Genomic DNA, 72089 nt, shown 5'->3' on the forward strand with positions numbered 1-72089 from the left:
ATGGATGGACGCACAGACCTCTATAGGCTAGACAACGGCACCTTGACTGTCATTAGGTATCGGGATGAAAATGCTTGGACCCATTGTCAGACTGTATGCAATGGGTCCTGGGTTCCTCCTGGTGCACGGCAATGCCCAGCCTCATGTTGTGGCGAGAGTATACAGGCAGCTCGTGGTGGATGAAGGAATTCATACCATTGACTGGCCCCCACGCTCGCCTGACCTGAATCCAATAGAACACCTCTGGGACATTATGTTTCAGTCCATTCGACGCCACCAGGTTGCACTGTCCAGGAGCTCAGTGATGAGTGACCATCTGTCGTCTCATCAGGAGCATGCCCTAATGTTGTCAGCAGGCATGCATACAAGCATGTGGGGGCCATACAAACTACTGAGTACGATTCTGAGTTGCTGCAATGAATTTTCGGCAAAATGGACTAGCCTGCCATATCATTTTTTTCACTTTGATTTTCAGGGTGTTTTGAAGTCAGCCCTCTGTAGGTTGATAATTTTTATTTCCTTCAAATGATGTGGCATTCTTTCATTCCTAACACATTACCCAGTCCATATCAGTATAGATATCCAGCATGATTTTTTTTCCCATTGAGATCTGATATGTTTTCAATATATATATATATATATATATATATATATAATGAAATAAAATAGACCGTGTCGCAGTTGAGGCATTTATCGACCTCTTGAACCCTCAGATACCACTCCAAACACCAGGTAAAACTCCTATTATTATTTATTTTATGATAATAATGTGCACAAAGCACCCTCCACTCCACACTACACATATAATAAATCACCAATAATCAATCAATACAATAACCAATCCTCCTCTCCCAGATGCGTTGCCACCCTTCCACCCAGCTCAGCTCAACATCTGGGCTTTCCCATAGTCCTTTTATACTCCTGACCCGGAAGTGGCTCCAGCCCAGCAGTCCATGAGTCCCTATCACTTCCGGGTCAGATTAAAAGTCCTTTTCTTCAACCGGGAAGCACGTCGTTCCCTCCGGTCATATGATCGTGACGCACTTCCGGGTTATAGGGCACATACAAGTCCTTGGGCCTCCCTGCAGAGTACCCTGGTGGGCCCCACGGTGTCCAGCAGGGTTGGGAATAAAAACTCCATTGTCCATGATTCCCTGCTGGTCTTTGGGGCACTCTCATGCTACAGGGAGGGCTCCATCTAGCGGCCTGGGGGTATTGGCCGGGATGAATGGCCGGCCATATCTCACAACAGAAAGCACAGATCAAGGTTTGGGCAAATTCCCTGTATAATTTTGGGTGGCCAAGTTGTATTTTGAGACTGATACTACAGTACTAACGGTACCCTTTACCAATCATGTGATTGTCACATTGTTTTCGAGCCACCTTTCTCATATCCTGTCTGGTTTTATGCTTTACATATTTGAAGGTGATTCTGTCAGCATGCGCCTTTATTCTTCGTCATGCATGTCATACTCGCATTTCCTCTCTAGTCGCATCATCAAAGCCAAACTGACCAATCAGATTGCTCAGAGAGACTGGACACACAGACCTTAGTGTTTTATTACGTAGTAGATATGCATTGCAAATATACCAAACATGTTGGTGTAGGTTATAGTTTTTAAACAGAATTCAGAAGTGGTATACAGAGGATACTTTTTATATTATTGATTATTTATTGTTCTTTATGATCCTTTGTTGTGTTGTCATATTTAATACTGTTTAAGATTTTTTATGGAGAGAATTGCACAATGCCTATGCATATCTGTACATGTGCAAATGGCAAATAAATTAATCTAATCAGCTTTATGCTAAATATGCTTTTGTATATTCATACACTATAAAGCCTTTGACTAACAAAGGATTCTCAGCATAACTCTGATCACTGAATAAGTATGAGAGCCAAAGGTGTCTTTGTTAAATCAATTTTTTATACTTCTATATTGCTGATGTGTAAAGGACCTTTTTATGTAAAAGTGCTGAAGTGGCCAGAGGATTAACATTTTTCCTGATCAACACTTATCTTTTTATTAAGGTAGATAATTACTCTTAAAGTATGGCACATATACAATAATAAATATATACATATATTAATTTAATAAGAGAAATGTTGTAACAACCACTTGCATATGGGTTCAGGTGCACTCCACACTTTTAAGCAGTTGTCAGTAACTGTCAAACAGCACATTCGTAATTCTAATACTCAAAGTGATCAGTAAGGAGAACCTCTCATTTTAATACCACAATCCCAATGCTGTACATTTTATGCCTCATACAAGGAGAACTTTGTTTCTCCAGGAGCTTTCATAACATTGCCTTGTTTTTAAGACATTTGTGGTAAGTTGATTGTACCAATTGACCCTCCTGGATTTTCTGGCTGATCATTTTCTAGAAGCATAATGTAAAATTATTTTTTTATTGTATTAATGATCTTGTTTTTATGTTTCCCTTCTTTCCCATTGATGCAGCTGACTATATTGCCTTTTAAATATCATAACTTAGTCAGTCTGTTGTGCAGTGTTTGGAACTGCAGTTCCATGGAGCGCAAGGAAAAAGTAATTTACTCTTAATCAAGGAACCACTGTGTATCACAGTTTGGAGCTGGTTAAGTGCTATGATTTTAGAAAGTACAATTTTTCCCATTGCAATATCATGCTGAGGTTCTACTAAAATGAAATAAGAACCAGAAATCTGAACTTTGATAAAAAAAAGGGTTGGAAATTTATGCGATTTGTTCAAAATGTAGTGTAATCTTAGTGTTTTTATTTAGCTATGACAAAACCTGCATTTGAATAAACTGGGTAATCTAATATAGGTAGAATATATAGAGCTTAAGCAATATTTCACTGGTCACATTTTTTAAGTAGGATAAATGTGAACACTACAACAAGAGAGTTGTAGAATCTTCCATTCCTGTTTATTTTTTGGCTCAACAGTCTTAAACAGGTTTGTACATCATCCATGGATAGCATTTTTGAAGGGTTTTCTTTATGTCCCCTGGCATCTTATTTTAATGGCTTAAGTCCTCATATCATTCCATGTCTGGTTACTTGTTTCTGTTGTGCTAGCAGTGATGAATGCAATATGAAGTTCATTATCTTGACTCTGTAAATAGAGTAATAAGTGCTTTTAGAATTCTTTAGCCATCATTATTGTTTCTAGTCATAAAAAGTGTTGCTAATATGCATCAATTGTCACTTGTAACCTTCGAGCCTTATTAATATTAAAGAAGTGCTGTTCCTCCGTCACTCCTGGATGTTCTTTCATCGTCAGCCTTTGTATCTCTATCTCCCACTTAGTACTCCCTTTAATCACTTAAGTTCCCACTGAAAAGGTCTGTCCCAGCATCGTCCTGATGTGAATGGAAATCTCTCAGGGTTTCAAGACCATTGAAAGGCTGTCAAAGACACAGGGGCTGCCAGTTAGCAAAATTAACAGCTCTGTGATAGAAGAAATTTCAGTTAAGCAAATTGATAGGTTATACTTTATTTGTCCTTGCCAAGAAAGTATTAATTTCCTTTTGACACAATAAAACCATTGTGAAGTTTTACGATGTTAAAGCTGCTGTCTAAAGTCCATTGCCATTGCACAGAAGTCGCCTGTTTTTGCTTCCACCTCTGTTATGTTTTTGCTGCAGAATTTTTGGAGTCGCACACACGGAGATTTGCTGCCAGTTTTTTGCACTACTATCTCCTGTCTGGGCTGCTAAGTTTGTTGAACCTCCTGGTTCAGTATCAATTGATTTTTCTTCTGAAAAGCCCACAAGGGAGGAATTGTCAAACACAAACTACTCAGAAAAAGGGTAAATCCAGAATTGTTATAAATAAAGATTTATTTTTACAGTAAGGCTCTGTGGCACAAAATAAACTCTAGAGAAGCACAAAGGCTAAGGAGATGTCTGAAAAGGCAAAAGCTATCCAAGGTAAACAGTGTTCCTATACAAAAATCCAAAGAACGGTCAAAAAACTGAGCATTTGGTCATATATTCAGTAATTCATCAAAAGCAAAGCGAAAGACACTAGAACTCACCAACACCGCAAGTGCATTCAATGAACAGCAATGGATTGCGGGGATTCTTCAGACTTTCTAGGGTTTAGGGCAGTCCCTATATAGATGCATGGATTAAACACAGAACCCAGCAAACATTAAAACAAAAATATGTGGGAAGAGTAAAAATGACTGGAACGTCTCAAAACCCTTTTTTCTTATTTTTATACTTGCCGATCCCACCGTGGCTTAATCCAAGATTAACTTAATCTGCACAACTACAACCAAAACTAATTTGTCTATTGCCCAATAGTGCTGAAATCCCAGGTATGACAGAGGTGATAAGGCAGCAAGTTACTATTGATTTCAAATTGGTGCCCTGTTCAGCCATTATTGGTAACACACAACTTTACTATAATCCTTTATACTCCAGTCAGGCACTTCATAGACAAGACTAGAACCAGTGCTTCTACGTGACCTCAGAGAAATACAGCATTCCAATGATATGATGATGCATTTGTCAGGCGCGGTACCTTGGAGTAACCTGAGCTCTCTTTTTCAGGCAGACAGTTCCATACTGTTTGGTCACTACTAGTTAAGTCACTCCTGTAGTGACTTGATGGCTTGTTTAGAATCTCTGTCATTGCGCTGTTGATGCGTTATGTCAAGGATATGGCCTCATCTCTCTCTATACTTTGTGCTGAAGCTAATTAAGTGAGTCATAATGCAAATGAAACCATGCAAAGTAGCTCTATGTGACCAAAGATATAGAGAAGAAACTGGAAGACAGTTTTTTAGTTTATGTATCCATAATAAACAAGCTCTTTAAAGACTAAAAACATTTTCTTAACAGTGTTATTAACAATAATAGATTATTATTACAAATATTAAGTTCTGTTTCCTATTATGTTAAAAGGGCATATAATATGTTTTCTAATATTCGGACTAATAATAACTGTAAATTTATATTTAAACTAAAGTGTAATGGTTTTTCATGTTTATTCTTCAAAAATGTAGTTGAAGTACAGTATATATTTTCTGTGATAGTCATGTTTTGAACTCTTTGTTAGCAGATTTGATTCCTGTTCTCTGAGATCCTGACTTAGATAAATGACGTGTAACAATGCAAGATGGATGGTTATTTGTTTTCTAGGACTGGTAATGTCTGCACCTGTAATTGAAAAATCTTATACTGATCTCCAAAGATGTACTTCAGCACACATGCTCGCATGAAATATTTAAAGCTAACTGGAATGCACAGTGAACAAAAAAAAAAAAGAAAACACCTGAATTTTCGTGGCTGAGCATCTGAGTGTAGCAGTAGTATCTGAAACACTAGTCCATCATTTTTCTGCTCCTAATTCCATCCAGTTTTTAAGGCTTAAGGGATAAAATCAATATTTATATACAACAAGCCACATTATCAGTAATCGAATAGTTTGAAAATATTTGTTATCTCTTTGCCTATATGGACTTTCAGCTCTATTCCTCTGTATTCACACGTATCTGAATCTCTCTTGATTGTTGCTTCCTCTCTCGAGCGCATTTCTGTCAAGCCTGCTACTCAGACTCTGTCATTATTTTTAATGCACCTTTCTTGTGCCCTGTCTGCTTTTATCCTTCCCATCTTTGAAGGTGACTCGGTGTGCACTTCCTCTTTTGATTGTGTGACCAAAGCCAAACAGATCCATTGTGTAGCTCTAAGGGTCAGGACACACACACAGGCATTAGTGTTTGTTATATAGTACGGTAGGTAGATTAGAGTCGGACTGTTGCAAGTGATACAATATCTGCACTGTGCCTGCTGTCAAAAGCTGAGTATGCCAAGTTGAGTATGACAGCGGATACTGCCATCACTGGGTGGGCAGCTCAACCCCATTATATGTATTACTTCTTCAGCAGCAAGGTGTCATTATAGGATATAAATCATTAATACTGCACATCAAAAACACCCTGAGATTTTGTCTTATAAAATGAACACGGAAAAGTATAAATGGTATACTAAAATGAGTACATTTCATACTGAGCTTCACACTTGCGTTGAGCTTAATAGATGTTAAACTGGAAGAGAATTGCTGTTAATTAACAGCTGAAAAATCAAAGTAGTTGTGACTTTTTATTATTTTGTGTGAAAGAATTTCATGTTGTGATCCCAGTAACAGCAGGACTACCAATTGTGCCAAGGACAGCAAGGGACCAACTGTACACAGAGATACATCAACAGCTAAGGCATCACCGTCTATATGACACCTCACTTGAAGTGGCATTGATACATAGACACTCAAAGGGAAAGTGTCAGGTGCTTTTAGACAGATGTCGACCATTTGCAGAATGGAAACTGAAATGCAAATCGTCAACAATTTACTAGTCGAGAAGATTCAACACTGGGCCTAATTTAATTACCTTGACTAAAAGCAATTTTACTTTTATATGTTGTTACAACTAAGTAAGTGCTGCAAGTGACAACACCATCCATACATTTATTGAAACCTTAATGAAGTGCCGTCACTTTTGGTCTCATACAGTTCTAGTTCATTGTTATGCTGTGGCTAATTTGCTGCCTTTTCCTGAGTAACCTTCCTCTTCTACATAACTTCTAATTTCTACTAGCAGTAAAACCAAAAATACATGCTCCTCACTCTGATTTGAGCTATTTCGTCTTTATTGTGAAGTGTAAAATTCTGTTCTGTTATCTCTCTTCTTACACTCTTCTTTGTTTTTCAGTTCTGAATTTTCAAAAGCCTATAGTGAGAAGTCAAGCAAAATAACATCTTTTATTGGCTAACTAAAAGTACAATATTCAAGCTTTCAAGGCAACATCTTGTACTGAAGAAGGGGCCTGAATTGCCTCAAAAGCTTGCATATTGTAATCTTTTTAGTTAGCCAATAAAAGGTGTCATTTTGCTTGACTTCTCACTACATTCATAATGGCTAACATGGTACAACACCCTAGTACTACAAAAACCTATAGAAATCTATAGAACCTTGATTCTCTAGAAACAGTTTTTCTTTGCTTCAAACGATAGAACCACATTTCTCAGTAATAGAAAGAGCAGTAATAGGACAACATATAAAATGAATAAACAGAGTAATGAAAAGAATAATTACCCAGGGCAGAGGGCATGGACCCACCTGTGCTTACTGCCCCACTCGTTTTTGTAAGGAGACACTAGTGATACCATATTTTAGCTGTATCGCTGGTATATGAGTCCTAATAATCTTTGTCCCAAGAAAATACCTCCAGATAGATGTTTTTAGTGAAAACTTCAAGCATTGCCATCCATTGCTGAGCTGTTACACAATCACATTGTTGAGCCGCAGTGTTTGCTTCGTGTCTCTTTATCTGTGTCACCAGCATAATGTCATTGTTGTATGGTGGCATTTGCCGCGCAAAGGTTTTTCATAGTGAGAAATGAGGTGTATGCAAGCGGCAAAAAAAAATGTAAAGTGCATGCCATCTAGTGGCTGTGGTTGTGTGTGAGCAGAGTGATATACTCCATTCACAAACAGGTCTTTTGTTTATATATGCCTAATATATATGTAATATTGTCACACACATGTGCTTAGGAGACAGTCGGTAAGCTCAAAGGTGAGTGAAACATCACAAAATAAAGGGTTGATATGCGGTAAAGATGCCTCTCTCTTTTTCTTCCCATCAGAAAAAAAGAAGAGAAAGAAACATGCACGGACGGACTCTAAAGTTGGCCGCCTAAAACATCACCTCTGTTCTTTCCAGACAATGTATCTTCCAGCCCCTTCACATGACTTCAATTACGGCTCCTCCTGATGACATCGCTCACCATGCCACATCACTTCTGGTAACATCCTTGATGATGTTGCTTCCATCCCACAGCTTCGACGTCATCTCTTGCCAACTCACTTCCCATTTCCATTTTGTTTTTCACTGTATAAAAACACCATTTTGTTGTAATACGATTGTCAGATACTTACCGTTTTTGATCCACTACAAACTGTTTTGTCTTTTATTTGTCCTTTGGACATTATAAGGGAACGGTCCCCAAACCTTTCTGTTTTGTGAGAGACTCTTATTTGAAGAAATCTGTCACAATATATAGTAGGAAAAAACACAGACAATTATGAAGAGTTGGGGTACCTGAAGGCAAGCCCCATATAATGTAAAGAAGAGGCTTGTTATAAATGCTTTAAAAAGAAAAAGAAACATTGTTGTCGACAATCCAAAACAGAATGCCTCAAGATGGCGGAGCTTCCAGTTATCAGGACTTCTAGCAGGAAGGGTCTGGTACAGGCAGGTGGACACCAGAAGTGATGTCAAAGGTTTTAAAGTCCAGTCTGCAGAGAGTGTGGAAGAGATAATGTATGAGTTAACAGTGCCCTCTTGTGTTCTGGTGGGAAATTACCATTATCTGAGTCTTTAAACTGTCCCAAATGTGCACATGTGTAACATTGCCACGCATGTGTAAGTAGGAGTCACTCAAAGGGCTTGTGTAGTGTCGATAATTCTACCCCTAGTTTAAAGGGGTCACTGTTATCCACATCCTGTTCTTCATCTACAGACCAGAAGCTCTGAATGTCATGGATCCGTAATGTCACTTCCAGTCCTGCCTCATCCAGTCAAGAAGATAGTTTTGTTTGTGTGTGGGAGTGGACGGGCATATTAATTTTTCATATGTTGCCTAACATTTTTTATTAACGATTTTTTAATATAAAAGAAGTAGTGTGGTTTTAATATGGAATACAAATTACAAAGTCTCAAATGTGCATACTTTTAATTTACAAAAATTATATTTACATATGCATTCAAGTAAAAAAGAGAAAAATAACTCACAAGTTGTATAATGTAGCTAGCAGTGAATATTAATAATGTGCTCTGTCCATTTAATAAACTTATATCTCATGTAAATAGCAAGATTATAAATATCACTCTTATATACAGTATTTTAAAATTTTGCTTATTATTATTATCACTGTATTACAGTGGTTGCTTTTGATTTTTATTATACATGGCTGCCTTTTGTTTTCATTCTTCTGCTTTGTGAGAAAGTATTTTTTGGCTCTGCATGGGGAAAGGTAGAGAATGTTGTTTGCTTTGCAGAGAGTTCTAGGAAAAAGGTGGCAAAACTCATAATTAGACGCTGACTGGTTTATTATACCAAAACAATATTATCATAAAGCTATCTAGTGTGACACTAATGGTCGCTGTTGCCCTGTAAAACCTACAGACAACACGTCCAAACACCAGGTAAAAAGTCCCAGTAATATTTTTAATAATTATAATAATGTGCACAAAGCACCTCCACTATACACAATAATAATCAATAATAATCAACAATAATCCTCCTCTCCACCGAGCAGCTCTGTCACTCTTCCTCCCAACTCCGGCTCTCTTTGCTGGGTCTCAACCAGTCCTTTAAATAGTCCGTGACCCAGAAGTGCTTCTGTCCTTCAGTCCATGTGATTCCATAGCACTTCCGGGTCAGATGGAAACTCTTATTTTTCTTCAGCCCGGAAGTACTTCAGTTCTTCTGTCCCTGTGACTAGGGAGTACTTCTGGGCTATAGGAAAAATAACAATCCCTGTGCCTCCCTGCAGCGTCCCCTGGTGGCGCCCACGGTATCCAGCAGGGCTGTGAAGCCGAACTCCATTTTCCATGATGCCCTGCTGGAATCTGGCGCACCTCCATGTTGCGGGGAGGACTTCATCTAGCGGCCTGGGGGTGCTGGCCGGGATAAACTGCCGGCCATCTCTCACACTAGTTGTCACACCCTGGTATTTTGATACTCCATCACTGCTGGAGCACCATAACTGCTAACCTGCTGAACTCCTGGACTTTTGAAATGCACCCCTCTGTAATCTTTTACACTCCAAACTTCTGCACACTTCGATAGCTTCTTTTGAGGAGACAGCAGCTGTATCACTAAGAGCACCCGACTTCTGCTTTCATTTTTGTCGACTTGTATCTTGGGTTTTCCAACAGAGCTTGCCTATGGATTTTGTATGATGAAATATTCTTTAATACAATCTAGGTATTAAACCTGCTACTTGTGTTGTGATTGATTTTGTGTGGTTTTATTGCACCTCGGCTAATTGTTCATCTCTGTCAGCTTTTACCATGAGTCTTCCTGCTAGCCTGACTGTGCTGAATGTTTCATTAGTAAAAGCTACATACTGTATTAATCATTTTGTAATGATTGTTTTTTACTGCTATTATGGTAATTTTTTTGTCTCTATTGTAGCTGTGAGGTGGCACTGCAGGAGGAATAACCTTCCTATATTGCATTGATCCTGGTCCTTCTGTGGAGCTAACATTCATTTCTGGATACATAAATGATGTCCGGTACTCTCAGAAATAACGGGCTACTCTGTGTTTCTCTGCACCAGAAACTGTCAAAGTTTTCTTTTCAAACCACCGCCTCAGTTCTTCCTCTTATGGGAATTCTATTGTTCTGATCTTCAGTCCTCACACGAAAACTCAACAGAAGACATCACGTTTAAAACTAAGATTCAAAACATTTATGGAGTCTAAAAATAAAATCACTTGAGGTCCAGATTGAAGAAGGAGGCTTTCCTGATTTCACATCTAAAAGGGAGCCACACTAGTTAAACTCAAGAGAAGAGAGGAACTGCATGAAACCCCTGGCCCACAATGACAAAAAAATAATATTTATTAACAAAAAACAAGAAAGGTAGTCTTCAAACGCTAGTCTAAAGCAAACAAAACTAGTCTGTGCTCTAGAAATGTAGTACATAAAGAAAGCCACAGTTCTATGCACCAAAAAGAAATCAAAAAGAAGCACTTTCAAAGATGAAATCTGCAAAAACAATGCTCAAGACAGAAAGCCAATAAAGAGAAATGTAGACAGTAATGCTGCAGGGAGGAAATTAACCCATTCAGCCCAGTTCCTCAGCTGAAAGTTACTAACATGTTCTACTTTGAGCGCACAAAGAAATACTTCTGACATGAAAGAATAAGTTACACAAAAATATTGATGAAGAAAAAATATATGAAACAAAACATAATCAATAACAAGATTAACAAAACAATATTTAGAATACAACAAAATGATAAAAAAACAGTTGTGCCAGGGATGAGATCCTGACTGTTGCACAACATCTGCCAGTTCATCAATTTCTTAAGTGGAAAATGTTTTAGAATGAGATAAATCTTCAGCAATAAAAAATGGTTCTAAAATATTCATTGAAATCAACATCCAGGCCAATGTTCTTTTAAGTCCAGAAGGAATGCAGGCTCAAAGTCTTTCTATCTGAAGAGAAGGGGAATTTTTTTTTTCTTGTTTCGTGTCTGGAGTTACCTGTCAGTTTGCCTTCCCGTTCAATGCCTGTGGATTCTTGTTTTGTCCTGGATTGTCTCCTTCGGTGTATGCACTGTCTGGTGTCTTCCTGCTTCATGAGGACTACATTAGGATTGGTTGTCGACCTTCTAAGAAAGGAGCGCTCATGATCCCTTCACATGTCATCATCAGGAATTAACGGGACTGTTCTTTACATTCATATACAGTGAGAGGATCTCTGGACTATCTATCTCCATCATTTCATTACATCAGTTGCCTTTTTTATGGACTTCGTGTGTGGCTTTTGTTAGTTGTTTGTTATTGTTGAATTTGTGTTTATTGTGTATCGCTGGAAAGAGAGCTGAGGTGGGATCACTTGTATAATAGATTTCCTTTATTCTTGTTTAATACAGTTGTTAATTTCAATCAATAACAAGATTAACAAAACAATATTTAGAATACAACAAAATGATAAAAAAACAGTTGTTCCAGGGATGAGATCCTGACTGTTGCACAACATCTGCCAGTTCATCAATTTCTTAAGTGGAAAATGTTTTAGAATAAGATAAATCTTCAGCAATAAAAAAATGGTTCTAAAAATATTCATTGAAATCAACATTCAGGCCAATGTTCTTTTAAATCCAGAAGGAATGCAGGCTCAAAGTCTTTCTATTTGAAGAAACCCTGTAGTAAGGTAAACAAGATATTTTTCTTTTCTATTTATCTGACTGCTAAAGAAAGTTTGCACTTTAAAAGTCTCATTTATCCTGGACAAGGAAATGAGTTGTGTTTATTCCATGAAGGCTCCTGTTGACTTCATTAAGGTGGCCAAAAAGTCAGCTAAATTTTCCAATTTGCACAACCGTATACCACCACTGAAACGGTCAGTCAGTTCAAATGTGTAGTCAGCCTGACAAAAACATCTGTACTTTGAAATGCAGCTTGAGCATATTTGACAATGCGTTTTCCCTGAATAACACCTGACACCAGCATTGATCAGTACCTGTTTACGTTCACTTGCTACCTCCATACAAAAAACAGCAAAAGCAAGCTTTTTTTGTAAAGTTTACAGCTTTTACTGCCTTACTGAGAACATATTTTAAACTTGCCAGGCATGTCTTTGCTACTAATGCCTCTCGATAAATGCTACATGCACAATTAGTGTATTAGGAGCAACTTTATATCTGGGAAACAACATAACAATGTTTTCTTGTTATAGCCTTGGTCTTATTTGTACAAAAAGTTGTATTCAAAATATTTCCAAGATGTACAGTAAGTTAAGATTTACATCTGATGCCTTGTCACTGTACTGATGGACAGGGAAATTACATCCAGGTTTTTCAAATCCTCATCACTCAGGGTTACACCATTATTGATGGCTGCAGGCAACACCAATGACTCCCCATTACTAAGGGCTTTGTCAGCACCAACTGTCCTTAAAGTTGCTTTGAAAGAAGTTTCCATAGCTTGTATGTCAGTGCCAGAAAAATCCCAAATCGCCTCTTTGTCAGACTTAACCTGAGAATCTTCTTTTGACATACTCGATAGGCTTATTTTTTTAAATTCCCATGCTTGGTATTAAAATGGCACATGGTTAACAGAAGTTTCAGTGAATGGTTTAATAAAGGTACAAAACAAAAAAAAAGACAATGTGGTATTGGTTCCAATGTGTTTTTAATACATTTAAGGCCAGTTTTTCTGTTTACTGTTTATCTTCACAGCTTCTCTCATAGTCGGAGAAAATGCTGTAACTGATAAGAAAGCTCCACTTTCACAATGTGGCACAGGAGCATTGACACTGTTTCTGGCTCCATCTAATATAATTGGAAAGAGCAACAAATAGCTAACCATTTATCGATTTATTTTTTTTTGTAAAAGAGAAAACTAAAAACAAGCTTCATATTTTGTGAACACAGTAGGCTACAGCACTGATCAGATCACATAGCTTGGCACAACAGGACTGACATTTTGCTCTAGCAACTATTTTTGAAGCAGCCTCTTAGTAGAGAAGAATGGCTACAAGGGAGTCTACATGGAACAGATTTTTTAAAAATCCTGCTCCCGACCACTTCCAACCAAGTTAATAATTTTTATTTTTTCTTCCTGAATCTCCCACCCATTCCCTTGTATTTCCCTTACGTTTTCATTATAGTTGAAAGCTGCGGCTTTAGTCAACTTGATATATTACATAGGGTCTGACAATGTAAATTGCTCATGGGTTAACTGCCTTGTTGGTCCACACTTCTGACATTCTAAATGTGATGCATAGAGTCCACAAGAAAATGTTATTTTGGCAGAATATGCAATGCAAGCCTTCAGTCTTTCATTTCACCTAAAACTGCAAAATGTTTCCAATTATGTCACAGTTATGAGTATGGATTGCTGCAATGGTAGGGTTGAAAACTTGTAGCTGCGCTACTGGGGAGTGAAAACTTCAACTCGGTGACTCTGATTGGTCGTCTGCTGAGGGTGCAGGGGCTGCTGGGGACAAGGAGGCTGGTGCAAGATTTAAAAGGAGGCCAGTTATACAGAGAAGGGGAATTTTTTTTTCTTGTTTTGTGCCTGGAGTTACCTGTCAGTTTGCCTTCCCGTTCAATGCCTGTGGATGCTTGTTTTGTCCTGGATTGTCTCTTTCGGTGTATGGACTGTCTGATGTCTTCCTGCTTCATGAAGACTACATTAGGATTGGTTGTCGACCTTCTAAGAAAGGAGCGCTCATGATCCCATCACATGTCATCATCAGGAATTAACGGGACTGTTCTTTACATTCACATACAGTGAGCTGATTTCTGGACTATCTATCTCCATCACTTCATTACATCAGTTGCCTTTTTTATGGACTTTGTGTGTGGCTTTTGTTAGTTGTTTGTTATTGTTGAATTCGTGTTTATTGTGTATCGCTGGAAAGAGAGCTGGGGTGGCATCATTTGTATAATAGATTTCCTTTATTCTTGTTTAATACAGTTGTTAATTTCTGTTTTAACGCTGTTGCTTATGTGTCTCTGTGAGGGACAAAAAATAAATAAATAAATCACCGTTAAAGGTGGTGTGAATCTTAGCTGTTTTTTTTAGTCTGCTACAAACTCTTGTAGCACACAAGTAGGCCTAGCAACACAAAAATAAATCATTCATTATACGAATAAGCACTATATAAGGATAAATGCATACAAAACACAAAATAGCAACCAAATAGGGCGGAGTGGTGGCTCTGAGGCTAAGGATCTGTGCTGGTATCCTGAAGGTTGCCGGTTCGAATCCCCGTCACTGCCAAAGGAGATCCTACTCTGCTGGGCCCTTGAGCAAGACCCTTAACCTGTAATTGCTCCAGGGGCGTTGTACAATGGCTGACCCTGCGCTCTAACCCCAAGGGGTATGCGAAAACTACCAAATTTCTAATATCCATCCATCCATCCATTTTCCAACCCGCTGAATCCGAACACAGGGTCACGGGGGTCTGCTGGAGCCAATCCCAGCCAACACAGGGCACAAGGCAGGAAACAATCCTGGGCAGGGTGCCAACCCACCGCAGAATTTCTAATATGAGAAATCGTATAAGACGAAATAAAGAACAAAAAAAAAAAAAAAAAATACAACAGAAAATAATGAATCCTGAAACTCCACCTTAACTAAATCCAGCTTCCCACATCAAACTACACTCCCACCTCACAGATCTCTCCTGCCCCATTCTTAGTGCCATTTGACCTCAGACAGTCTACTGTAGGTGCTTGTGGTGAACTTCAATTCCATTCTAGGGCCACATGTGGGCTTGCTCAGGTAAGGGGGAACCCTACTTTTGAAACTGGTGCACCAGACTACACCTCCCTAGTGTCTCTAGACCCTTTAACTCACACTATGGTTTGTGTGTGGATCCGATTCCCTCAGTTCACACTGGGCTGTACAAATGGCATCATTCTTTGGATGAGACGTAAAAACAAGGTCCTGACTTTCTGTGGTCATAAAAAGATACATGGGCCTCTTCGTAAAGAATAGAGCATTTCTACGCTAAATTGTCTACCACAGCCTGGTCCTTCCGGACCCCTAATTATCACCATGACTATAACTGACAGACTATCTCTTTCACTGATTCACCACCTAATAGGTAATGATGCAGTGTGGTGAGCATACTGGCGCAAAAATGGCTGCCATTGCATCATTCCTGGGGATGCTGCACATTGGTGGGGATTGAAGGGGCTCTCCACTGACTATGTAAAGCACTTTAAATAGTGAGAAAAGCACTATATAAATGTAATATCTTTTTCCTCTTCAAGGAGAAACATCAAACACAAATAGAGAGATAAAACAAAAGCTTATTAATTAAAAAGTAACCACACTATGTGATTTATAGCTATATACAACACTCTCCTAAGCTGCGAAAAATGCTTAGGGGATTAACTGGAGGAAGATGAAACACCTCTGAGCCAATACAGTGCACCACATGGTCACCAAATGTGAGAAATATGATTATTGTATGATGTCCTTTTAATAATTAAGACTGACAAGGCTGTTTATTTCCCTTCATGCTACTTGGCAGGAGCACATGGTGTCTGAGCAGAATAAAGGTACTGTGTTATTCTGTTAAGATGGTCAGTTTTGAGATTGCCTAAGAGACTTGGCACATTAAAGGCTATGGAAGGTGCAAGAGTTCCAGGGTTTCAGGGGCTACCAGAAGACACTGGAGACAGATGATCCAGAGACCTTTATGGACATTCTTGATTCCAGAAGTAATTTAATTTATGATTTAAAATCTTAAGAACACGGTCTTACTGAGTGTGGGACAAGAGGTCAGAGGTGGGTAGTAATGAGAGCAAATGAGAATGTGTGAGGGGAATGAGAGCTGAATTGACTGCTTATTGTGGTACAATGACAGGGGCAAGTCATACAGGAAGACAGGCCTGAAGACCTGAGCAGCTACGCCCGGAGTGGGAGCAAGCATTTCATTTTCTTCTTCTTTTTTTTTTTTGTACTTTCTATTCTACGTTTCTTCTGCTTTATTCATTCAATGAAGACATATCATTTTATATTTGACATCTGGTATCATTGTGGCTCAAGTGCTTTGTTACAAGCGCCAACTGTTGTTATTACGTATACTATATATTATACTAAAGTGTTAGTCAGAACTCCTACCCCATTCAAAGCTGGGCCTTACCATATTCATCTTGACTAGATAAGAGTAAATGTCATACATGAGCAGATGTTGAAAACATATAACACAGTCACAACCACACAAGATGTCTCTATACCAGTATGGAAATATTGAAGTCCAGTTGCTAAATAGTTCTTGTGAGGTATTTGAAACATTATTATGGTGTTCTAAATTTGCAAAATAACCAATAAGTCACAAAATGTAAGTGAAAAAATGTTTTCCTCAACTGAAAATCAATTTTGTGGCTAAGGGTCGGAAGAATCCCAGGCAGTGTCAATTATTTTATTTTCCAAGTAGATAGCTAGTTTTAAAGCATTTAAAATGTCATCTTTGCAGCTGATGAAAGGAAGGTTTCTATTTATTTATTTATTTATTTTCCCCAGAGTGTTTCAATGGTTGAGGTAAAAGTCAATAAATCAATTTATCTACGTGAGGTATGCCACTTTGAGAAAATCCAAGATAAAAAAGGTAACAAAAGGGTAGCTGTACATAACTGCCAGATATGATAATGTCTGTTTTGAAACTGATGTATATTTTAGGGGATTTTCTTTGTGTTTCTTTCAAGATCAGTGCTTTCGAGGTTGTTATTGACATCCTTAAATAAAGGTAATTCTTCCATTTCTCTAGTTTACACCAACATAATTTTCAGCCTTGAATATGACTTTAGGGTCTGATTTAGAAAGGACTAATTTCCAGATGTTGGTCTGGTGTTGTATATTATAGCCAAGTGTAAATGAGTGTGTATGTATGTGTCCTGTGATATGCTGGTATCTGATCCTGAATAATTTGCTACTTTGTACCCAGTGTTGTTGGGACTGACTCTGCCCGCATGTTATCCAGGCATTGAAAAAAGGTGCTTTAGAAAATAAATGAAAATTATTTCAACTTATATTTGTCGTACAGTAGCAATCTATGCCATTTTGTTCTCATTTATTCTTCCTCACTAATACGTTAATAAATGGTTTTACTCCATTTTTTTCTATATTATAAAATATCATTGGATGCACTGAAAAAGAAAAAAAAAGGATTTGAAAAGCATTGTGTTTAGCAAGATGGGGTTTGCATGTTTTAAGAATTAATCCATATCATATTAGCAGCTAGCAGTGTTCACCTGTGGTTTGTAACTCTGAGCATGGAACACACAGTAAGACATGATTGTCACATTTTTTCAGAATGTTCACTGGCATAGCAACTGATGGTAATTGCTGTTAAATATAAAGGCTCTTTAGTGCAGTCCAATGGGAGCGCAGGCTTCTATAATGAAAGTGAATCTTTCTCTAAAATAATACATTAGCTTCCAGCTGATCGCAGCCTCTCCTGCTGCTAAATAAATAGAAAAACATCTAACGTCCCCAGTAATGAAGCCTGAATAACTTGCGAAAGGTGCTGCTATTCCTCAATTAGCTTAATTTAGCTAATAGAAATAATTGTTATATATTCTAATTTGTACAAAAAGTGTAAGAGTACACTTTCTTAACAGTTGATTGGTACTACTTGTTTGTATGACATCTTACCTAACTCATGTGTACTTTACCAGTTGTCAAGTGGACTTGCCTTATTGTTTCCTATGTTAAAGGCTATTTGCCTAATTTGTACAATAACAAATGTCTGGTCAAAATTATTTTTCACTGTGTAAATGTTTTTGTTATTAGATTATATTTAGTAGACACCTTTATCCAAAGCCACTCATGGAAAATCAGTACACATACAACACAATTCTGTGATTTACAAGAAATTAAGAGTGAACTGGCAAACCAGAATGAAAGTTAAGGTAGAATACACTATAATCGTAATCTTGCAATTAGTTCCTAAAAGCAAACTAAAAACTGGCAATATAAGAATAATTAGTTATTTGACTGTTCATGGGGTCAGTACAAACTATTCATATTCAGGGAAATAGAATAATAACTGATAAGGTGTTTTGTAGAGAGATTTCTACTCTGAAGGTGCCAGAACAACAGTAGACTCAAGGCAGCCTCATTAGTTATGGGCAGTTTGTTTCATACCTTTACACCATGAACACCAAAGCAGTATACAATTATAAGCTGTCACCAGCAATGAATCATTAGAGTCTCTACCCTCACTGCTTCTTATCCTCATGTGGAGAGGTTGGTTGCAAACCAAGTGTCTCTGAGTCAAACAGCAGGTCATCCAGTACAGGTATAGGAAATTTTGGGCTGCAGACTTAGCTAGTTTGTAGCAGTTGTTTTTGAACTATGGAGCAGTTTCCCCTATATTCCGGTTCATTTACGTGGAAATGAACACATCAGTCACATTATGGAGCAGGCCAAAACAACCAGAACGGAAGCTCGGGTAGAGGGATGGGGTTCCCCTTGAAGGTTCAAATGTCCAGACAAAACATGACATTATTTTTCTTCCAAAATGTTATGTGAAAAGTGTTAACATTGGATAAATTTCATGAGATGGGAATTCACTGATTTTTTCATAGACTGATCAAATTATTCCAAGGACCGGTGAGTGAGAAACACTGGTTTAAATGACAAGAGAATAACCCAAAATTATATCAAAGTGTCTGACAAAAGTAACATATGGTGAGACAGTCATGTTATCAACTCCAGTGTTCCTTAAAAATACATGTTAAAGAAGATGCAGAATGTTTAAGTTTAATAATAAGCTTAAGATGATGCCCATGAGTAATGTGGTGAGCATGAGTAATTTTGGAACCTTCAAAACTCTAGTTATGTTGGACTAAATGGCCTTTTCTTGGTGAAACATGAACTCCACTAGTTTTGAAAAACACAACAGAAAGGGGCATTTGATGGTAGTTGTAAATAGCAGCTGGCGGCATGGTGACACAGTGGTAGTGCTGCTGCCTCGCAGTTAGGAGACCCGGGTTCGCTTCCCGGGTCCTCCCTGCGTGGAGTTTGCATCTCCCCATGTCTGCATGGGTTTCCTCCGGGTACTCCGGTTTCCTCCCACAGTCAAATGCACACAAGTTAGGTGCATTGGCGATTCTAAATTGTCTCTAGTGTGTGCTTGGTGAGTGTGTGTGTGCCCTGCGGTGGGCTGACACCCTGCCCGGGGTTTGTTTCCTGCCTTGTGCCCTGTGTTGGCTGGGATTGGCTCCAGCAGACCCCTGTGACCCTGTAGTTAGGATATAGCAGGTTGGATAATGGATGTAAATAGCAGCAGAGTTGAAAAAGGTGGTTTGAGAAGCAAGATCACACAAGATTTCCTTGAAGTCATCAGGATAGATACTTGTACATAGTAAGGAGTCAAAAAGAGAAGAGATAGATGGAACCACATTAGGAATTGCAATTGTAATTGCAGACAAATATTAGAAATGTCTAAACTGGAGGGCCCAAAACTGATCCTTGAGGATTTTTTGAGCTATGATAAGAGATACAGACCTTGTTGTAAGAAGAACAGAAGGAAATAGAACAGATGGAAAGTTGTGAGCTCAAAAATATCTGAGGAGGTTTGAACTGGATGTTGGCTGTATTTTAGGTGAAGAATAATCAAAGTCATTCTAGATCAATAGATAATGAGTAAAAGAGAACAGAAGGTAGAATTCCATTCTGAAGATCCAATGATAGTTTAGAAAAAAATACATCTTACTTGCCAAGGCAACATTTGCATTTACATTTATTGTATTCGCTTAGGAGACATTTTATTCAAAGTGACTTACAAAAGAGGTCAACATAACTGAGTAACATCAGTATGGAGACTGTTTTGGGGACAAGCGTCACAGGATAAAGGTACAAAATCAATTACCACAAGTGAAGAGCTCAAAAACAAAATATAAACTAGTTACATTTTCCAGATTTACAAAACCTAACAGCTATCATTTAGACCAAGGGTCTCTTAACCCCTGTCCTAGAGTGCTATTGTGGCTGCAGGTTTTCATTGTAACCCTTTTCTTAATTAGTGGCCTGTTTTTACTGCTAATTAAGTTATATCCCTTCATTTTAATTGACTTCTTCTTTTTAAGATTCAGTCCTCTGAATGGCTTCATTTTTCTTTAAATGGCACCCAAACAAAAATGAGTGAGCCAACAAATGACCAGGTAAGTTGGGGGCCTTAAACTCCAACCCGTTTCACACCAATGAAGCCCATCCTGGTTGTTAATTAAACCCTTTATTTAATTCTATGCTTTGTTGGTGCCCTCTTTGTGCTACAATAAAACTGTTTTTTTTCTTTCTACAAGCACTTTCAAAATGTTTTGTGAATCTGAGCAGATCGACATCACTGAGACCTTCACCTTTCTTTATTTTCAGATTGTATGATGGCCACAGGTTAGCTGGTCATGGGTTGCCTTGTTTTTGTGTCCCAATATTGTTTGGCTGCTAAGTAAACAAAAATAGTCACAAATTAATTAAAGGATTAGAATGAAAACCTGCAGCCACAGTAACATTCCAGGATCAGAGATGAAGACCCGTTACTTAGACAGAAATCTATCACACAAAAGAAACTTCAAACACTTCTTGAACACAATGTGGGAGTCAGAGTTTTGAATGGAGGTGGAAAGCTTGTTCCACCAGATAGGAGCTGCACATGAAAAGAGTCAGGACTGCAATTTAACACCACACAGACGTGGCATCACCAGATGTCATCCGTCACTAGATCTGAATGGTCTAGAAAGAGCATAGAACTTCGCAAGTGTCTCGATTCACATAAGTGCAGACTCACTGACTACTCTGCAGGCACGAATTGTGGAACTTAATAGATGCCTCTACAGGAAGTCAGTGTAGTGATCTGAAGAAAAGAGTGACATGTGCCCACCTCAGCATTCTGAACACCAGACATGCTGCTGCATTTTGAATCATCAGCAGGGGTTTGGTGACACATGCTCGTGCTCCTGCCAGCAGAGAGTTGCAGTAGTCCATACATGACAAGACCAGAGCATGGTCCAGGAGTTGTTGAGCTGCATATTCTGCTTGATACAGTCTGATCTTGTGAACATGTTTATATTTGCAGACAAGACAAAACTGAGAAAACCATAGCAAATGATCCTTAGAAATATAGCTGGTCTTCAGTCTTCATCCCAGGGTTGTATGCTGACTTGGCAGGTGTTAGTGAGTCAAGCTGAACAGATGTGAGGTCCTGAATAGAAAGATGAGCTGACATAACAAGAAGGTCCATCTTTACCAGGTTCAGCTGGAGATGGTGCAAGAAAGGGAAATAATAATAAGAAAAAAAACAGAGAGGTGTATACGTTTCAAAATGGACAATTTCCAGGTGCTTCTAGTTCCTTGCAAAAAGAATGGAAACTAAAGGTTAGCTAGGGCTACAGAAGAGAGTTGGTTGCAGAATCTGCAGAAGGTTACACAAGACAATCCAGAGAGGGCATAGGAGAAAGAACCAATACAATTACAGCAGAGTGTGGCACAAAGTTTGATTTATCAAGTTGCACTTATTCTAGGCTAGCTGTCCCCCATGGCTCCGCCCGCGTAGTAGTGAAACAGGACAGACTTTAAAAATCAATAAACAAACAGGTATTGCTAGCTAAGCGGAGGCAAGGTTCATTCCAAAACATGGCCAGAGGTAGATCAATTTGAATGGAGGCTGGCATGTGAGTGAGGAGGGCCCCGCCTGGCTCCCCATTCCTGACATCACACTCCCCTCCCCTTGGCCCACAGCCTCTGTCTGGGATTATCGCAAATAAGTCGCTCCTGTAAGTGAACTATGATACTTAGCGCAATGAGAGAAACAAAATCAACCGGAATGTTCAAGCAAATTATAGAAAAAAAAACAATCTAAAACCTTTAAGTAGTTCTCTTGTGAAAAGCGGACAGACAGTCAGACAGACATTGGATTTTATATATAAAGATATTGTCACACACGTGCGAGTAGGAGGCAGCTAAAGGGCTTGAGTAATTGTACTACCACATCAGACCAGGGGGTGGGGGGGTGCACTGACTGTCTTTCTCACTTCCTTGCTGACTCTTTCCGGGAAATCCCACTAGGTTCCGGTGCCTTTGATGACGCCACTTCTGGGTCTGGCGCCTTCAAGGATGTCACTTCCGGTCCCTGATGACCTCACTTTCTGTTTCCGATGCAGTTGATGATGCTACTTCCGGTTCCGGGGCCTCCTTGATGACGTCGCTTCCTGTTCTGGCCCCTTTGATGACGTCACTTCCTCTACAGGGCCTTTAACTCTTTTAGGGCTAATTTTTTTTTTGTTTCTTTTCTCCCAGGGCTGAATATTTTTCCAAAAACAAACATTTTTTAAAAAAGAACACAAAGCAATTGTTTAACATATCAAATCAACAAAAAATATTTACTTTTGACAAATGTTACTGTCTTGCATGTTGTATGAGCCTGCATACTCTATGATTTCACATACATATCACATACATTTTACACAGCAAAGTCTGATCTCGCTGAAAGCAGCCAATTTCAGTCATTGCCACATTGCACTCCTTACAATATGTGTTGCTTTGATGCCTATTTTTCAATTGTCTGTTGCTGCACTTTCTCACATATATTGTTAGTGTGTACTGTAGAGAGATAAGTCACCCATTTGCCATCGTGCCATGCCACTGCCACCAAGTTTTCTGCCTGCATGAAAACCGTATTGTCACCTCTTTTCATCTTCTGAAACTTTATGAACTTTATGTATGGCATTATAGCCTGGCTCACCCCATGGGATTTGCTTCTGTTTATTACAGAAGTGAATAAAACTTTGCAGCAGCACGTACCTAAGCCACCAGGGGACAAAACACGTTTGGACCAATGCTCCCTGAAGTTATATCACCAGTTCTGTCCCATCTCTATTTGTAATGCCACAGCGCGCTTCATCTCATCTTTCGTTGTGGGTTTCCACTTTGAAAAACGAGAATGCGATGCAAACGCAGCCCGCGATTCAAAAAAAATCTCTGCCTACCTGTTTGTCTCGTCTGACAGTAGCTGAAAAGCAGCATCAGGAGAGAGCAGCCTGAAGTACAGCAGCTGGTGATCTGTCGTGTCCAACAGCAAGCCATGCCGTCTTGTAAACTCCGGTAGCCAGATCGGCTCTCAACGGATCAATGTCTGTGTATTTATCCCATGCGAACCTTGCCGTAGATGCATCGGCTGCGCGAAGGCACTTAACTGGCAGCAGATCCGCTGGCGCGGCATCGGCTGGTGTCTGATCAGCTGATGCCTGCTTCTCACTCTCTTGCTCGATCTCCTGATCACTGCCAATAAAATCCGATTCTGAAAAATCAAGAGTCCGACTCCGCGATAATGCGCAAAACATCGTCTGCCGAGTGTTTTCTTTTCTGCACTTGCTTCGCTGCCTTTTCACATGTCGGTGCCATCTTGCCATTGTTTACATTTCGCAACTCACGCACACGCAAGGTTTAGTTGCCGAGTCAACGAGTCTAGCATTCCTCCAAGCACAGAGGGAATGCCTGTGACGTGACAGTGAGATTTGTCGCCATTAACAGCTGATTGTCGCCCCCTATCCCTGGATGTCGACTTTTGTCGACATTCGCCTTCAACCCCTCCTGTCGACAAAAGTCGACATCCGCCCTAAAAGAGTTAAAGCTGCCATCTTGCTTCTAATTAATCAGTTCTGATTTGGACTCAGTCTTGTGAACAACTCTGTTTGAGGTATCAACCTATTGCAGCCAGGGCATATTATACGGTTGGCTGCCCCAAACCTTTATGATGTCTGGTGTTCTTATTTATCACAATATATTAAGGTATACATTTTCTAGACTCACTACTTCAATTGGAGAGATTTCAGAGTGCTACCTTTACAGCATCAGACAATCCTAAGTGAAATGCCACTCCATCGCTAAGCACTTTCAACCATATTGGGTCAATTTAGAGGCAGCCACCTACATAACATAAATATGGTTGGAAATGTGAAGTGTGATAAGAATGAGTCAGAGACATCATTAAGAGTTGGGGCAGCCACCCATATATTATTTTCTAGGCTGCTAAAGTTGCTTTTGTTTGGTAGCACGATGTGCTTAGGTCAGAGTCCAGAACAGAACTGCCTGTATGGAGAAAAGATGGCAGTTTTAACAGCCCGTAAAGGAAATGACGTCATCGGTGCAGGAACTGGGAATGGCGTCCTGGTGCCCGGAAGTGACATCATCCTTGGGGCCTGCAACAGGAGGGATTTCCCGGGAAAGGTTTGCAAGGGACTGAGAGAGATAGTCAGTACACTCCGCCGCCCCCTGGCCTGGCGTAGAATTACTAGTGTTTAGGCCCTTCAGCTGTTTCCCATGTGCACGTGTGTGACAGAAGAAATCGGAGTATGCAGAGAAAAGTTATGAAGACATAGAAAAGACGTGCAAACTCCACCTAAACACTGGCCAAGGTGAAATTCAAATGCAGTTAGTCCCCGTGTGCTGTCACAGAGCTGTTAATTTATTCATTTAGGCTTTGCGCCTCCATAAAATGAGCTCCTCATTTTTGTGAGATTTCAATTGACCACAAATAAATGTAAATATAACAAAATAAGAAAGATACAGGTTTAATTCACTGTTCCGTTTATCCTTTATTTCCAATGGAAAAGAAAATGCTTATTTTGACTTGAAATTTTCCACTTCAGAAAATGTATTTTTTTCTTCAAAAGGCAGCAGGTATTTACTCTTAATAAGTTCATGACATGTCACCTCTGGATAGAGGAAGGTTTGAGGGCTGTCGTAATTGGAAGGGAGCAGCTGTGATTCTCAGTCATTTGGAGGTGTTTCTCTCCAAAGCAACTAAGTACATGAGTTGTAAAATTTGCTAGCAAAATATTTCATTTCTTCTTGCCTTTAGTTTTTATGGGCCCATTTTATAAAATTACCTGAAATGCTCATTAATCCACACCTGAGCCTGCAGGTATAAATACCTGCAGGCTCAGGTAACTGTCCAGAACTTTAAGCTGCTTGTGTACAAGAAAATGCAAGGATAAAAAAAGTAATGAATAGGAGAGCATGAGCAGCAAGAAAACAATTAGAGTTTCAGTTAATTACTAAGCACACTTCCACTTAGGAGCCCAGCACATTATACATTAATTACATTTATATTATGAGTAAATGAAGGGCAGCAAAATCATAATTTTATATCAGAAATTATAAAATCCAAGAATATATGTACAGTATATACAGCATAAAGGGTGCTTTTAAGTCCAAATTCCAACTGTCCTCTGTCAGCGACATTCTTAAAAGGATCTTTTCACAAGCAAAAGACAATAACTTAATTTAGATAGAAGTCATCTGAAAGCAGATTAATGCAAACAAAATACTTGCTTCTTTATTTTATGGAAAGTGTCTCACAAAAATTTGTGATATTTCAAGGTTTGCTTTTTTCCTCCACCACCTCTTCATTTTTAGTATCTGTTTATGTTAACTTATGCTCAAAACCCAGTATGGAATTGAAAGGTTAGGAAATTAAATTAGTTAATCTTGTAATCTACTGCATAAAACTGTCAAATTAATTTTGACAATAATTAATTAGTCAATCTTTATTTTATATGGCACATATCACAGAGAATCATTATATGGAGATTTTAAGATATGCAGTAAAACTTTGATTGTCCATCATTAGATTAACCCTCAGTCTCTGTTACCCATCAAAAAAAACAAAAAAAAACACATTGCCCACGCCAGCGCCTACCTATTACTATGCTACTGCCGTTAGGTACGCTTTGAGCTCTGCACATTGGAACAACGCTCCCTTTTGCTAGTGCATAGTGTTATTCCCCAGCACCACATGTAATGCTGCATTTTGAAAACACAGTGTCAGTTACATTCCTTCAGTTTTAATAGCGTTTTGTAGCTTTTCTCTTTTGTTATAATTAGAATATTAGAACAATCTAGACGAGAACAGGCCATTCAGCCCAACAAAACTCACCAATCTATCCACTTATTTCTTCCAAGAAAACATCAGGTCAAGTTTTGAAAGTCCCTAAAGTTTTACTGTCTACCACACTACTTGGTAGCTTATTCCAAGTGTCTTTCATTCTTTGTGTAAAGGAAAACTTCCTAATGTTTGTGCGAAATTTTGCCTTAACAAGTTTCCAATTGTGTCCCCGTGTTCTTGATGAACTCATTTTAAAATAACAGTCTTGATCCACTGTACTAATTCCCTTTATAATTGTAAACACTTCAATCATGTCACTTCTTAATCTTCTTTTGCTTAAACTGTAAAGGCTCAGCTCTTTTAATCTTTCCTCATAATTCAACCCCTGTAGCCCTGGAATCACCCTTGTCGCACTTCTCTGGACCTTTTCTAGTGCTTCCATGTCCTTTTTGTAGCCTGGAGACCAAAACTGCACACAGTATTCAAGATGAGGCCTCACCAGTGCATTATAAAGCATGAGCATAACCTCCTTGGACTTACATAACCTAACATTCTGCTTGCCTTCTTAATGGGTTCTGAACACCATCTGGAAGTCGATAGCCTAGAGTTCACTATGACTCCTAAATCCTTCTCATAAGGTGTTTTCTCGATTTTCCGACCGCCCATTGTGTATTCAAACCTAACATTTTTACTTCCTGTGTGTAATACTTTACATTTACTGACATTAAATTCCATCTGCCACAAATCTGCTCAAGCCTGTATGCTATCCAAGTCCTTCTGTAATGATATAACGGATTCCAAATTATCTGCTAATCCACCTATCTTGGTATCATCTGCAAACTTAACCAGCTTGCTACTTATACAGAGATCCCTCGCTATATCGCGCTTCGACTTTCGCGGCTTCACTCCATCGCGGATTTTAAATGTAAGCATATCTAAATATATATCACTGATTTTTTGCTGGTTTGCAGATTTCTGCGGACAATGGGTCTTTTAATTTACGGTACATGCTTCCTCAGTTGGTTTGCCTAGTTGATTTCATACAAGGGACGCTATTGGCAGATGGCTGAGAAGCTACCCAACCAGAGCACGTATTACGTATTAAATATAACTCCTCAATGATATACGATATGCTTCCCACGCGGTGCTTCACATACTTGAAAGCTCGAACGGCACGTATTGATTTTTGATTGTTTGCTTTTCTCTGTCTCTCTCACTCTCTCTGACATTCTCTGCTCCTGACGGAGGGGGTGTGAGCAGGGGGGCTGTTTGCACACTGGCCTAGAGGATACGGACGCTCCTCTTAAAAATGCTGAAAGACTACCTTCACATTGCTCCCTTCCTTGCAGCTGCTTTGTCCGGCGGTGCTTCGCATACTTAAAAGCCCGAACAGCCCTATTGATTTTTGATTGTTTGCTTTTCTCTCTCTCTGTCTCTCTCTCTCTCTCTCTGACATTCTCTGCTCCTGACGCGCACTCCTTTGAAGAGGAAGATATGTTTGCATTCTTTTAATTGTGAGATGGAACTGTCATCTCTGTCTTGCCATGAAGCACAGTTTAAACTTTTGACTAAAGGGTGTTATTTCATGTCTAGAGGGCTCTAATAATGTTAAATAACGTATTTAAAAGGCCGTAAACAGGTTTTCTATGCTCTAACTGCAAAAATATTCGATTTATAAATAAAGAATCCTACTTCTCGGAAATTAATTTATCGCTGTAGAGTCTGGAATGGATTAACCATGATAAACGAGGGTTTACTGTAATCTAAATCATTTATATATATTAAAAATAGCAGTGGCCCTAGCACTGAACCCTGTGGAATACCACTCTTAACATCGGCCAATTCTGATAAGGTTCCTCGGACCACAACATTCTGCTTCCTGTGTCTGAGATAATTCTGCACCCATTAAAAACATCACCCTGAAATCCCACTTCTTCTGGTTTGATGCCCAACCTCTAATGTGGCACCTTATGCTTTCTGAAAGTCAAGATAAATAATATCATATGTTCCAATTTGATTATATCCTTTTATTGCCTCCTCGTAGAATTCCACCATGTTAGTAAAACACGACCTCCCTCTTCTGAACCCATGCTGACTGTTCAGAAAAACTCCTGTCCTTGCCATGTGTTGCTCAATCTTATTTTTAATACTTCCTTCCATTAATTTTCCTGTGATGCATGTTAAGCTTACTGGCCTATAGTTGCTTGGATCTGCCCTCTCACCCTTTTTATATAATGGGATGATATTTGCCATTATCCGGTCCTTCGGAATCTCTCCAGAGCACAGTGACTTCCTAAAAACATGTGTCAAGGATTTATAAATGTACTCACTAGCCTCCTTAAGAACTCGAGGGTAAATATTATCTGGTCCTAGTGATTTGTTTGATTTCATGGTTGTTCTCATGGTTGTACTCATGTTCTCATATGCTCTACGATTCAGTTTGCAGTCATTAGTCTTATACAGTATGCATTATAAAGAAGTTTTTTCCTTTGCAGCTTCTTTTCTAAATCTTTATTAATCCACTATGGAGTTTTTTATTTAATTAATTTCCTATTAATTCCAATTTTAGGTATGCATCTGTCCTGCATTACATGTGAAACATTTTTAAACCTGTTCCACTGCTCTTTGACTGTCTCCACCCTTAAAAGCTTATCCCAGTCTATCCTCTTTAGACTTTGCTGCATCTGCTCAAAATTTGCCCTACTTAATAGTTCAACTTAACAATTTTAGTCTTTGCATCTGCACTCTTACAAAATACTGAGAATTGTATTACATTATGGTCACTTGACCCTAGTGGTTCAATCACTTCTACACCCTCAATTCTATCTTGATTATTACAAAATACTAAATCCAGACAAGCTTCACTCCGTGTTGGTGCTTTAACATACTGTGTTAAAAAACAATCACTGATTACTTCTAAAAACTCTTGCTCTTGTGCTCCTCCATGTGCAAGGTTATCCCAGTTAATATTTGGATAATTAAAGTCCCCCATGACTATAACATCTCCCTATAAACTTGCCTTTTTGATATTACTAAAAAGATGTGTGTTGAAATTACTGTCTGAATTGGGTGGTCTATAACACACTACTAAAATAAGACCTCTCCCTAATATTTTCCAGGCAAAGCCACATGTCCTTACTAAGATGGGGCTAATCGTCCAGCTGAAGAGGACTTACATTTAAATTCTGTTTGGCATAAACAGCAGCCCCACCTCCTTTTCTGTTTTGACAATCCTTCCTAAAAAATGTGTATCCCTCTATGTTACACTCATCCCCATCTTTGTTATTTAGCCAGGTTTCCGTTATTGCTATAATATCATAATTATGCTCTGCTACATACAGCTCCAACTCACTTACCTTATTTTTGATACTTCTAGCATTAAGGCAAGCTATATTTAAGGTGTTACTCCTTCTACATTTAAATGTTTGCTTAGGATTTACATTACTACGCATTTTTATTTCTACACCGTTGTTTGTTCCTCCATGTATAGATCTAAACCTGGCCTGTACTAAACTCCCTGCACCCCAACCCCCCCATTCCCTAGTTTAAACAATCCTCAACTAACCTACTCATACGTTTCCCCAATACATTGGTGCCCCTCCAGTTCAGATGTAACCCGTCAAGGTAGAACAGGTCCCATCTGTTCCAAATGGAGTCCCAATGCTCCATAAACCTATACCCTTCTACCCTGCACCAAGATTTGAGCCACGTGTTAAGCCTTCTAATCTCCTCAGTCTTACCTGACTACCTTGTTAGTTCTGCTCCTCAGCTTGGCACCTAACTCTTTGAATTTGGATTGCAGAACTGACAGACTACCCTTATGTTTGTCATTTGTTCCAACATGGACAACGACAACTGGATCCACCACCACTCTGGCCAAGAGCCTATCCATCTTTCCAAGACGGTCCCCCCCCTGTGCACCCGGAAGGCAACACATCGTGCAAGACTCTCTGTCTCTGGAGCACACCTGCTCTTCAATCACCATAATGATTGAGTCCCCAACTATCACTACCTCTCTCTTTCTGGGAACTGGTTTTTGCGGTAGCCCATTGGGGCTCCTCATCCCTGCCTATCACCTCAGAATCATCAGAGACACCATCCAGCTCCGTAAGGACGTCATAACGATTTGACTCTTCTAATTCTGGGGTTGATGCCACCGGACAGTGTGAACCTTTTACCTTACGCCTTGTGACCGTGACCCACCTATTTCTACCTGTCTGGTCTGGAATCTCCTCCTGCACCACCTTGGGGGTGCACACTATCTCTCTAAAGCACACCTGGGCCAGGTCCGCCAATTCTTTACTACAATGCAGGCCAGCCAACTCTTCCTCCAGTTCAGCGACTCTGAGTTCGAGGTGCTGGATCAGCTGGCATCTCCTGCAAATGTAGCCCTCATTGACAACTGGTTCCTCCAAACCATCATCTAAAAAGTCCAACATCCAACAGGACTTGCATTGCACTGGCCTCGTTATTAAAATTTGATTTAGGAATAGTAAAACTGCCTTGACTTTTTTCTTAAAATTAAATGATTTAACTTAAATGGTAACACTAAGAACTGTTAAAGCTATTTCCCACCTTGTCCCCTTAAGCTCCTGTATTGTTCTCTCTCTCAGCTGCCTGCTGTTTGTTAACTTTACTTAACTCTACTTTTCTCTGTGTTCCCCTAACTTTGTGCTCGCTCCTCTTATTCCTTACTTAAAAGCTCTCCACTCGCACTGTTTGTATTCCCCCGTATTAATGAACCCTTAAGTTGTCACCCGCTTAACTGTTCTACCTCTGAACCGCTAAGGACTGTTCAATCTAAAATAAACAAATCAATAAAACTTTACTACCTTATCTGCTTCTACAGCCCCTTGTGCCTGATCAGGCTTGATTCGTCACTAGCCCTACCTTCTGGCCGGGAGCCAATGAGCACGCCCGCTCCTGGCATGTGCTCGGCTGGGCTGCGCACAGGCTTCTGGGAATTGGAGTTCTCTTTGGAGGACCGGGTCGCCATCTTTGGCTGACTGCAATCCGCCTATATCAATTTATCGGGTGACCGATCAGCCATTTCCCGGACCTCCTTACCTTTTATTGGGGTGAGCGGTTCTTCGCTCGCCTCCCCCTTCCCTTTCAGAAAGCCCAAGACTGTCTTCTTTTGCTGGAAGTTGTCTGCAGTGGAGCACGGACCTTCTCCTCCCCTGAATATTCCAGGGCAGGTCACGTGTTTCTCACCGGCATCCGACATGCGGAAGTCCTTCTTTTCAGTCACCTGTCCGACCTGGAGTGCACCACCGACTTCGGGACTTTCTTCTGCGTCCTGCAGAACCTCCGGATGAACTTCTCCAAGGTATGTGCACGGGACAAAATGAGTTATTTTAAATATGTTACGTATTGAATCCCTGGCACATACCTCATGTGAGTCGTCTTCCTCCGTAGGCCTTTCCCGACCTGTGTAGCCGCTCCTCATCTCATCCCAAGCGTCAGCCATGACGAACGTGGGACTTCTGCTGTTGCTGCCACTCTGCCATGACGAACGTGGGACTTCTGCTGTTGCTGCCACTCTGCTTGGTCTTCCTCTTTCCCATGACGGTCTTGGCAACAAAAAAGGGTTGTGGCGTTTTTTCTGCAAATCTTGATGCGGTCTTCTCGGGGTTCACTGTCCACAGAAATTTTTATGTACAGGTCCTCTGCCAAATAGATGCCAGAGTATCCTGCCGACTACGCCACTGTGACAGATATCCCCTTGAACCCTCAGACACCACGTCAGGCACCAGATAAAAGTCCAAATGTTATTTTATTTATAATAACAATGTGCACAAAGCACCCTCCACTCCACAATACTCCAATAAATACTCCACAATCAATACAACAATAATCAATCCTCCACTCCCAGCAGCTCAGTCACCCTTCCTCCCAACTCGGCTCACTGCTGGGATCTCCCACAATCCTTTTATAGTCCATGACCCAGAAGTACTTCTAAACCCTCAGTCCATGTGACTTCCTAGCACTTCCGGGTCAGATCAAAACTCTTCTTTTCATTCCGGAAGTACGTCATTTCTTCTGCCCATGTGACTGGGACGTACTTCCGGGGTGTAGGGAAAATAATCCTTAATCATCCCTGCAGTGTCCTCTGGTTGCCCCCATGGTATCCAACAGGGCTGTGAATAAACACTCCATTGCCCATGATTCCCTGCTCGCATTCAGGGCACTTGCACGCTACAGGGAGGACTCCATCTGGCGGCCTGGGGGTATTGGCTGGGATGAATGGCCGGCCATATCTCACAATAGATAGATAGATACTTTATTAAACCCAAGGGGAAATTCACATATTTCAGCAGCAGCATATTGATAATAAACAATATTAAAGAGTGATAAAAATGCAGGTATAACAGACAATAACCTTGTATAATGTTAACGTTTACCCCCCCGAGTGGAATTGAAGAGTTGCATTGTGTGGGGGAGGAATAATCTCCTCAGTCTGTCAGTGAAGCAGGACAGTGACAGCAGTCTGTCGCTAAGCTGCTCCTCTGTCTGGAGATGACACTGTTTAGTGGATGCAGTGGATTCTCCATGATTGACAGGAGCCTGCTCAGCGCCCGTCGCTCTGCCACAGATGTCAAACTGTCCAGCTCCATGCCTACAATAGAGCCTGCCTTCCTCACCAGTTTGTTCAGGCGTGAGGCGTCCCTCTTCTTTATGCTGCCTCCCCAGCATACCATTGTGTAGAAGAGGGCGCGCGCCACAACCGTCTGATAGAACATCTGAAGCATCTTATTGCAGATGTTGAAAGACGCCAGCCTTCTAAGGAAGTATAGTCAGCTCTGTCCTCTCTTGCACAGAGCATCAGTATTGGCAGTCCAGTCCAATTTATCATCCAGCTGCACTCCCAGGCATTTATAGGTCTGCACCCTCTGCACACAGACACCTCTGATGATCACGGGGTCCATGAGGGGCCTGGTCCTCCTAAAATTCACCACCAGCTCCTTGGTTTTGCTGGTGTTCAGTTATAGGTGGTTTGAGTCGCACCATTTAACAAAGTCCTTGATTAGGTTTCTGTACTCCTCCTCCTGCCCACTCCTGATGCAGCCCACAATAGCAGTGTCGTCAGCGAACTTTTGCACGTGGCAGGACTCTGAGTTGTATTGGAAGTCCGATGTATATAGGCTGAACAGGACCGGAGAAAGTACAGTCCCCTGCGGCACTCCTCTGTTGCTGACCACAATGTCAGACCTGCAGTTCCTGAGACGCACATACTGAGGTCTGACTGTAAGGCAGTCCACGATCCATGCCACCAGGTATGAATCTACTCTCTGTCAGCTTGTCCATGAGGAGCAGAGGTTGGATGTTGTTGAAGGCGCTAGAGAAGTCCAGAAACATAATTCTTACAGCACCACTTCCTCTGTCCAAGTGGGAGATGGATCGGTGTAACATATAGATGATGGCATCCTCTGCTCCCACCTTCTCCTGGTATGCGAACTGCAGAGGGTCGAGGGCGTGGCAGACCTGTGGCCTCAGGTGGTGAAGCAGCAGCCACTCCATGGTCTTCATCACATGTGACGTCAGAACGACAGGCCTGAAGTCATTCAGCTCACCGAGACGTGATACCTTTGGGACTGGGGTGATGTTTTCCAAAGCCTCGGGACTCTCTCCTGTTTCAGGCTCAGGTTGAAAATGCGCTGTAGAGGACTCCCCAGCTCCAACGCACAGGCCTTCAGCAGTCGTGGCGATACTCCATCTGGACCCACTGCTTTGCTGGCACAAAGTTTCCTCAGCTCCCTGCTTACCTGGGCTGCTGTAATTGTGGGTGGGGGGAAACTCTCTCCTGTGCTGGTATCAGCAGAAGGATGGGTGGAAGGTGCAGTACTCTGAGGTGAAAGTGGGTTAGGGTGGTCAAATCTGTTAAAGAAGTTGTTCATCTGGTTTGCTCTCTCCATGTCTCTCTCGATGGTGGCACCCTGCTTCGAGCTGCAGCCAGTGATGATCTTCATCCCATCTCACACTTCCTTCATGCTGTTATTCTGGCAACTTCTGCTCCAGCTTTCTCCTGTACTGCTCCTTCGCCTCCCTGAGCTGGACTTGGCGTTCCTTCTGCACATGCTTGAGCTCATGCTGATCACCGCCTTTAAAAGCAGTATGGAGTCAGGATACAATAAGCAGGAGTATTTGAGAATGACAGAACATGAGTAGCAGGAGGTAAACTAATTGGTAGGGAAAGCCTTCTTTTATTGTTTTGGAGGTGTGCTCCGTAACTCAGATAACAGAGTATATGACTGGGCTCCATTTGTTACGGAACAAAGACACCAAGTAAAACATAGAAAACTCCAGTACCTCTGAGTTGTATTTGTTTACTACACTGGTCCTTACAATATTATATGAATTAATTAATTTTGTTAATGCTATATTTTGTTAATATAGTTTTGTTTTGTAAATAAATGACTTTTCGCGAAACTGATCTACTGTAAATCATTTTTAAAGTAGCTATTGTGTCCTAACCCCTGATGGATAAACAAGGTTTTACTGTATATCAGGAGTGGCCAACTCCAATCCTGGAGAGCTACAGTTGCTACAGGTTTTTGTTCCAACCCAGTTGCTTAACTTGAATTCAATCCTCACTGTGGTTTTAGTGGGTCCACAGCTCAGAAAAAGGTGGCAGATTTGTAAATAAATAATTGTGTCCTGAATGCAGGCTTCAATTGGGCATGGGTGGAAGCATGAACGAGCTTCATTCCGAGTATGGCTGAGGGAGCCTAGGTGATTGCGAAAGCATGTGTGAGTGCGTGTGTCAGTTAGGTGCTTCATTAAGTCTTCAGAGGGTGCTACGCATTCACATCTGTGCCCTGTTAATAGTGTGAGAATAAAAGAAGCCTGCACAGGACAGAGAGGAAAAAAAAGGAAAACTGATCTGCAGAAGGAAGGAAAGGAGCAGAGGTTAAAAACAAGGAATGAGAGAAATAGGCAGGAGTGAACAAGAGCTTGAACAAGACTGGAGGAAGTAGGTGAATGGGAAGGTGAGCCCCAGAAAGGAGCATGTGGTTGTAGCTCAGGAGGGGGCTCAGGGGGTCACTTCTGTTGATCAACCCTGAGCAGGAGAGGCCATTATGCTTAGTGTGTGCTCTCACTGTGAGGAGCCAGCGATTGGCAGCAGTGGGAGGACAACGTGCTCTCACTGAGAGGAGCAAGGTATCGGCAAGGGTGCGAGCGGAGCAGAGCTTGGTGGCTCCCTTTGGAATGACACAGGATTGTTGGTGGGGACACAGGCTGGGATAAAAGGTTGTCTGCACCTGTTGGATGGACATCTCTCTGTGCTGAGAGGCCAGATCAGGGTAAGATAGAGAGACATCAGTTTTAAAAGTAAGACACTAGGGCACAAAATTGTAAAGGACAGTTTCCTGCCTTTGTTTTTAACCACGTTTCAGAACTAATTCTCTGTTTAACTTTTTAAACTCCACAGAGGCAGTCATTTTTATTGGATTATTTATTTATTTATGGACTTTTGAACACTGCACTGTTTTGAACACTGATTTGTTTTGGATTGTTTTTAATAAAGGCACTAGCAGTGTTTCACCTACCTCTTGTTTAATGTGTGTGTCCTCATCTGCCTAGCTCATCCTGGTTATGATACAGATGGTCCCAGGTTCAAGAGGCTCCATAGAGCAACTGTAGGTATGACCTGCACCGTCACATTTGGTGGCAGCCATGGGATGAACCATGGCAGTGAGGAACGAAGATTGCAAAGTGAAATGGCAAAATGGGATAGGTGTTGTGAACTTGATGCTGTATAGCATCCGACCCAGCACAGACTTGACACTGAGGGATGTGTAAAACACAACAAAAGACTTTTATTTTCTTCAGCTGGAGGGCACGTCTTCCCCGTGAACCCCCCAGCCACAACACAGTCCCTATTACTAAGCACAAGCAAAACACTCCTGTTTGGCACCACCACTCCTCCCTGGCAACCTTGTCCTCTTCCTCCTGATTCTGGCCCTGAGTAGTGGTTGCCGGCCCTTTTTATAGCCCACCCAGAAGTGCTCCAGGTGCTTGATCACTTGCTTCTGATTGCACTTCCAGGTGGGGCTGTAGAGTTGTCCAGGCCGGCTCAGGGACCCATGTAGCACCCCTTGGTGACCACCCCAGATCCCAACAGGGCTGTAGAGAACTCCATCTCCCATGGAGCCCTGTGGGAAACTGAGGCACCATCGTCAGCCAGGGAGGCTGCCACCAAGCGTCCCAGGGGAGGTACTGAGAAGCCCATGGTTGCTCCCCCGGAACATATGTAGAAGGGGCGTCCTGGCGGGGCATAGGACCAGGCCACCTGCCACAGTTTGTGACTTTTCAAATACAATGCACAAACTGAAGCCGGAAGAGGACATTTTAAGTTCATTTCAGTTCATTCTTAAATCATACATTTGTTTTCCATTCTAATGATACATGTATCATCCAAGTGATTTGAAGCCTAAAACAGATAAAGTAATTTTCAGTTCTTCACTTTTTCTTCATTTTCCTTCTGAGTACTTAATTTAACCTAATAGTGAATGATGAATACACACAAGTGGAAGTGGAAACGAGCTAGATGTAGAATTGTTGATTCCTTTGTCTTGCATCTTATTGCTAATAAGGAGCATTTAAAATAATGAATACATCTATTTAAGACTAAAATAAGCAATTAAGGGTTCAAAATCTTAACAAGCAGTTGAATAGTTTGTGACCAATTGTGAAGCCAAATCTGAGGCCATGGTCCTCGGTTGGAAAAAGGCGGACTGAGTTACTGCCTCAAGTTGAAGAGTTTAAGTACTTTGAAGTATTGGGAAAAGGGAGGGTGAGATCGACAGATGGATGAGGGCAGCGAGTGCAATTACATTGTTGCTATACAGATCTGTAGTGGTGAAGAACGAGCTGAGTCAGAAGGCAAAGCTCTCGATTTAACAACTGACCTATGTCCCTACCCTCACCTATGGTCATGAGTTTTTGGTAATGACCAAAAGAATGAGATTGCAGGTACAAGCGGCCAAAATGAGCTTTCTCTGCAGAGTGGCTGGGCTCTCCCTTACAGATTAGGTGTGAAGCTCAGACATCCAGGAGATGCTCATAGCAGAGCCGCTGACCCTTCTTATTAAGAGGAGCCAGCTGATGCCTCCCTGTGAAGTTTTTATGGGCACAACCAAATGGAAGAAGACCCGGGAAAGACCCAGGGCTCTCAGAGAGGATTATATCTCCCAGATGGCAAGTGTGGCTGGTGAAAGGGATGTATGGATGTCACTGCAAAGACGGTTGCCCCCATGACCCGGTATCGGATAACTGGTGAAAAAAGAATGAATGAATAAACCACAATACAGCATTTTGTGCTAAAAGCTTTGGTGCCACTCAAAGGCCGTACAGTACTTTTTGAAGTTTTTTTTTCAAAGCAAGTGTGAACAGAGATAAAGTTTTGCTTATTCTACAAAGATATTCTAAAATGGCCTGGTCACATTTGTTGGCAACCCCTAGAAAATGTCATAAATAACCAGATTAGGGTGATTTTTCAACCTAGCTAATTTTATTTTATTAGTATCACACATGTCTCCAATCATGCAGTCAGTCATTCCACCTATTTAAATGGAGTAAAGTAGTCACTCTGCTGTTTGATATCATCATATGTCTCACACTGAAAATGAACCAGAGAAGGCAAAGAAGAGAGTTGTCAGAGGAGAACAGAAAGAAAATTGCAGGCAAGCATGTTAAAGGAAAAGGTTACAAGACCAGGTGGCACGGTGGCGCAGTGGAAGCGCTGCTGCCTCGCAGTAAGGAGACTTGGGTTCGCTTCCCAGGTCCTCCCTGCGTGGAGTTTGCATGTTCTCCCCGTGTCTGTGTGGGTTTTCTCCTACAGTCCAAAGACATGCATGTTAGGTGCATTGGTGATCCTAAATCGTCCCTAGTATGTGCTTGGTGTGTGGGTGTGTGTGTGTCCTGCGGTGGGCTGGTTGCCCTGCCCGGGATTTGTTCCTGCCTTCCGCCCTGTGTTGGCTGGGATTGGCTACAGCAGACCCCCGTGACCCTGTGTTAGGGTATAGCGGGTTGGATAATGGATGGATGGGTTACAAGACAAGCAGTTGCAAATATTATTAAAAAGTTTCATGTCCATTGGACTCTAGCTATCCTCCTTGGACACAGCCACAAGAGGAAAATCCACCCCAGAATGGGCAGAACGATATTGAGAAAGGTAGACAAAAACCCAAGGACAACTTCCCAAGAGATACAAGCTGAACTCCAAGGGCAAGGTCCATCAGTGTCTGATTGCACCATCTGTTACTTTTTGAGTGACAGGGGGCTCAATGGAAGAAGACACCAGAGGTCTCATGCCATTTTCATTTGTCTTATTTTCTGTTGAATCAAAACTCTAAAGCAAAGTCTGATTTTTGTTAAATACGGAATGAACAATATGGGTGGCATATTGTCCCTACAGCTTCTAAAACATTGGGACTGACCTTTGTGGAGGATTGCCGGCTTCCCAGTCCGGCCCTCACCCCCAGGCCGCTAGGAGGAGCCCTCCGGACAGCATATTCGTGCCCCGAGTTCCAGCAGGGCCTCATGGACTTTGTAGTGTTGTGACACAGCCCTGCTGGATACCTTGGGGGCCACCAGGAGTCGCTGTAGTTTGGCTAGTGGGCTCTTGTGTGCCCTATAACCCGGGAGTGCGTCAGCATCATGTGTCCGGAAGGAACGACGTGCTCCCGGGATGAAGAGGACTGTTTTGCCCTGACCTGGAAGGAAAACAGACTTGTGGGTTTGCCCAGGAACCATTTCCGGGTCAGGGTGTATAAAAGGACTATGGGAAGCCCAGAACACTGAGCTGAGCTGGGAGGTAGGGTGGCGACGTGTCTGGGCGAGGAGGATTGGTTATTGTAGAAGAGTTTATTAAGTATATGAGTGTGGTGTGTGGAGTGCTTTGTGCACAGTATAATTATAAAATAAAGGATAGTTATACTTTTACCTCGTGTTCAGAGTGGTACCTGAGGGTTCGAGAGGTGGACAAACGCCTTATCTGCTACACTGGCGTAGTCGGCAGGACACTCTGGTCGTCCGGTGGCAGAGGATCTGCATTTACAATAAAATTCATTGTGGCAGAGAACCCTAAGAAGGTCCCTCTAGTAACCGCGGAGGTGAAAACTCCACCCGCAACCAAGAGCGCTGCAATCGAGAGCCGTGACACACAGCCAGCCGCAATGGGGAAAAGGTCTGGCAAAAAGAAGGCCAACACCGACTGGGTGAAGACTGTGACCGACGCCGAGCTGACCTGGACTTACTTGACTGGGTGTGAGGAGGACCGGCAGCCGATAAAGGCTGAGCAAGCCCGAAGGGCACAACAGCAAGAAGGCTTTTAGCAATCGGCCGCACCGAAAGCCCTAATTAGACTAGGGACACCGCGGACAAATCCAGAGGTATGTGCCGGGGCAACGCCCGATGGGCAGGGAATGTTTTATTCCTATTTTGCAGAGGCCTGCCTTCGGAAAACAACCGGTGAATCGGATACCTGCCTCGTACCGTGGCAAGATGGCCGCGATACCCAGAAGGCAAGTCGGGCTGGAAGTCGGCTGGAAGCGGTCAACCCATTCGTGGGATGTGTCCACATGACCTCGCGCGACGGCGACCAGGAAGAAGGTCAGTTTGGAGCCGTCGGTGAGGTCAATAATTCCCCAACGCGTCTGCGCTCCCTGAAGGGGAAGGGGGCGGCGAGCGAAGCAGCGCCAATATTAAATAAAGAGAAAGAGGGGCGGGATGTGACTGAAGGATCTGCCGTTAATGGAAAAACGGCATGCCCCAGTCGGCGTCTTGCAGCCACTCTTCCCTCAGAAGACTCCAAGTCCCAGAAGCCTTCACGAAGCCCAGCAGAGCACGTGCCAGGAGCAGACGTGCTCATTGGTTCCCGGTCGGCAGGTGATCATAACAAGGAAATAGCCTTGCCTCCGGCCGAGACAAATAACTTTATAAACTTAGGGGAGCTCGACAAATATCTCGAGCCCCTAAATATTTTCTTCCAGGGACTACAAGAGTTGAAGAAGTTAGTGTGGAGGAGCTGGGAGCTACAGCGGAAGCACCGTTGAAGGGAATGCAGGAATACCTTCGGCGGTTAGGCCATGAAGCCCCGGCCTCGATTAATGCTGCGGTGCAGGTAGGTGCCCTCTGTACTGTATATAATAAGGGGACACAGTGTGAACCGGCACCGCGTTTAAAAAGTAGCGGCTGCCAAAGCGCTGTGAACCCGACATTGGAGTGTGGCACAATGACGGAGTGGCAACTGTCCGATAGAACCGGGGCGGCGGTATCAGACGCTGCTCTGGACCGATGCAGACCTTAAGAGCCCGACCCGCGTGATAAAGGGGTTGCCGTTGGTTACTGGAGGGGCGGAGGAAGTGCCAATCGAACCGGGGTGGCTGGATAGTGCTGTTACCTGGAGCGATGTGGTACTAATGACGCCGCCTCCAATAATACATAGGACAACGGGCGTGCAAACAGCAAAGAGGCTCTCTCTTTTCCATAGAGAGCCTCACGCTGTGCACAAGCCCCAGAGAAAGCAGGAGACCCCCAAAATAAAACGCGGGTCTCCTGACATGTTAAAGAAATGTGCTGAGAGCAGCAAAGCGGCCGTAATTCCCTCCTTGGCGGAGGAAAGGGCGGAGCTAACCCTGACTGAATTCCCAAGGTGTTTTAGGTCCCGAGAAGAGAGGTGACCAGGAGGACGGCGGCGGTGTTACAACTGCCGTCAACCGGGCCACCTATGGCGAAGTTGTCCCCGGAGGACAGGGGAGCGGTGGGATAACAGATACACTGTTCCCCCAAGGTTCGCTGGGGGGTCTCGACATCGTCGCCAAGGTCCGGACGACGCGTCCTCTTGGAGGAGAACGTCCCTCGCGGGGATCAACGCTCCGCCCCAGTTGGCTTCGCTGAGAGGGGGGAACTGTGGAGGATTGCCGGCTTCCCAGTCCGGCCCTCACCTCCAGGCCGCTAGGAGGAGCCCTCCGGACAGCATATTCGTGCCCCGAGTTCCAGCAGGGCCTCATGGACTTTGTAGTGTTGTGACACAGCCCTGCTGGATACCTTGGGGGCCGCCAGGAGTCGCTGTAGGGGGGCTAGTGGGCTCTTGTGTGCCCTATAACCCGGGAGTGCGTCAGCATCACGTGTCCGGAAGGAACGACGTGCTCCCGGGATGAAGAGGACTGTTTTGCCCTGACCCGGAAGGAAAACGGACTTGTGGGTTTGCCCAGGAACCATTTCCGGGTCAGGGTGTATAAAAGGACTATGGGAAGCCCAGAACACTGAGCTGAGCTGGGAGGTAGGGTGGCGACGTGTCTGGGCGAGGAGGATTGGTTATTGTAGAAGAGTTTATTGAGTATATGAGTGTGGTGTGTGGAGTGCTTTGTGCACAGTATAATTATAAAATAAAGGATAGTTATACTTTTACCTCGTGTTCAGAGTGGTACCTGAGGGTTCGAGAGGTGGACAAACGCCTTATCTGCTACACCTTCTATAACTTCATACCACCTACTAAACTAGATGTCTGAGGACGGCGGAATCCATCATCTCTGATGACAGACACCCAGCTCACTCCCTGTTTTCTGGAAAGTGCTACCTGAGCCTCAGCTTTAGGGAGAGCTTCTTCACCCAGGCCATAAAGTCACTGAACTCCCAGTAACCTGATCCACTCTGCCCCGCACTGTGTAATGTACCCACCTGCTGGTTTATGTGTAATTGTATCATACATTAAATTTTCATATTAACTGAATTTATTTATCTTCTGCTACTGTTACTTGTTTACTGTATTTATTTATATACCACTGCAAGGTGGCACAAGAATTTCACTATTCTCTAGCATATTTGACAATAAAGATCTCAAATCTCTAATCTAATAAGCCACTGCTGTTTATAATAAAAACTGCCTCTATAGGAAGAGAAAATTGTTTATTTGTAAATATATTTTTTAAAGTTATATCTTTTTGTTTTAATTTGAAGAAAAACATAAAAATACAAAAGTCAGTCCTTTTCTAACCCGCTTAGTCCTGAACAGGGTAATGAAGGGTGTTGAAGCCTATTCCAGCTAACACACGATGCAAGGTAGGAACAAACCCTGGACAGGGTGTCAGTCCATCGTAGAAAGGCTGAAGTCTACTCTTTAAATACAAACATATAAGAACAATATTTGTATCTGCATTTTGCTTCAGGGTCAGTAATAGTTTAGATTCCCAGGTTCAGAGTCTGATGTACATAAAATGAAACATATTGTAAAAGAAATGCACTGTTCATAGTCTGGTTGCCATACTTGCAATATCCGGTAGTTTGAGGCGCTAAAGAAACTGTAATGCACATAAACTGAGTAGATGAGGAAGGTGCAGGATGGGTGCCATATCAGAATTCTTCATATGTATTTATACTGGGCTGAACTGGAACAGGTTCTTCATGTCTGGGTGCTTGTTGTGCAATATTTAAAGAAAAGATGACTTAAAACTATGTTCTACATAGGAAAATAATAAATAAGTATCTCAGTGCTGGAGTGACAAATGCATATAAGGCACTTAGTTGTTATAGATTCTTGTTTACATAGCATAGCATGTGTGAGGGGTGTGGAGTGCTTGTTGTTACTTACAGTTTGCCTTGTTATTAACCCAACAACTTATTCATCTTATTCAATTAACAGAACAGAAACACCTAGTGTATATTTAATTAATCCAAATAAACAGAAATTAAATTGTATAATATATTAATTAAACTATATTACCGGTAATAAATAATTTATCCTGCAAAAAGACAAAATGGATACCCAATAATTCAATGTTTAATTAAAAAATAATTAAAAGGAATAGACAAATTAAAACAGTAACAATGAAAAATGGTAAGTAACAAAAGTAAAAATACAAAACATTTAATAGTGATGAACACAATTACTAACCAAACTAACTATCTCAAGACAGAAGAGCACTATTATTATTAATAACAGAAATTCTCAAAGAGATGAACACTGCTCTTATTATACAAGGTGTCTCAAAGAGATGACTATTACTAAACAATAATAAAACAAAAGAATAAATGGTAAGAAGTACTGGGGTGAAATCACAGCGCACTAAGCTTACTGATTCCACTGCTAAGTTCAGCAGCCAATTGGAGTCTTTTACATTCATCAGGTAACTGCAGCACTAATGGCTACTGCAATTGACAGCCAGTCCAAAAACATGAAGGTTAAGTAGATTGGCAGTGCTAAACTGGCCTATGTGTGTGTGTGTATGTGTGCACACACATTTTCACTGTGATGGCCTGAAGCCCTTTCCAGGGGTTGTTCTTGAACATTCCTGTTACTTACTGGAATAGACTGCCCTGTGACCCTGCCCTGGATAAGCAGGTTAGGAAGGTGGATGGATGGATTGATCCCATATTTAGCCTCACCCCCTTTGGTTTAACAACAACTTGAAAATAATTAATAAAAAGACAAAAAGAGCAAAAAGCCAATAACCAGAAAGAAATCACAAATGTGAACCTGGCAAATAGATACATCAGGAAGAAAAGAGAATAACGTCTGTTTAAATCTTACTAGTTTTTAAATTGACCACTTATATTTATATTTTTATCAAATAAGAAAACCTTTTTTAATAATACTGGGGTACATAGTAAAACAAATAAACAGCAATTAAAGCTTAGGCTATGCATTGCTTGTAGAGATCTGTATATAAACATATACGCAGTATAATATTCTTACAAGGTTCTTACAGTATAAACTCTGCATTAAGAACCATAGAAGAGTGTGTGCATGGTAATACAACTTAGGTATATAAGCCAATCATTAGTTAAAGAGATCAAACATTTGGTTTTGTTTCTTATCCTGAGTTCATAAGAGACGTTCACTTGCAGGTGTGATCTTCTCTGCCTACTTCGAACATTATAAACTATCATTCAAATAACCCTGAAGCCATGTGTGACCTTCAGCTGCAAAGTGAGAAGAAGCACCCAGAGGGGAAAAGAAAGAGTTCCCAAGCTTTGTAGTAACAATAGACATTATCAAGGTGTTTTCATGTGGTTCTCTCCCTCATATATAACTGTCATCTTAAAAAAATATGAACTGTTTTCAGTTTTAAGTTTCAAATTCCACTGATAAAAATCAGACACATCTGTATGAAACTGATGCAATTTTGAATATCAAGCCTGTGTAACCTTAAATGTATTGAAAGAATTACATTTTGTGCATTTCAGTGAGAGAGAATGCTCCCATTTACAGTCATTAATATTTCTTGCTGTTGCTGTTTATCCCTGAAATCAGTTCAGTTCCTCTAATCTTTACTGTCCACTTCTGGCAGAATCATCCACCAGAGTGATTCTTTGGGGAAACTAGCTGGAAAACACTACAATTTTTTCTCTGTAATGCCACTTCAGTGAGACGTAATGCATTAACTGGCTAACCTGTTTCAAAGTAAAGTAAACGTTAACATTATTCAAAGTTATTGTCTGTTTTTACCTACATTTTTATTACTCTTTAATTTAATATTGTTTTTTGTATCAGTATGCTGCTGCTGGAGTATGTGAATTTCCCCTTGGGATTAATAAAGTATCTATCTATCTATCTATCTATCTATCTATCTATCTATCTATCTATCTATCTATCTATCTATCTATCTATCTATCTATCTATCTATCTATCTATCTATCTATCTATCTATCTATCTATCTAAGTGAAATATTGTCCGCTCTCTACAGGCTGATTCTGGTTCTACTCCAGGTTTTTTCCCACTCTTATTTCAGGTGTTGTGACACACAGGAGAGCACACTCTCTTCATAGGACCCAAGTCCTTTTATTGGCTAACTAAAACAGATTACAATATGCAAGCTTTCAAGGTAACTCAGGCCCCTTCTTCTCGAAAGCTTGGGTGTCATTTTACTTGACTTCTCACTACATTCATAATGGCTAACACGGTACAACACCCTAGTGCCATATGACCCAAATAATGCTATATCAGATTTAGACCAACAATAAGGTTCTTGTAATTGTAATCTATTTCATCAGGACTAACACTCCTCCTGTAGTGGGTCCTACATACTGTATGTTCACTCTGTTTCATCTGCCTTGTTTTCCTTGAAAATATATGTCCTGTGACTTAAATAATTGGTGGATATTACTTTAAGGAGAGAGGGGGGTCAAGCTGTGCCTGTGGGTCCTTGCGTAATGCTATTTTCTGTGATGCAAGGGTATGCACTTTCTTCAAAAAGGGTGTGCACTTTTGGAAATGAGGAGAGAAGAAACCTGGAGAGGGAATTAAAGGGGTGCTGCAAAAAATCACAACATTCCGACGTGTGTGGATTGGTTGGTGTGCATGCTGTTAACAGTGTTGGCAAACCATTGAAGGACTCCAATTTGTGTGGCACTGTCTTTTTACTATTGAAACTTGCGTCTTCTGCTACATAGTGAGGGACACTTTACGCCATGACACCAGGGTGAGGCGTTCAGTGGCTTCAAGGACAGGATTTGGCACCAAACCTGTGAGAACGCCCCCATTTTAGCATAGAGGGAAAGCAGACCAGTTGTTTCATTTAACCTGTAACCTGGAATTGACTGTGGATTACTCATTCGGGTTGGATCTTTTAGAAAATACACAGGGATAAGGACACTTGTTTTAAAAATGGACTGGGTGTTTTTCTATTGTCTGGTAAAAGAGAGATGTGAGTCTCTCTAAAATATATTTGCTTATATATGTTTGAGCTGGTTATATTCATGTTCTATCTATAATTAGGTTGTTTTTTTTCTTTTCTTTCCTTTGTGTCCACACTAGTGCAGTTCTATTATGAAGATGGTTATTCAACAGTATTCCCATTTAAATCATTATTTGTTTTGTTTTCTTTATGTATGATATCCTAAGGGGAAATATACAGTATATATTATTATGTTTGGATTTCCCTACTACAGTATATGTACTGCTTGTTTCATTGTGTTAATCTAGACTGGGTGGTTATTTTCTCTTTCCTGGTTTACAAAAGTCACCATCAGAAATGGGAATCAAATTAGGGCTAAGGTTCTATCCATTTCCAAACCTATTATCCATCCATCCATCCATTTTCCAACCCGTTTAATCCTAAAACAGGGTCACGGGGTTCTGCTGGAGCCAATCCCAGCCAACACAGGGCGCAAGGCAGGGAACCAACCCACCACAGCCAAACCTACTGTATTAAACTTTTACTAAGGGTATGAGGTTCTTGTGTGTGTTGATGTCCTCTAATTGTAATTAGAGGAATTCACTACACTCCTGTCTTTAATGCTTCATCTGTGTGCTATTGGACAGATAGGAAATACAAGTTTCTGAATCAGAAAAGTTAATCTGAACACCCTGCAATTTTGAAACTCCAAATCATACAATATGGAGAAAATGATGCAGCCCAGATTATTAAAGTTCAGTTATTCAAGGGTCCTTCTTGCATTTTTCTTCTTCTAGTTTTGTTCTATCAAAAATGTTCACGAATAAGGAATAGGACTACATCTTAAAAAAACAAGTACTGTAAAAATTAGTCTATCCTTTTAAAAAATAAGCAGTATTTAATATAAAATTGGACAGAAGGTGCACTGTGCAGTAGCTATGAATTGGCAGTGTAAGAGAACAAACAACTCAATAAACAAATGCTTCCATCATGGCATCATGTTAAAAGAGTTGGAAATAAAAAAAAATATTGCAGCCTGGTTACTAAGTCAATTTTTATTTCTTATTGCCAAAACTTTTCTGTTTACTTCACTCTCATTGATAAGAGCAGGTAGGTCAGTTCTGAGGAATGGCTGTACTTTTTTCCACTGTATAATTTAATAAATTTGTTCTTGTACATAATTAATTCTTTGATATCTTGTACATATTTTAAAATCAGGAAAAAATATTACTGTTGCAATTAATATTCATGCTGTGCCCATCTGCTACTCACCATTCCAGTCTGGGCATCTGGGCATGAATGACTGGTGGGAACAGCGGTAAGTTTTTAACAATAAAGAAATAAAAAGGAGAAAGTAATCATAAACACTGTGGACAATACAGCAATAGACTATTATCTGCTTATAAACTGACTCGGCTTCCTTCAAAGAGAAACAGCTAAACATAGCCTGCAGCGACTATGAAGCCGTCTGTTTAGCTCTGTTTGGATAAATGGTGTGTGCTGGAATGTCAGGCCTCCAGGCAGGTTCAGTATTGCATTATAAATACTTCCCCATGTTCAAAAAAATGTAAAATATATACAGTACATGCATTTACTTAATTACTATAATTAAAGGTGAAATTGTGGGCATAAAGTCCTATAAAGTGAAAGACACTAAAATGAACAAAATGTGCTGGCCTTCTGTCTCTGAGATTCCAAATTGTGAATAGTACTCTGTTTGGCCACTTCATTAGAGTATCTGCCCTTCCCTGACACCTGACTAGCTCAATCATTGGCACCAGAATATGTAAAAATAATGTCATTTAAAGCTGACAGTTATCTGTGTGCAAGTCAGAGGGAGAATGGGCAAAACATTTGTTTTATAATAATGTTTTCTGTAGTTTCTGAACAAAAGTGGAATATATTAACATTTTATGATCGTATCATTTATAAATTATCACTTTCCTTTCAGACTTTCCACTTAACTACTCATCATCACCCTACTAATAGGATAACAAGTCAAGAAAAGAAATCAGAAAAGAAAACCTAGGGGTTTACAACGAAGAGATGTATCTAACAAGGACTACCATATTTTATAGAGTAGCTGAGCTGACCCCCGTTGAGTAGGTTTTTCCAGTTTCAGACAATATTTCTTATCCCCAAGCCACTAGGGGTACAGCGGGTACAAAAAGATACTAGCAACATTGTTTGACTAAATATTGAGGTGTATCCGGCATAAGTATAAACAAGATGACTACTAAACGGATGAATGCTTACCTGGAGACTTCTGAGGGCCTTTCACAGACGTTCTCTACTATTTTCTCTAGTTTTTAATCAACTTTTGTTAAACAATTGTGAATTATTAATGTCAAGATTAAATGTGATCCAGTATCTGGCTTGCCTCTGTAGATTTTTAAATATATTTTTAAACTGAAGATATACTGGTGTCCTCACAAACCCAAGCGTTGGCTTATTTCAACTGCCTTTCAGACCAGCTGTGAACTTGAGACATATCACAGGGTGTACATAGAGAATCTATAGGCTACCTTACATCTACAATATTTGAGAATGCAAGAGGCTCTGAGGAATACAAAGTGGGATATATTAAATATTTCCATACTGCACTAGTAGTACTATTGTTACTATCACTCACTCAATTCTCTCTCGCTCTCTTTCAGGCCCCACCTCTTTTCAGCAGCTGTGCGAAGCACATAGCAGCGGCGTCTCCCATAGGCATGTAGCCCTTCACAAACACCCGAGTAAGTTCAACTGGAGTAAAGCCCAGAGCTGACCAGGAGAAATAACCGTCAGTGAGAAATCAAAGTCGAAGTTACTGCAAAAACGGAGAAGATTAACTCAGTGCTAAATGTAAGTTCCATCTGTTCTCTGCCCATTGAGGGCACGTTTATATGTTCCAGTTTTCTGGCTGACAATGTAGACAGTTTCACCTGCCAAAAGTGTTTAGCTAATTTACAGTTGGTCGGAAGAATATTCGAATTGGAGGACCGCGTTAGGAACCTGATAGCAATTAGGCAAACCGAAAATTGGATCGATTCGGTTTGTTTAGACAATTTGACTCTTTCTGATTCGGCTTCAGTCTCTCCAGGTCCCACTATAGTCAGTGTTCGGCCGAAATCAGCAACACCAATTCAGCCACAGGGCAAGTGGGTAACAATAAGACGGGGGTCTAAGAAGCCAAAATTTAGTCCCTCGGCACCCAGGTCACCAATTCGGACCCAGAATAGATTCTCAGTGCTCTTCAGCCTGCCTGTGGAACCTGAGAACAACAAAGTGCTCATAATTGGCGATTCCATAGTATGGAATGTTAGAATTTCAAACTATGTTAAACCAGCAGTTAAATCCCTCTCAGGAGCAAAGATTACTGACATCGTGTCATCAACAATGAAGTATCTACCTTACTTATGCATGTCAGTACTAATGATATTTATTTACAGCAATTTGAGGTATTAAAGAGGAACTTAATCTCTCTATGCATCAAAGGTAATACAACTAAATTCCGACATTTTCTATCTGGCCCTTTACCAAGATTATATAGAGGGGATGTGATTTATAGCAGATTGTGTTCCCTTCACTGCTGGCTAGAAACCTGGAACAATTAGGATGATTTTTGGGAAAGGCCTGGATTTTTCAAAAGAGATGGCCTTCATCCTAACTGGAAGTGATTTTTTGTATTATCCCAAAATATGGAAGCAAAACTGCCTGGCTGACTGATTAGAGTACCACCCAGGTCTCAGCCATGTGATCTTAAATCACAGGCTGTTGTTTATCCCACCTGTTATTTTCCTAAAGCTGTAACCCATATTCTCTGCTGTGAGGCATCTAGTAAATTTAGTCATGATGCAGACCATAAATTATTTGATAACCAAAAAATAAGGTGTATAATTAGACGAAGAGATAAAACCAGACTCCTTAGGGAGCACCTTTAATAGAAACTTAGTTCAAATTTAAACAAAAATATATCACCAGTTCAGAAAGAAGTATTCAGTTTTAAATGCTGCCTATTGAACATTCGGTCTCTAGTTTTGGTAAATGATAATACATTAAGTACTAAATCGGATCTGTGTCTTCTCACTGAAATCTGGCTTAGTAAATCTGACACTGTTCTCCTAGCAAAGGCTTCATCAGATGGATACACATTCCTTCATAAATGTAGGGATTCTTGTTGAAGAGGAGGCCTTGGAATAGTTCATTGTGACAAAATGTAAATCGCTTCTTAAAATGTAGGTGATTTCACATCCTTTGAGGCATTCATTTTAAATATTAAAACAGGCTCCAACACAATTGTACTGCTAGTCTACAGACCACCAGGGCAATATTCATTGTTCATGACTGAATTTGGCAACCTTTTATCTGATTTGGCTATGAATTATGATCACGTTGATGGGGGGGGGGGGGGTTAATGTACAGATTGATGTGGAAACTCACACTTTTAGCAAATGTTTAACTTATTTGTTAAATTCAGTAGGATTTTGTCAGATTGTCATAATCATAACCTCACATTAGATTTAATTATAACTTACAAAGTTGAAATTCAGAAAATAATACTACTCTATTAAATGAAGTTATTTTTAATCTCTACTTTATTATGTTTGATTTGGTTCTGCCTTTACCAATAAACTCACAGATTAAAACAATGACACTGTGACATCTAGACTGTAATTCTGCTTCAAAATTTATAGATACTTTGAGTAAGTAGATTGTAATTTTGGAAAATCATTTAGATCAGTTAATATCAAATGTAAATGTGGAAAACTATTTAGATCAGCTAACATCAATTTATAATATGACCTTAAGAGATGCTCTGGACGCAGTGGCTCCCCTTAACATAAAACTCACCCTGGTTTAATGAGAACACTCAAGCTCTTAAATTAGAGTGTCAAAATCTGGAGCGCAGATGGAGAACAACAAACCTGCAGGTCTTTCAAATTATATGGACAGAGAGTGTTAAAAAATATAAAAAAGCTCTCTAAAAAGCTTGCTCAGACTACTATTTTTAAATAAATAACAATAATAATAAAATTAAGAAATAAATTAATAATAAAACCTACTACATGTTCCCTAGATCCGGTGCCAACAAAACTAGTAAAAATTGCAATGGATGTTCTTGCAGCGCCTATTCTGAACATTATTCATAGTTCATTATTGGATGGCACAGTACCTGATGCACTAAAAATGTCAGTCATCAAACCATTACTTAAAAAGTCAGAGCTAGACCCACAGATACTTAATAACTACAGTATAGACCCATTTCAAATTTACCCTTTCTTTCTAAAATACCGAAGCCGAGGTCTCCAGGACTCTGAACAAATCCAAATTGTATTATGTAATATCATCTACTGTTGAATTCTGCTCTGTACTTGTTATATTAATATTTATATTGTATTGAGGATTACTTGTGTTCTGTTTTGTGCATTGTATTTACCCACTTTTTTTGACACCCACTGCACACCCAAACTACCTGGAAAGGGGTCTGTCTTTGAACTGCCTGTCCCAAGGTTTCTTCCATTTTTTCCCTACAAGGGTTTTTTGGGTGTTATTCCTTGTTTTAGAGTCAAGGATGGGGAGTTGTCAAAAGGCAGGGCCTATTAAAGCCCATTGTGACACTTCTTGTGTGATTTTGGGCTATAAAAAAATAAATTGTATTGTATTGTATTGTATCACCTAAGGAGCTCTGTTATGCCCTAATGGAGGAGCTGCTTGTCCGAGGATGGAAAGGTGGAAAGGATTCAAATCTGGTCTTTCTCCGTGTAACGAGGAATGTTCAATTGCTTTTATATAGGTTTGGTGAACTGTTGCATCTCATGGCAAGTCACAGTAAGTTCAGACACTGAGACATTTTCAGTACTGTGGAGAACCAGCTTAAACTCCTTATTTCTGATGTTATTTTAATGCTGAATGGGTTTAATCCGATATAATCAGATGTAGTGGGAAAGGCAGGAGGGGGACTGGACGTCAATTTAAATGAGCAATGGTAAAAAAGCGAGCACATTACAATTAGAATAAAAATGTTTAAATCAGACATTGAAATACTAACTGAATTAATCCACATTTCTACCTAGGGAGATATAAATTATCACCCTTTTAATGTTTATTAACTCAGAAACAGAAATGATTCACTCTGTTACCAACACTGTAATGATGAATCATTGTTACCCTAGAATGCTGATGACTTTAACCAGGGGAATTTTGGAAGAAACGCACATCTGTGGACACAACAAGTTAGACCTGCTTTATCCAAACATTAATGCCTATCTATCTATTGTGGCAGACGTCTGGGACCCTTGCCTGGCCGGGACGTCTTTATGGAAGGACCAGGAGAAAACCTTCCCTGGAACATGAGAAGGCAGCCCTGGATTGCACTGGGGCCAGGGGGCGCCTGGACAATTCCTGAACCCTGGACTGCAGCAGTTCCACCCCACCAGGAAATGCTGCCGGAAGATCGTCAAGGGGCACCTGGGTGCAATATAAAAGAGGCCGCCTCACTCCGTTGAAAGAGCCGGAGTTGGGTGGTGGAGATGTGAAGGCGGCAGAGAAAAGAGAAGAGAGGAGAAAGAGATGGAAAGACGGGACTGAGTTTATTGTTGGTGATTTGTGCACTGTGTGCTGAAAAGGAGAAAACAAAGCGAGTGTTTTGGGACTTGTGAGTCTGCGTGTCTGTCTTTTTTTCTGGGCTAAAATACCACACTATCTGTCTATCTGTGTGCCTCAAATGATAATGTAAAAATAGGAACTGACTTTGAGCCAATACCAAATGTGAATAGATAAAGCAGCCTGGCATCTGATTTCACTTTCTTACATGTTGGTTCTAAAACTTTTATAGGACTTGGCGAGATGAATATAGTGAACGATTTTAAGTTGTATTAATACATGATTAGTACAGACTGTGTAATGTGTTTTTACACATTTTTGTTGCTGAAAACCTGTTGTTCACATCCTCACTTAGTGACAAAGAGACTCTCGACCATGAGAGAATTGTAGTAAATTTGATATTCAATGCTAGTTTAACTTCTCAGCAAGTACAAAGGGCATAGAAAGCAGCACATTATCAGTGCAAGTACACCCAGTTCACTTTAGTGAAAGCAGAAATCATCTTTTCTAAACTGAATCCACAGCTTGCTCACCTTACTTCAGGTGATTTGCACAGAATGTGGTATGTATTTTATGAGTTTGTCAAATTCTTTGTTTTGTAAAGTTCATCTAATTCAAACTGTCTAAAACATATTTCCCTTTTTTCTCTGTTGATTGATTCCAACAAATTCAGTTTTTCCAGGTTTTCAAGATATTTAAATGGGCCCATCTCTCCAGTGCCCCTGAAGCAGTTGGCATCATGCTTTTGTTTGATGTTGTGTCTAACTTCCAAGTACCAGCTTGTGAAAAAGAAAGTATACCCTTTTCATTTGTATCATTTTATATATTAGGACTTAACCAACATTTTTCTAGTCCTCATCCAGTCTTTAAATGAAATAAATATAACTTCAGGTGACAAACAAAAAATAACTTATTACAGTGTTATTATTAGCCAATAAGCAATGGGCAAGCAGCTTTGGCAGAAATATGCATATAATATAAGCCAATTTCTTTCTGTTCAGCATTTAGAATCTGTTTGAAGTATTCAGTAGTAATGTCTGTGATGTGCCTTCTACTGGAATGTATTTTATAATGAGTTAAAAATGCATTGCATTTTTCATTCCAACAGTCAGTGCATTGTAAACATTAAGGCTGCTGTTGAGAATCCTGTACCAAATACCATGTAATTGAGGCAAAAGACAAACTAACACTATAACTTAATAAAAGAAAATTGAAAGACATTTTGCAATATTCTACAGTACAATGAGAAATGCTTGGCAGTTTTGGATCAGCTCGTGCAATACTCAAATATGCAATAATTTAAGGTTTCTACACTATCTAATAAAATTTGATGATAATGATAATAATGATGATGATTCAATTTGTATCCAACTCAATAAAAAGATAAGTGTCTTAGTGTTTGTGTTCATCTGGTTGCTATGTCTCATTCATTTCAACAGATACCACATTACAAACATTTGTGGTATTATATTATAATTTTTTCAACTCCCGTACCAAAAGGCACATAACAGAGACCTATGCATTATATTTGTTAATTTCAACAGATGGTGCATCACAGTAATTTTTAATCATTTTTAGTAATAAATTTGATCACTTAGAATTCAACCCAGACAGGTAGCACAGTTTGCTCTTGCATAAACTGTTCATTGCTAATTTCACTACCTTTATTTTTAGGTATTTGCTGGTTAGTTCATTAACATGTAAAATGCAGTAAATTGTTTAACACCTTATTGATAGTCCAAAATCTTGGTACAGAACTCTTTGTAAACTGACTCTAGAACTCCATTCCAAAAGTGCAACATGAATTTAAAAAACAATTGCTTAATTTATTATGGCATGCCAAATTTTCATCTGTGCTTCAGATAGTATATATTACTACATGTTAGTTTGTTGTCTGCATTTTTCCTAGGAACATGTAATGTGCTGTTTATAGTATGTTGTATAATACACTCTCAATAACTGGTTTATAAGTAGTTGTGTAATAGTGTTTAGCTTTGTGGTTGATATGAATCTGAAACTAACAATGTTCTACATTTTGTTTTTGTCAAAATTGAAAAATTATTCAGTTTTAGAATGCATAGCTTCTACTGTTGGCTAACATTCTGTTTGAAATAGGGAGGCTAATTTTTGCCTTGTTAGCCTCATAACAATGAGATTTTTAAGTATAATCAACATTGATAACAATCCATATTACACAAATGCTAGCTGAAAAAATATTATATTTTGGCAAACGTTTGTCATTCTTTTTCATTATATTTATTCCAATAATTCTGACATGTTCTATATAGGACAACCAATTTCAACTGACCATGATTATATTTTTGGGGATCAGCTTGATTTAGTTATATTCTGCAATGCCATCAAGTATGACAAAGGTGTGTCAGTTCAAAATCTTTTAAAAGATATTTTTTAAAGACTAATGATGTTTAATTGCTTAACCTGACAGATCAGGTAATGCAATTTAGCCCAGGGATATACTAGGCTTCTTTTCTCTGCACAATTTCTAGTGTACTGGTATCTATAATCTTTTATAATATGTGGGACTACAATTCCTAACAAAACTCTAGATATAGCCTAATGCAAGTTTTTACAGCATCTGTTGTTTCATTTTCTATTTTTTAAATAATATAACCTTATCCATGTCTGCATTCAAAAGATAATAATGGTACATCAGTGGAAAACAATATCAAGGTAAGCCTTTTTTAATCACGAAATGGCAAATTTATTTAATCATAGCTGTTACACTAAAGTGCCCAAAATATCAGACTATAAATGAAAAACGTCCAGTAAATCACAGAATAAACGTATATACAGTATGTATAGGTACTGTATATATGCATGGGAAATATCATTCATCATTTTGATGAAGGTAATCTGTAAAGTTCTCTTTGTAAACAATCTATCGTTAAGCAACCTGACTGCTGAAGGCATAAATGACTATTTCTCTCAAAAATCTCTGACAATAAAGTTAAGGGAATTTTTTTACTCTTAAACTGATTGAAGTGAGAGAGATTTGAAAGCACCAACCAGAATCATATCAAGCAAAAGGTAAGGGTCAAAGCAAATCATCATTCAAAGTGGGAGAAGTAAAAATGACAGAAACAAATTGAAACAAATTCAGAGAACCTGGGCGTATATCCACGAAGTGCACTTAACAAGTAAGCCTCACTTAAATTGAGATGCTCTACTTATCTGAGCCGGTTTCTATTCTACCAAAGAGGATTAGTGCAAGTCACGCTTGGTAACTGAAGCAACTAAGCGTTATCTCTTAGCCTGCTCTGGATAAAAAAAAAAAAAAAAATTGTATACAGAAAAGTACTTCTGATACACCCAGTTAACCAACAGCACTTTAACTGACTCCAACCGTTTTACATCCCATCAACTTCACACATAAAGTCACAGATACTCAGTCTGCAGGTATTTCACTCTCCTTGGTGATTTTTAAACTATGATAAGTGTTATCAACAATTTTAAGGATGGATAAATATCACAAGTTCTGCACATACAGTAATTGTGGATTGCCTAAATCCGTCTTGAGTTAACAAGAAACACTTTGCATTTGTGAAACCGACTAACCCTTTTTTGGAAAAAGAAGGCTTATGAAAGCAAGGCTTACTCAGCTCAGTCTCAATTTCATAAACATTCTTTGTGGCATATCCCCCAAATACTATTAAATTACATTTCTTTTATTGAAAGGCTCAGACACATCAAGAATCTGTCCTTCGCTAAGATGATGAAAGCATTCTCACATTAACACACGCAACACAACCTACAGAGAATAGGAGATGAGTCTAGCAGTTATTTCGAAAACCAGGAAGAAACTTCACACGACAACTAAACAGTAAAATAGAAGCATATCACACAAAATGTATTACTACAGAACAATATTACAGAAAGATGGGTTGGGGAATTAAAAGTTTAAAAAGTCTCACTAGAGTGCAGTGCTTAACACTTTTGTTAAAATTCTACTCAGGCATAGTCATTTTCATTTTAGACGTCTTAATTTTTTCCAAGGCTTTTGAATGCTGCTGTTTTCGTATTTCAGTTTTGTTTTGTTTCCCTATTTTGTATTAAGAGTGGTTGTTTTATTTTAATGTTACTTCATTACACTATTTTGTCATTGTTAAGATATGGGTCTCTATTGCTCAGCCATGCTTCCACAGAAGCCGCATTACATGACATCATAGAAGCAATGCTATTTAAACCAGTGCTGTGTGTTGCCCAAGTTCATGGACGCAATTTAAGATTTTGAACAATTGGTTGTCTATTGTCCCTTCTGGTTAAAACAAATTCTTGGCTAGGTTCTATAAGACTTTAATTTTGCTTTAAGCTTTGGCTTTGTCCCATGATCGTTTGGTTCCTGGCTTTGGCCGTTACTTGTTCTAAGATTAAGATTTCACCATCCAATCCTGTTCCTCCTTTAGCCATTGTGGCTTGCCTGTGTGAAGAAACAAGCACTTTGCTATTTTAGCATTTGCCTTGGTCTTCTGGTTTGTTTTATTAAGAGGTCTGACCTTTCACCCGTTTTTCTTATTTTACTTCTGCCTAGTGTTTTAGATATTTTGCTCCATTTTGTGCTTTTAGTTTCTTTGTTAGACCTCCTTCTCTGTATCTCTGACTGCTCATATCTGCATTTGTCTTATTGTCTTGTACTGCCCGCCAGATGTGGGGTAGACATCGTTCTACTCTCTGCCCTTATAGTTTAGATATGATGTGTGCTTTTAATAAGTTAGCAACTAGTAAAGTAAGTAAGTAAGTAAGTAAGTAAGTAAGTAAAAATTATTTATAAAGAGCCTACCACAGGCAAATATTAAAGAGCATAAAATAAAATGTAATAACAAAGCAACATACAAAACAAGTAGAATATAAAAGACACCCACAGATGGCAGCACCTCCCAAACACCTGTATGAACAGATGGGTCTTAAGTTGACACTTAAACAATACTTCTGACTATGTGATTGGTCAGTGAATGCCTGACATGACCATGGAAATGTGGAGATCACAAAAATGAGAAAGAGACAAGGTTGGGAATTAAACCCAAGTGAATGGAGAGTTGAGGAGTAAGTACTAACAATTTTGCTGCTTCTCCTACCTGCAATAATTGCAGATAAAATTAAAGAACAGAGAAGAATAAAATCCATAATTGGCAAAAAATGAACAGAAAAACAAACCCTTTGTCCTGTCGGTACAAAATACATGCCTGGCATTACTACACAATTTGGTTTGTCAGCTAGCTAGTTACCCTTCATTATTTACCTAACATTCTAGCATTCAATAGTCAAGAGTTGAAGAATAAAAATGGTATGCTTCTCTCTGCTGCAAGGTTATGTTCTAACAATAATATGCAGCCAACCTTTATCTGAACTAATAGGTTTCAGGACAAAGTGAATACCCTGGTAGCATCAAAAACAAATTTATTATATTTTAGTGTGAAGTATGGTGACACTGTAACAATCAATGTGATATACAATAGGAGATGTAAAATTACATACCGTAGATACTCGCGTATTAGTCGATCTCGCACATAAGTTGAGTGTATTTTTAAGCCGAAAATTACGAAATTTGTTTTGACCCACGTATAAGGCGAGGGTAAAACTTGACAGCTATCAGAGATAGAGGGCGAAAATCAGCTGTTAATGGCGACAAAACTCACTGTCACGTCACAGGCATTCCCCCTGTGCTTGGAGAAATGCTAGACTCGTTGACTCGGCAACTAATCCTTGCGTGTGCGTGAGTTGCGAAATGTAAATAAATGTAAACAAAGGCAAGATGGCGTCGATATGTCACAAGGGAGCGAAGCGAGTGCAGAAAAGAAAACACTCGGCAGACGATGTTTTGCACATTATCACTGAGTCGGACTCTGATTTTTCAGAATCGAATTTTATTGACAGTAATCAGGAATCGAGCAAGAGAGTGAGAAGCCGGCATCAGCTGATTGGACACCAGCCGATGCCGCGCCAGCTGATTGGCTGCCAGCTGAACGCATTCGCGCAGCTGATGTACCTACGGCAAGGTTCACGTGGGAGGAATACCCAGACATTGATCCGTGGGAGCCGAACTGGCTACTGGACTTCACAAGACAGCATGGCTTGCTGTTGGACACCACAGATCACCCGCTGCTGGACTACTTCAGGCTGCTCTCTCCTGATGCTGCTTTTCAGCTACTGTCAGACGAGACAAACAGGTAGGCAGAGAAATTTTTTTGAATCGCGGGCTGCGCTTGCATCGCATTGATAGCGTGCGTTGCCTTGGTTCTTTTGATTCCAAATCTGGTTGCACGTGGCAGCTAATGGTATGTTTGTTATCCAAAACCTGCAAAAGCTAATGCTCAAATTCAAGTATTTCACAGTTTAAAGTATTATTTAATGAAATTAAAAAAAAACTAGCTAATTAGCAATAGTATTGCTGGCTTATAATTATTTCAAAGACCATGGGAAACTGCAGATGACCGGTGACTTAACACCATGAAGCATTGAGTGTACAATGTCATTACCCAAATTGTGGGGTACAATTGTGTTACAATTATGTTTTTTTGAATGAATTTTAAGGCATACATTTTTTGACTTATATGCGAGTATCTATGGTAATAAGAATCCCAAATTGCATGAAAAACATCATGTCCGTTTGTCTAACCACTTTATTTATTTTTATATTTGCCAAAACAAAATTAGAGCTCATACTTGAAAGGTACTGCTACCCCACAGAAGAGGGGCTGGGACCCAACATGGAAGGTGCAGGCACAGGACTTTTTCACAGATAGGACTGGGCGGTCAGAATTGACATCACTAGAAATATGCAGATAGACAAATTGCCTATTACCTTCAATAACATTTCATTTAAAAAATCATGTTGCCTTGATACGAATCACATCACATTTAATTTGGTCTTGCTTATATTTAATAATAATAATAAAGAATTAATAATAATAATAATAAGTGTATATAGTGCTTTTCTCACTACTCAAAGCTCTCGCCACGCAGGTAGTACCCGGGAAGTGAACCCATGATTTCCTTATGGCAAAGCATATAAAACTTCACTTGTAATGCAGTTACTTTTACAATATCATTTCCTTTTTTTTTTTTTTTTTTTTACATTTTATAAATTTACAATCAAACAACAATCCATACAAGCAAGTCAAGTTTAACAAATCTAGGTTCGAAACGAATCAACCCCCAACCATACAATGTCATTTCCGAGTAGCAGATACTCAAAGCATACTGAGAAAATGAAGCCAGCATAAGTGCAAAGTGCATTCAAACTCAGAAAGAATTGCAGAGTAAAAAAAAAAAAGATCGGGAAAGTGGAATACCTGCAGTAAAAAGATTGGGGAAGTCATTCATTTTCAGCAGGTATTTACTTTTTTAGATTCAGATGGAAAAGACCTGAACTATCCCAACTGTGACAGATGTTTCAAAGTTTTAAGGTACAACTGACACAAATCATGTACCTCCGGTGTGCTATGACATGCTTGTTTAACAACGTGGCCAAACCAAGTTGTGTCAGGGAGGAAAGTAATGTGAGCTCCCCGTTAGGATTAAATAAGAAACAATAGTGAAATGTCTTGAACTTGTGTGTCAAGATGCTTGTTCCTCTGATATTGTAGCTGGTAAAGGATTTGTGCAGCTTGCTCATTACTTTGTTGACACAGCTGCAAAATATGACAGATTTGTTTATATTAAAATAAAAAAATCCTCTTAAATCCTTTGAAATGACTTTCATTATTTATTTTGGGGGATTGGATTGAGGTAATTTGATTAGTCAGACATATAATAAAGCTTTGCATTTCTGCTTGACTTGAATGGATGAATTACTTTCCATACCCAGCATATTAAGAAATCAATTTAATTTTAGAGTATTATTAGTTGAAGAAAACACACCATGGAGAGCACTAAAATAAGATGACTGAAAGTTAAATTAGTATCAAAGCCAAGACCTAAAATCCATATGGATGCTGAAAGGAGACATTAAATTTGACTTACTGAACTTTTTACACTCATCAGGCAGAAGTGTCACATAACTACTTTACTTTCTCTGTTTTTTTTTGGCTAGGTAAGTGGGGATGATCCAAACTACTTTATTTTAATAAACAAAATTATACAATTAATTTGAAATACAAGCATTATAAATGATGGATAACTAATGAATAATTTTTACTCTTTTAAATTCATGTCAAAAGAATCGGCTTAAGAAACTGTTGCGTACTGGGTTCTGAATTGCACAAATAACTCTCAGAAAAGTCCTTTTAAACACACTTTTTTCCAGTCCATGGCAGTGTGACCACAAACACATACCCATCACACTAGGGCCAATTTAGCAACACCAAACCACCTAACCTGCATTTCTTTGGACATTGAGAGGAAGCTGGAGCACCTGGGGGAATCCAATGCAGACCACAGGTAGAACATGCAAATTCAACACAGGAAAGACCCGTGACATGAACCCTGGTCTCCTTATTGCAAGGCAACTGCGCTATCACTGCACAATCCATGCCGCCTCAAATCTTGAATGTGAAGAAACAATATTGGGGTAATTTAAAGGCACATGGCATGAACTTCTTCACTCATTTGACTCCAGTCGTCTCTTCCTGGAACTTAAAAGAATTCAAAGGAACCTTCCATCACTGATATCAAACTGCAGAAGGGAAAAATCACAAGTGCTGTGTACTGTTTGTAAGAGACAAAAGCAGCCATGGAATGAACCAATTATATATACAATTAATCAGCTATACAGTTTCTGTTACCGTGAAATATGAGACTTGTCCAAAACTGACTGAGATCCTACACTAGGTATACTGTTACATGTCTGAAAGTGTTTTTTTTTTTTCTGTAACTCAATCATCTCTAACAAACTCACAAAATATAACACACTCTGAACTGAGTTGCCAGCAGGGAACATTTATCTCTTCAAATCACCCAAGTTCACTGTTGGGAAATATGCTGTGGAAAAGTTCTAATTCCATACTAACTCAAAGCCAAAATGACTACAAAATCAGCTACACATGACATTATAACTACTGTTACGGCTACTACTAAAACAATAATGAAAACCCATCACTACACAAATAATTTTATATTTAGCTTATATTAAATAATTATTCAACATGCAATCCACATCAGGCTCTGCTGATAAAACCTTATCAGATTATGACACTCTTTCTGTTAAATGTGGCTGTTATCTTTTCCAGATGCTGTCAAAGTGTGCACAGGTTTAAACAGTGAAAGGCTATGGGGGGATGCAGGTCAAGTCCCAGGATTGAGTAGGTTAGGGGTTAAGGTATCCAGGGTTCGGTGGTTGTGCAGTTTTTCAAGTGTCAGAATATGGTAATGGTTTTTATAACGTTGAGATAATGCTTTGGCAAAATAAGTCATTCACTGTTTTGCCTCCATTTTACTAGAAATCTCTGGATACAAACATCTTTTCAGCATTTCTCAGAGTCTAAGAAATATGTTTCTTTCACAGATTGCTGCAGCAAAAAGCAAAAGATTCCACCTTAATAAAAGAATAAGTGCATGTCTGTCTGTGTTTCCATCTGGTTGCTTTGCCTGTGTCATTCCAACAGATGGCACATCACAAACATTTTTAGCAATAAAATGCATTGCATTTATCATTGCAATAAATAGTGCATTGCAAACATTAACACTGCTCTTATGAATTCCATACCAAATGGCACATAACAGAGGCACATTAATTTGTCATTTCAACAGATGGCAAACCACAAACATTTGTACTAATGCATTTTATTATTACAAATGTTTGTGATGTGACACTTTTAGGAATGAAAAATGCAATGCATTTTATTATTACTTGCATACAAAATACATTCCCATTGAACTAACCCTGAGATCTTTGTTGCTTAGATTTCAACCCATCTTAGACATGTAGCTCAGCTAGTGTAAAATAAAAGGAAAAAAACAATGTAACTTAATCATTATAAGTAAAAATAAAATATTTATTGTATGTATAAGAATAATATTTCATAAGCAGATTATGTCATATTTTTCTAGTCTGTTGCCTGGTAGAACAGGAAAATCTCTTGCCTTGATTTTTGAGTTCTTCAGTGCCTAAATTCTTTTACATTCAGCAGCATCTTTTCTCTCACAGCCTATATCTGCCTCTAAACTACTAAAACTTAACAGTACCTGTTTGCACTGATCGACACATTTGCAAAACAAAAGACTCTGACAGATAGGTGAGAAGGAATTTAAGGTGGCCAAGAATTCTACTGTTTATTATGTTTGATTTGGTTCACATTAATACTTAATAATGGTTGATTTGGTTACATTCACAGATTATAACAAAGAAATTGTGACATCTAGATATTTTGAGTAAGTCAAGTGTAATTGTGGAAAACAATTTAGATCAGCTAATACAAAATTATAATATGACCTTGAGAGAGGCTTTGGATACAGTAGCTCCCCTTAAAACAAAGGCGATTAAAGTGCATAGAAACTCACCCTGGTTTAATGAGAACACTTGAGCTCTTAAATTAGAGTGTCAATAACTGGAGCATAGATGGAAAATAACAAAGATGCAAATCTTTCCAATTACAGTTAGGTCCATAAATATTTGGACAGAGACAACTTTTTTCTAATTTTGGTTCTGTACATTACCACAATGAATTTTAAATGAAACAACTCTGATGCAGTTGAAGTGCAGACTTCAGCTTTAATTCAGTGGGGTGAACAAAACGATTGCATAAAAAATGTGAGGCAACTAAAGCACTTTTTTAACACAATCCCTTCATTTCAGGGGCTCAAAAGTAATTGGACAAATTAAATAACTGGAAATAAAATATTCATTTCTAATACTTGGTTGAAAACCCTTTGGACAGAGGCAACTTTTTTTCTAATTTTGGTTCTGTACATTACCACAATGAATTTTAAATGAAAGAACTCAGATGCAGTTGAAGTGCAGACTTTCAGCTTTAATTCAGTACATTGACAGAGTGTTAAAAATATAAAAAAGCTCTCTTTAAAGCCTGTTCAGAATACTATTCTAAAAGATCAGATAACAATAAGAATAATCATTGTGTACTATGGCTAATTTAACAAATGGGAATTCAGAACTATAGTGCAAAATACTAACAGACATTAGCAGTACAGACTTTATGAACTTCTTTAATGAAAAAATTACCAGTATAAGATCCCAAATTTCAGTGTCACAGTGCAAACCTAATGCTAGCTTGGCAAACCCTGCCTCGCCTTGCATTCAACACTTTAGAAATTTTAATCTTGTAACTTTAATTTCTAAAATGAAACCTACTACTTTTTACTTAGATCCAGTGCCAACAAAATTAGAAAAAAGCACAACTGATGTTCTTGCAGCACCTATCAGCATTATCAATAGCTCACTATTGCATGCAATATTACCTGATGCACTAAAACTGTCAGTTATCAAACCATTACTTAAAAAGTCAGACTTAGACCCACACATACCTAATAATTATAGATCTATTTCTAATTTACAATTTTTCTCTAAAATACTTGAAAAAGTAGTTGCCAATCATCTTCAGTCTCACCTCACATATCACAATTTATTTGAGAAATTCCATTCTGGCTGGTCATAATAAAGAAATGGCACTAACTGTGTTGTAAATGACATTCTGCTATTGGTATGTCATTAGATTTAACCGCAGCATTTGATACCATTGGTGGCAATGATAGATTGGCCTTTTAGCTCTGTGAAGAGGATGACTTGTGTTCTATTTTGTGCATTTACCTCATTTTTAACACCCGTTGCACATCCGACCTACCTGGAAGGGTGTCTGTCTCAATGGCCTTTCCCAAAATTTCTTCCATTTTTTTTCCTACAAGGGACATTTTTTGGGAGTTTTTTTCTTGTCTTCTTAGGGTGTCAGGCCCATTGTGGCATTCCTTGTGTGATTTTGGGCTATACAAGAAATAAATTGGTGTTGCTGTTGTTGTACTATATGTGTATGAGCTCAGAGACAGATGATGTGGCGGCAGGACTAAAGCTAGCAGCTACTTTTTTAACAAAAGGATTTTTGTTCTCATAAGCCTAGTTTTCAAGTTACATTTCGAGGAAGAAAATTTCATAAAAGCTTAAAGATTTTAAGTAGAACAAAGAACCAGAAATATACCCACTAACACTTTTTCTGGTTTTTACATTACATTACATTATCAGCCACTACATGCCAAGTGCAAAGCAGGAATGATCCTTATTCTTTGTCAAGTTTTTGTAGTCTTATAGGCTAGAGGTAATGGCTTTCTTAAAGTGTTCAGGTACCACAGAGAGCTTTAACTGGCACATGTAAGGATAATATTATTTGTGTTCTGTTGTCCAGGTGTCTGGGCTTGCGAGTGTCCTGGATAAAAAACAAGATCCAGGCCTTTAATGACCTCTTGGGCTCAGCCATCAGCAGTCTGTCTGTCTGCGGAGAGAGTGTCAGCCTTGTGAAGAGGTTTACTTACCTTGGCAGTGACATTCATGTCTCTGGTGACTCTTCCTATGAAGTCAGTAGACTGATTGGGAGAGCATGGGGGGTCATGAGGTCACTGGAAATGGGTGTGTGGTGCTTCCGATATCTATGCAAAAGGACGAAGGTCTGAGTCTTTAGAGTCCTGGTATTTCCTGTCTTGCTATATGGTTGCGAGACATGGATGTTATCCAGTGACCTGAGATGAAGACTGGACTTCTTTGGTACTGTGTCTCTCCAGAAAATCCTTGGGTACCGTTGGTTTGACTTTGTGTCGAATGAGCGGTTGCTCATGGAGTCCCGAATGAGGCACATTACCTGCATTGTAAGGGAGCATCAGTTACGGCACTACACCCATGTGGCGTGTTTCCCTGAGGTTGATCCAGCTCATAAGATCCTCATTGTTGGGGACCCGAGTAGCTGGACCAGGCGAAGGGGTCACCCACATAACACCTGGCTGCAGCAGATAGAGGGTCATTTCCGGAGGGTGGGACTAGACCACGTGTCTGCCTGGGGGGTTGCTAACCGGGATCCCGAGTTGTTTCGTCGTGTAGTGGGTGCATGCTCCCCAAATTGACTTGGACTGTTGGTTTAATTATACCTTACTGCATACATTAATACTGCAGTTACAGGCCTTTTAGATTTCAAACAATTATCCTCTGTTGCTCCTGAAAATTCCATTTGCTTAGAGTTAATGAACCGTTCTTTTTCACCATGACAAGCATTATTTTTATGTATGGTCCGTTTTGCTATACCAGTATAGACTGTTTTCTGGTACTGATGTCCTTACAGTAGAATTCTCCTTGGAGAAGAACAGTTCAAACATTTTATTAATAGCTATGCCACAGGCAATATGAAGATCTGCTCTAGGGTAGAAACTTAGCTAAGAACAGGTGCAAAGACAGTGAAACAAAATTGGTGCTCACTAACTGTTATAAATAAGGAGCAAAGGTTCCAGACACCAAGGGGGACCAAATCTGATGATACTGAGTGGGCTCTGTTACCCACAAGGTGTCATTTATTAAAGTCAAACTGTGTGCACTCTGAACATCAATGTGTGCATGCTCCTTAAACCCCATGCTACTGTTTATACACAATATGGGGGGTAATTTGTACTATTGAAGGAGTGTGCTTTGGACACTGAGGAGGAAACACAGAAATACCAAGTAGCTGCAATGGACAATGAGGAATCCATCCACCCCGAATAGGGCTCCAATTGCACTGCAATCAACTAATAGGATTTATGTTGTTTTCCAAGTTATTTTTATTCATCCATTTTTGTACCTCACTAAACTGGCCAATACATAGTATAAAAAGCATTATTTTCTTTAAAAATCCAACAGGGTGCCATTGGTATATGAATAACAATAAATCTGAATGACATCTCCTACTGGCAATATAGTATAGACAGAAAGCAGAATTTGTCCATGTATTGGACTATAAGTGATATCATAGGGTATCTAAGAACTTGTAATGTCCATTGACAATGTATATACAATAAACAAAACAATAAAAAATGCCAATGCCAGCCTTACAGTTAACACGAAGAAACGGTGCATTAAATACATAAAATGTTTCCTATAAATAATCCAAATGCATTCTCTCATGCTTTATGATAGTCTTCACTAATTCATGCCAATATTTATCTGGATTTACTTGTATTACATCAAATCAATGTTTTAAATAAGCGCATGGTAAATGTTGTATCTATGGCAACATCTGGTAAGCTGCTGTAACCCCAGATACAGGAATTTCATTTTTAATGGATTCCTTTCAAGTATAAAGGCTGGTGACAAAATAATGTGCTCAATCTGTAATAAATTGTAGCATTTCAGCTCATGCTGATCATAATGGGTGAATATCTTAAACCATTTTCACTCTTTTCTTCTATATACACTTTTGCTTTTTTTCATTTAATGAATGCTGTTATTTATTTCTTTCTTGGAATGATTGCCAACTTTAGAAAAAAATGAACATTGTTCACAGTGGCAAGCATTTACAGTAAAGCACCCTAAATGGAAGACTACAGACATCTTTTTATATACTGTGTAATAGATCTAAAGCTGACTCCAAATTTTTAAAAATATCTTTCTGTCCTTTTGTTTGCTTCTCTGTGCTGTCATTCCAGGATTTTCCTGTTTTGTCTTTCTGATTGTCACAACACTTAAAAAGCATTTCTGCAGGTTCTTTTGCAAGAGATTCACACAATATTAATACCAACACCAATGTTAATGCCAGTCCCGTTAGTACAGGGGTCCACAGTGAAGAAATACAGTGGCTCTAAGTTTTTGTTGCAACCCATTAGAAACCATTGCTTACAGATGATAGAATTTGTTATTTAACTGTATTGTTTTCTTTCTAATATGTCAAGACATTCATATATTGTAGATTTATCTTTTCTGACAATATCATCTAAGGTCATGGACTAACACCGGTGAGTTGCGAGTTGCTGTTGTTTATAATGATAGAGGGTCGTGAGTAGGTCACACATTTTTTCGCTTTGGGTCATGGCATCAAAAAGGTTGAGAAATACTGATCTAAATTATTAGTGGATTACAAAGGGCTAATGATTCTGATTTTTCTCACTTATTTTTCTTCCAAAGGTTTCATTAAAAAACAGGTTCATCATAGTGCCAATGGGACCAAGTTATATATGGAGATACCGCAGGCTCCTTTGTCATATGTATCTCATTGGTATTTGGCAACTGCTTACGAAAATAACAAGTATAAACTGTGATGGCAGATCTTTAAATAAGCAAATAAGAGTTGGGGATTTTAACTAAAATGAAACCAAAAATGTTGCTTGACCAATATGTTGCTTCAGCAGCAATGATTGACTTCTTTATTTTAATTTACTTTACTTGAAGAAAATAACATTGCATGCAATCAAGTCAAACTTATACAAAAAGTGACTTCATAGTCAAACTAAAAAAAAAAGAAAAGAAAAAAAAATCAAAGTTTAAATATAAAAAGCAGGAACAAAAAGACAAAACCTAACAATGCAGAATTCAACCCCCAACCTGACAGACAGAGAGAAGAGCCAACAGCATAAGCAAAAATAGAAAAAACAAAAACAAAAAAAAAAAACAAAGAAGGGAACATATATTTTTCCCCTAATATAAATGCTTATTCTAAAATTGTATTACTTAAATCTTGCTGTATTTTATAAAAGGTTTGAACAGATCCTCTAAGTTGATTTTTTTCCAATTTCAAATACAGTGGTACCTTGACTTATGAGTGTCCCAACTAAAGAGTTTTTTGAGATACGAGCTGTCTCTCGGATGATTTTTTGCTTTGAGTTGAGACCTAAAATTCGGGATTAGGAGCCATCTTTAGATACTCCACCGCTAGTTTGCGCAGCGAATGCCACAGTGAACGCCGCAACATCCGCCCAGCATCCTGTGTCTCACTCATTCACTTTAAGCGGTTAGCTCGCAGTGGAAGCATCAGTCTTGTGCTCACAATTGTGCTTGCAATTATTTTGCAAAACTTCGTTTTTCCAACCATGGGTCCGAAGAATGTGAGTGCGAAGGACAGTGCTGAGAAGAAGAAGCAGATGATGTACATTGAATTAAAGAAAGTAATTATTGAAAAACATGACCAAGGTGTACGTGTAGTCGATTTGGCGAAGCAGTACGAGCATAGCACTTCTACAATCTGCACCATACTGAAGCAGAAGGAGTTGATAAAGGCTATAATGCCAGCCAAGGGCGTTAAAATAATTTCTAAACAGCGGACATCTATCCATGAAAATATGGAGAAGCTGCTGATGGTGTGATTGACGGAGAAGCAGCTCGCAGGAGATACCACGACGGAGGCTATAATCTGCGAGAAGGCACGAGCTATTTACACTGATTTGCTGCAGCAAACCCCAGGCACTTCGGCGGACAAGGCATCGGGCAAGCCGTTTAAAGCCAGTCAGGGCTGGTTCAAGAATTTTAAAAAGAGGACCGGCATTCACTCCATTGTTAGGCATGGTGAGGCAGCGAGCGCGGATATGAAGGCAGCTGAGGATTACCTCAAAACTTTTGCCGGAATTATAGCAGCTGAAGGATACATCCCCCAGCAACTCTTCAACTGTGACGAGACATGACTCTTCTGGAAGAAGATGCCAAGGTGGACTTATATGACAGCAGAGGAGAAGAGGATGCCAGGCCACAAACCCATGAAGGATAGGCTAACCCTCGCACTGTACGCCAATGCGAGCGGCAACTCCAAGATTAAACCGCTGCTCGTTTATCATTCGGAAAACCCCAGAGCCTTTAAGTCACAAAAGAAAACCCCTGCAGATAAAAGTGAGGAAGGCGTGGCGAAAAGGGCAAAAATCAGCGAATAAGATTCAGTTATTCAGTTCAGCATTTCTCCTCCACCTCCCTCAGCATCTTCAAGTCGTCTGATCTCCAAGGTAAATGCTATACATTATACTTAATAAAACCAGTGTATAGCAGTACATTCTAATGTATTGTGTTTTTATACAATATTCATTATTTCTAGGTACATTTTTCTTATTTAAAAATATTTAACAAAAAAATTGCTGTGTTTTTTGGGGGTCCAGAACAGATTAATGGCATTTCAATGGGGAAAATTGATTTGACATACAAGTAATTTGAGTTTCAAGCTCCGTCATGGAATGAATTAAACTCGTAAGTCAAGGCACCACTGTAGTACAGAACATCAGTTACCTAGTGACTTTGTCACACATGTGTGCTTGGGAGGCAGGCTAAGGGCTTAACAGAGGGCAGACAATGAGGGCAGGGATTGACAAAGCATACTAACCTTTCTTCTTCCTCTTCTGCAGAACTCCTGAACAGTTTTACAGTGGTGTAGTCGGCAGGATCATGCTTCATGATGTCCGAGGAGCAGGACTTCAACACGATTCTCACCAATCTCGCTACCGAATTGCAGCGGGGGAAAGTACAGCTTACGGAAACGGAGGAGAGGATGGAGACACGCTAGGCTCTCCAACAAGACCATCCCAAAATCCTCTTAGGTACTTGTTCTGCTAGCTCCTGATGATGACATAGAGACTTACTTCCTTATATTTAAAAGGAAAGCAAATCTGAACCACTGGCCACGATCCAAATGGGGCAACATCCTGGTGCTGTTTATTAAGGGCGTACTACGACCTCTTGGAGGAAGGCACCGATAAGCTAAGATAAGCTCCGGGCCAAAGTCCTCAAAAGGTCTACTAGTTCCACAGACCAGCAGATGAGGCAGTGGCACGACTGGCGTTTCCAATCTGAGTGGCTGACAAATGCGCAGACGTTCGAAATCTGACGCAAGACTGAGTGTTGGTTGAAACCCGACATAAACAAAGCCTGTAAAATTGTTAATCAGCTCGCCTGCGATGGTCTGATTAATGGGTTACCCGAGTCCCTCAACGAGCAGGTCTGGTGATAACTGTATAAAATCATGAAGGCCCTAATTGAGGTCATCAAGCAGCACAGGGCGTCGCCTCAGAGCGAAAGTTTGGAGTATATGGCACATCAATCCTGACAGGAACAAGCCACCCCTTCAGACCTCAACAGACGCACCAATACTACCAGACCTAAGAAGAAGAGTCCAGTTCTTCCCCACTGCTTCATGTGTAGGGAGCCCGGACACATTGTGATGGCTTGCAACCTACTGAGTGAGCCGATGGACTGCTCCATTCCCTCTTTGCTCAGAAAAGCAACCTTAACTTTGGCCCTAATTTGACACCCCCTCAGCTACAGGAGCTCAAAGTAGCTATCCAGTCAATACAGGAAGTGGTGAGCGAAACACCAGGCCAGACCTCTCTGGTCTGGTTGAGCACGACATTGTGACCGAGCCTGTAGTAGTCATCAGGGAATGCCCCTACCACCTTCCTGAGGCAAAACAAACTGAAGTAAAATGGAGATCAGACGAATGCTCATCCTGGGTGTAACTGAAGAGAGCCATAGCCCTTGGTCCAGCCCTATCATACTGGTCCCTATGCCGGATGGAAGTTGGAAGTTTTGCAATGACTTAATCAGGTCTCCCAATTTGATGCCTATCTGATGGCGCAAGTGGATGACCTCCTCGAACAGTTAGGAAAGGCGCAATTTTTGGCCACCTTTGACATGATGAAAGGGTACTGGCAAGGTCCTTTAACGAAGTCCGCAAAAATAACGACTGCCTTCAGCACCCTTAGCGGACACTGGCAGGACTGTGTCCTCCAGTTTGGCTTGTATGGGGTGCCTGCAACGTTCCAACGTCTGCTGGACATAGTGCTCGAGCCCCACAATGCCTATAGTGCTGCCTACCTGAATGATGTAGTCATCTATTCCAGTACATGGGATGAACACATACAGCACATTAAGGCGGTGCTCTGAACACTAGCAGAAGCCAGTCTTCGTATCAACCCGAAGAAATGTTTCTTTGGACTGACTGAAGCTAAATATTTGGGCTAGCTAGTCAGCAGGGGCACCGTCAGGCCACCGTGTCTAAATTCCAGGTCATACTAAATGGCAGGTCCAAGCCTTCCTGGGCTTAGCAAGCTACTACCGCTGGTTTGTGCCTCATTCCTTAGGAAAGGCAGTGCCGTTAACGAATCTAACAAAGAAGCATGCACCATGTGGTATGGGATCACTAGGCTGATGCTGCATTCTGTGACCTCAAGCAGGCCCTTATGTCAGCACCTGTATTAAAAGCGCCAGATTTCTCTTTGCCTTTTATCCTCTAGACTATGCTTCAGACACAGGACTTAGAGACGTGTTGAGCCAGAGCATCGATAGTGCTGAACACCCCATAATGTTCCTGAGTCAGAAACTGCAGGACCTAGAAGCCAGGTATTCCGCGGACGAGAGAGAGAGGCTCTCACGTTCAAATGGGCAGTGATACAGCTGAGGTACTACCTTCTGGGGCACAAGTTCACTCTAGTCACAGACCATGCCACCCTCTAGTGGATGGCCCTGCAAAAGGAAATGAACCCACGAGTCACAAGGTGGTTTTTGGATCTACAGCCGTATCACTTCACCATCGTTTATCGCAGGGGCCCTTTTCAGGCCAATGCTGATGCCTTCTCCTGTGTTTACAACCTCTCGGTTCAGGATGAGAGGTGCATTGACAAAGCATACTAAGCTTTCTTCTTCCACTTTTACAGATCTCCTGAACAGAAGCCCACCTAAAACTTCACCAGGTCCTGCATTTCCTTTCTGACCACGCCTTGTCCTGACCTCACTTCCTGCCTGAACCCTCACAGTCCCTTCTCTTCCTCCCCCACAACTACAGTATAAAAACCAAGCACCTTACCTTCCTTGTATGTCCCTATTTGGACACTGACCCACACTACTCTGG

Source organism: Erpetoichthys calabaricus, chromosome 4 (assembly GCF_900747795.2).
Source record: "Erpetoichthys calabaricus chromosome 4, fErpCal1.3, whole genome shotgun sequence".
Taxonomy (NCBI): Eukaryota; Metazoa; Chordata; class Cladistia; order Polypteriformes; family Polypteridae; genus Erpetoichthys; species Erpetoichthys calabaricus.